At 39.4% G+C, this 64340-nt stretch overlaps 2 protein-coding genes, 3 long non-coding RNA genes and 1 pseudogene across 6 annotated transcripts; 3 read left to right on the top strand and 3 right to left on the bottom strand.

Annotated features, from left to right (window-relative positions):
- Window positions 1-23306: 23306 nt before the first annotated feature.
- On the top strand, window positions 23307-23756 carry LOC116935210 (secreted RxLR effector protein 161-like). The gene has a single exon (XM_032942556.1). The coding sequence runs from the start codon at window positions 23307-23309 to the stop codon at window positions 23754-23756; it is 450 nt and encodes a 149-aa protein (XP_032798447.1).
- Window positions 23757-25470: 1714 nt separating this feature from the next.
- On the top strand, window positions 25471-28970 carry LOC123467842 (annotated as a pseudogene).
- A 14841-nt stretch (window positions 28971-43811) lies between these two features.
- On the bottom strand, window positions 43812-48273 carry LOC123467840. Of its 2 annotated transcripts, XR_006641943.1 has the most exons (9): window positions 48089-48273; window positions 47867-47944; window positions 47701-47800; window positions 47521-47608; window positions 46501-46726; window positions 46278-46435; window positions 46075-46207; window positions 44234-44355; window positions 43812-44125 (listed from the first exon to the last, which is right to left on the bottom strand). It is a non-coding gene; the product is annotated as an uncharacterized LOC123467840 (long non-coding RNA). The 2 variants fall into 2 exon arrangements; XR_006641944.1 differs by lacking the exon at window positions 44234-44355 and having other exon boundaries at window positions 43814-44125; window positions 48089-48270.
- A 5208-nt stretch (window positions 48274-53481) lies between these two features.
- Window positions 53482-54213, top strand: LOC123467839. The gene is made up of 5 exons (XR_006641942.1): window positions 53482-53637; window positions 53714-53808; window positions 53886-53928; window positions 53989-54068; window positions 54140-54213. It is a non-coding gene; the product is annotated as an uncharacterized LOC123467839 (long non-coding RNA).
- A 749-nt stretch (window positions 54214-54962) lies between these two features.
- On the bottom strand, window positions 54963-56073 carry LOC123467841. The gene is made up of 5 exons (XM_045167610.1): window positions 55953-56073; window positions 55655-55889; window positions 55410-55597; window positions 55286-55351; window positions 54963-55106 (listed from the first exon to the last, which is right to left on the bottom strand). The coding sequence occupies exons 1-5, from the start codon at window positions 56001-56003 to the stop codon at window positions 54963-54965; spliced, it is 684 nt and encodes a 227-aa protein (XP_045023545.1). The 5' UTR covers window positions 56004-56073.
- Window positions 56074-58570: 2497 nt separating this feature from the next.
- On the bottom strand, window positions 58571-59880 carry LOC116935870. The gene is made up of 5 exons (XR_006641941.1): window positions 59733-59880; window positions 59524-59673; window positions 59236-59458; window positions 59061-59166; window positions 58571-58981 (listed from the first exon to the last, which is right to left on the bottom strand). It is a non-coding gene; the product is annotated as an uncharacterized LOC116935870 (long non-coding RNA).
- Window positions 59881-64340: the final 4460 nt, after the last annotated feature.

Here is a 64340-nt window from a genome sequence, read left to right as displayed (position 1 = left end):
GTTTATACTTCTACATGTAAACAGAATCAAACATACTTGTATTCAATATGAATACACTGTTATATTTTGAGTTTATACTTCTACATTTAAACAGAATCAAATATACTTGTATTCAATGTGAATACACTGTTATATTATTATTTTATACTTCTACATGTAAACAGAATCAAATAAACTTGGATTCAATGTGAATACACTGTTATATTATGAGTTGATACTTCTTCATGTAAACAGAATCAAATATACTTGTATTCAATGTGAATACACTGTGATACCATGAGTTTTTTACTTCTATATGTAAACAGGCAAATAAAAAGTGTATTCAATGTGAATACACTGTTATATTGTCACGTGGAGATCACGTGACATACGCGTGAGACACACCCCACACTCACCTCCTTCTTGGGAAACAAGCAAGGGCGAATGTACGAGTACATTCGACCTTGTTTTGTCTGAATGTTGCGGTAGCATCACAGGACGCTTGCACCTTCTCTAACGCTTCGGGGAAACAAGCAAGGGCGAATGCACTCGAACGTTCGGCCTTGCTTTGTAGTAAATGGTTAAGGGTATCTTCTTCTTTTGTAGAAACAAGCAAGGGCGGATGTACTCGTACAACCGACCTTGCTCAGTAATAAGTCATACGGGTTATTTCGATTGTTCGTAGAGACAGCAAGGGCGAAAGCACTCGATGATTCAACCTTGCTGTTCACCTACCATAAATAGGCGGGTGTAGTGTCTCTTGAATGCAATGTTCTTACTTGACGTCTTACAGTGTGGACGTCCTAATACACTCATTGTTACACGTCACCCCCAAGTGTAACAAATGGTGGAGATGCAGCATTACCAAGGAGACAAGGCAAGGAAGTTTATCTTATAGTATTATTCATTGTCAGAGGCGAAAATCGTTTAGGGCTCTACCACAAGCGGTTTAACCAACGGGTTGTGCCAAATCTTAAATTGTTGGATACGGAGCCACGTTTTCGGCTGACAGTGGGGAAGACTATTTGGTTTCTATTAGCTTTCTCTCAAGGAAATCGTTTATTGCTGTGACAAGATTTTGAGGTATTGTAATGCAGAAAGACATTAATCATTTTTTTTTGCCGGAGGTAAATGAGAAAGTCATCGAATCGACGTTGGCCTAGTTTTCCCAGGGATCCGAGCAGACGTTTACACCCTTTTGCCTCCATCTACGCGCCCGGTACCGGAACAGCATCTGGAAGGAAAAACTGTTGAGCCGGACAGCACAGAGGACGTAGTGGGAAGTGGGCAGCGGATAATCCAGGCGGAAAAAAGGTTGGAGAGTACTGCGAAAGATCTTGAAGAATCTTACGTAGACAAGAGTATTGAGGCAGTTAAAGAGGGTAGCGAAAAAGTGAAGACGACGAGTTGGAGAGTACTGCGAAAGATCTTGAAGAATCTAACGTAGACAAGAGTATTGACGACGCACACGAAAGTAGCGAAGAAAGCGAAGAAGAGGAAAACGGGGATAGCACTGACGAGGAGCAGTTATTTGCAGATACCGATAGTGATTCAGGTACTGGCATTATGCCTCCTCAGATAAAGTTTTTTTGAGTCCCAAGGTCTTTAAGGCAACGCCGGAAGATTGACGCCTTCGACTGGCTTGGCGTTACGAGTCAACGGGAGCGTACAATCAATGGGGCGATACGGAGCTAAGGGGCGAATTTCAGCATGTATCTGGATGGAGCGGCAAGAAAATGGTACCTGTGCTCCACACTTCCGACGGAGTGGCGTGATTTACCCATACGACCGGGGGGTTGGCCTCAACGCAGCTGATCTTCCGGCAGTAACTGGAGTCAGAACACTGTTTTTGAAAGAATTTCAGCAACAAAACTACAAGCTGTTCCAGGAAACACGCTTGCGGAACCGGGTTCAAGGTATCGAAGAAGCGACAACTAACTACTATTACGATGTTATTGATCTTTGTAGGGTGGTGGATCCAACAATGGCGGAAGCCACCAAAGTCGACTATCTTTTGGGGGATTACGGCCCTCGTTGGTCGAAAAATGTGTACCCGTTACAACCCAAAACAGGCGAAGAATTTTTAGAGGCGGCGAAACGGTTTACTGATGCCAAGCTCTTGGCCAATAGACGAAACTGGCCGGACGCGGTGCTCGGGGTGGCAGCAACCAGAGTGGCGGATGTTCCAATTGATTTCATTCGGACCCTTCCAAAACCAGCTCCAACTGTGGCTGATACGGAATTATGGAAAGTAATTAAAGAACTGCAAGGTGCGGTAGAAAGTTTGAAGATTCAAGCAACTCCACCTCCGAAGAGACCAGGAAACGAGAAGACAGTTACGTGGGGAGAGTCGGAGAGAATCTACAGAAACAATAACGGAGTACTCAAATGTTACTGTTGTAACGGAACGGGGCACATGGCCCGGAATTGTTGGGAAAATCCGCAATCTGCTCGTTTCCGACAACGATCCTACTCAGGTCCTCCCGCGCCAATCAACATCGTGTCCCAGCTAGCCGAGACGACTGCAGATTCATCAACACAGGAGGAGATAAAGGAGCAACCTATCCTTAGACTAGATTTCAGCAAGCTGATCAGAGAAGAAGTCACTTGTGGAACACGGCAAGTAATGGCAGTCGTCGACACAGGGGCAGCACTGACAGTTATATCACCGGAGCTGCTACGTGCATCCCAGTTCGTGCTGCGTCCATGGGACGGACCGCGGGTGGTGATGGCTAATGGAGAACAAGCAACGTTGATGGGAGCAGCCACCATTTCGGTCAACCACAAAATGGGAACAGCAACTGGCGAAGCGGTGGTATTTGGGATGGACGGAATTGATTTGATTTTTGGGCAATGATTTCCTGAAACAGTATGGCAAAGTACAAATCGATTATCGAGAGCCGAGGGCCTCAATTACTTTTGGAGATCAGCCTCTTGCAGCCATTACATCGCAGCGGACAGATCACCAAACACGGTCGGTTAAATTGATTACCAACGCTGATGTAACAATCCCTTCTTTCTCAGTGGCCAATGTGATGACAGTAGCGCCAGCTTTACAGGCGGAGAACTTTTGTTTCGAACCATCAGGAAAACTTCTACAAACCAAGGGAGTGTCGGTGGGACACGCGTTACTGGCAGCCAAAGTGGATTTCACCCCGTTGGCCAATTTAACGTCGACTAGCGTGTGGATTCCAAAAGGGACGACATTGGGAGTCATCAGTGGCTACGACGGAGAAGTGCTGAGCTGTGGCCTAACGACAAAAGAAGAGAACTCCCCAATGACCAGACCACCAACAAAGGAAGAAGTGAATCAGCGGAGGAGACTCATAGACGACCTCAAAAAACAAGTAAATCATGGCATTCCGAAAGACAAACGTGAAAAAATGTTCCAATTGCTAGAAGAAAATTTGGAATGTTTTGCGGCAAACGCTTCGGAAGTAGGCCGCTGCAACATATCCGAACATAACATTGAAACGGGAGATTCCCCGCCAATCCATCAGGCCCCGTATGCCAGCGCGTGGAAGGCTAGAACCATCGTGAACGAACAAGTAAAAAGTTTGGAAGAGGCGGGAATTATCGAAATTTCGGACAGCTCGTGGTCCGCACCGGTGGTGCTAATCAGAAAGAAGGATGGAACATGGAGATTCTGTGTCGATTACAGAAAGCTGAATTCAGTCACGGTACGGGATGTTTATCCTCTACCAAGAATTGCGGATGTGCTGAGTCGATTGGAAGGAGCAGAATTTTTTTCCATCCTCGACTTACAAGCCGGATATCATCAGATTCCGGTGAGAGACGAGGACCGTCACAAGACTGCCTTCATTACGGCTGATGGGTTGTACCAGTTCAAGGTACTCCCATTTGGCCTATCGAACGGTCCCAGTTCATTCCAGCGGTCCATGGATATTATACTGGCCGGACTTCGATGGACAGCGTGCCTCGTCTACTTGGATGATGTTATAGTGTACTCGTCAACAATCGACCTCCATGTCGAACGACTAAGGTTGGTATTGGAGAGTTTAAAGAAAGCGGGCCTTAAGTTGAAGGTGTCCAAATGTCATTTTGCGGAAACCAGTTTGAAAGTATTAGGTCATGTAGTGGATGCGGATGGTATTCGTCCAGACCCAGACAAATTAGCAGCGGTAAAGGAGTTCCCACCGTGCAACGAAGGAAAGACGGTGGCTCTTAAAGTGAAGAAAGTACAGAGCTATCTTGGCCTGTGCTCTTATTATCGTCCACACATCAAAGATTTTTCTATAATTGCACGCCCGTTAATTTTGTTAACCAAAAAGGATGCAGTGTTTGATTGGGGTCCTGACCAGGAGTCCAGCTTCAACACACTGAAGCAAGCGCTGCTTGCAGCCCCAGTCCTGGCTCATCCGAATTATGACCTACCAATGGAAATCATTCCCGATGCCTGTGGCTACGGCATTGGTGCGGTATTGGCACAACGAGTGGAAGGGCAAGAACATCCGTTGGCCTATGCCAGCCGCCTGTTAAGCAGCTCCGAAATAAACTACAGCATCACCGAGAAAGAATGCCTGGCCTTGGTTTCGGCCTTTAAAAAATTTAAAGGTTATGTATGGGGATGCAAGATCGTGGTAGTTACAGACCACCAGGCGCTGTGTTGGTTGTTAACCAAACGAGATCTCGCTGGACGGCTAGCCCGTTGGAGCTTGTCGATACAGGAGTATGACATTGAAATCCGGTATAGAAGCGGAAAACTCCATGACAACGCAGATTGCCTCTCGCGATGCCCTTTACCCGTGACCGAAGACCAAGAAGAAGATCGCTGTGTGGCCATTGGACTTGTGGGGAGTGGCAGATCGGTGGATTTTGGACCGGAGGAAGAATTCGTTGCGGAGCAGCGTCGGGTCCCGCGGTGGCGTCGTCTGATGGACCAGTTGGAAGCAGGTCGTGCAACGTTAAAAAACTTCTGTCTATTCAATGGGCGACTATGCTTACAGACCATTAAAAACGGTAAACAGTATCGTCGCCTGTGCGTCCCACGTTCCTTTCGGGAACGCGTCGTAAAGGCATAACATGACGACTTGATATCAGGGCATATGGGAGTTCGACGCACCCTAACGAAAATTGCTAATCGATTCTTTTGGGAGCGTTTGGCGATTGATGTTACGAATTATGTGCAATCATGTCCTAATTGCCAGGGTCGAAAAGGAGTGAACAAACGGCCAGCCGGTTTCCTGCAGTGTATTCAGGTGGCACGTCCATTTCAAAAGGTGGGAATCGACCTCTTAGGTCCGTTTCCTATGTCCAACACCGGAAATAAGATGATCATCGTTGCTGTTGACTACGTAACGAAGTGGGTGGAACTACGGGCCATGCCCAACGGAAAGGCGGATATGGTGGCAACATTTTTCGTTGAACAAATTGTGCTGCGTCATGGAGCACCGGAATCCATCATTTCGGATCAAGGGAAATGTTTTATAGCTGAGCTGAGCTACAAGAAGTCATGAAGAATCTTGGAACCAACCACAAGACAACGTCAAAGTTACCATCCACAGGCAAACGGATTGGTTGAGCGAATGAATCACACCTTGGCGGCTATGCTCTCAATGTATGTCAGCGCGGACCATAGAGACTGGGACGAGGCATTACCTTACGTGTGTTTTGCTTACAACACGGCGCGGCAGGAATCTACGGGATATTCACCATTTTTTTTGCTTTACGGGCGTGAACCAATGTTACCTATTGATTTGGAATTAGGTGCGGATGCCAACCCTCGGCTGGTTACGTCGGGAACGGCTCCGGATTATGCAACCCAGGTTGTGACCGAATTGGCGAAGGCTCGAGCATTGGTGCACACGCGATTGGGAGTCGCCCAGGACAACCAGCGACGAGAGTATGACAGTCGCCACAGAGAGCTTCAATTTCAAGTAGGAGACCAAGTCCTGGTGTACAAACCCTTTCGAAAAGTAAAACGAGCAGAAAAATTGCTTCATCGCTGGCAAGGACCGTTCAAAGTGATCCGACAGACAACTCCCGTGAACTACGAAGTGAAGTTAAGTTCCGGATCAAGAAAATCGGAGATTGTGCACGTCGTAAAAATGAAACTTTTTCACGACTTGGTCGAACGAGGTCCAAATTTGAATACGGAATCCACAGAGGCGACACGTGAGACACCTCTACCAAACGCCCCTCAACCACCTGTGAGGATTCATCGGGAGACGGGTACGGATAATGGAAACCACGGTGAGAGGGCTGCAGTTTTATCCGACAACAGCGTCCATCCAGTACCGTCATCTGGGGAGTTCGTCAGCCAGAGACAGCAAGCAGGCCGGCCCGCCTCCCCACAAGGATACAGCCGGCTCGTCGAGCTGGTCGACCGAATCGTTACCTCGCTTTGTTGCTGCCTTACACAATTTGTGTATTGACCTTTCTCGGGTCAGTCAATGTAGATGCGTTGCTTGTCCGAGACACCGTGATTTTCAATGAAAAGCCGGGTGTCGCGTTCGGAGAATCATTCTGGACAGTCATAACAGACCTCGATATACGACCGGCAGAGGCAGTGGTTCAGACATTGAAAGTGAGCCTGAAGGAGTACGCGGACATGGCCGTTAAATGCCGTAAAACAGGAAATCAACAAGGTGCATCGGCGGCCAAAAAACTTGATGTCAAGTGTCATTGGTTTGAACGTGAATTAAATCAATCCGAACATCGACTAGCAACTTTTCGGGACGCCATTGGTTCTCCTTCCAAACAACGTCGAGCGGTGATCGATGGCGGCGGATCAGCGTTAAAGTGGCTGTTCGGAGTAGCCACCCAGGCTGATCTCGCTGGATTGAATAAGAAGATCACCGGCCTTACACACCGGGAAAATGAAATAGTCCATTTGATGGACCAGCAGGCAACTGTAGTGAACGAATCACTTTGGGAGATCCGGACAAATACCAAGTTGATCCAGGAGTTGGAAGGGCAAACGGCGGAACTAACAAAGAATTACAAAAATTTGCTTGGACGAATGGCAGAGCGTCAAGCTTACATGATCGAGTATTTCGATTTTTTCATCAATCTAGACACAGCATTCGAGTCGATGGAAGCGAGCCTGCAGTGGCTTCGAGACTTGCCAGACGCTCTTGACGAAGGGTTGGCCCTCTTGGCAAACGGCCGATTAGCGCCTCAGATATTTCCACCTGCTCAAATGGCTTCGGTGTTGAAAGCAGTTAATCGACAACTACCCTTGGGTTGGGCAGTATCGAGTGAAGAATTATGGGTGACCTATCGTGAAGCTATGGTGACGGTGGCAGCGGTGGAGGGACGTTTTCGTCTCTTTATCAAAATTCCGATCTACGATCACGCACAGCAGTATACCCTGTTTGAAATTTTCAGTTTACCACGAGCAACAGACAATGGCACCCATGGAGTGGCGATCGGGGACCTACCGAATTTTCTGGCCGTTTCCACAGATTTGGAGACTTTTTATTGAACTTTCGACTGCCGACGTTCGGGGTTGCAAACAATTGGAACGATTAATTTGTAATTTTCATACAGGTTTAGGAAAACGGGGAGCACGGAAATCCTGTGCGACTTCGTTATTCACCAATGACGCCAACCGTAAGCTAACGCAATGCAGACAACAATTTAAAGAATGAAAAGGATCCGAAGTAGCTTATCTTGGAGAGAATCGCTGGGTGTTCTCAGCCGTTACAGCTCATGAGGTGGTGTTCTCATGTCCGATCGGTAGCAGCCAAGGGCCCCCGCAATCACTGTTGCTGCCTCCGTTTGGGATTTTGATGTCCCTCCTGGATGTACGGCTCGAACGGAAGACTGGGTCTTCCCCGCCAGTTTAGACGGACGATTGGAGGCCTCGTTAGATCCTCTGGTGGCACCCACGCTGGCCGCAGGGGGTTTAATGTAACAACGTTCAAATCGGTCGCCATCATTGAGCTCCCGAAGGCGAATGCCACATCAATTAATTTCATCAGCGACCTACTGCGCCGAAACGACGGCGCTCGTGCGTCGTCTGAAATGACAGGATTCCAGATTCAAGAGTTAATGAAGAAGACGACCGAAGAATTTCAGCTGTCGGAGCCAAGATATCCGTTTGAACTTCTGATCATGTTACTATTACTAGTGGTGGCAACAACTTATCTCAGTTACCAAACTGTTTGGCTGAGAGGCCGTATGAGGGCCCACGAACAATTAGATGTTCAAGACGATCACTTCCTACCGCACCTCGAACACGTGGCGGAGGTTTGACACGACATTTCCTTTTTTTTTTTAATGCTTCTTTTGGGGTGTTCGTTTGGAATTTTTTGTTTTCGGGATTTTTTGTTTGTTCTTTATTTTTGGTGTGTTGGGTTTTCTGATTTAGGGTTTTAATACTTTTTGGGGTTACCGTTCTGGGGTTTTATTTTTATCAAGCAGTCGGGGGCGACCGCCTTCACGAGGGGGATCTGTCACGTGGAGATCACGTGACATACGCGTGAGACACACCCCACACTCACCTCCTTCTTGGAAACAAGCAAGGGCGAATGTACGAGTACATTCGACCTTGTTTTGTCTGAATGTTGCGGTAGCATCACAGGACGCTTGCACCTTCTCTAACGCTTCGGGGAAACAAGCAAGGGCGAATGCACTCGAACGTTCGGCCTTGCTTTGTAGTAAATGGTTAAGGGTATCTTCTTCTTTTGTAGAAACAAGCAAGGGCGGATGTACTCGTACAACCGACCTTGCTCAGTAATAAGTCATACGGGTTATTTCGATTGTTCGTAGAGACAGCAAGGGCGAAAGCACTCGATGATTCAACCTTGCTGTTCACCTACCATAAATAGGCGGTGAAGTGTCTCTTGAATGCAATGTTCTTACTTGACGTCTTACAGTGTGGACGTCCTAATACACTCGTGTTACACATCACCCCCAAGTGTAACAATATTATGAGTTTATACTTCTACATGTAAACAGAAGGTTCACCTTGAATACAAGTATATTTGATTCTGTTTACATGTAGAAGTATAAACTCATAATATAACAGTGTATTCACATTGAATACAAGTATATTTGATTCTGTTTACATGTAGAAGTATAAACTCATAATATAACAGTGTATTCACATTGAATACAAGTATATTTGATCCGGTTTACATATAGAAGTATAAACTCATAATATCACAGTATATTCACATTGAATACAAGTATATTTGATTCTGTTTACATGTAGAAGTATAAACTAATAATATAACAGTGTATTCACATTAAATACAAGTATATTTGCCTGTTTACATATAGAAGTAAAAACTCATGGTATCACAGTGTATTCACATTGAATACAAGTATATTTGATTCTCTTTACATGTAGAAGCATAAACTTATAATATAACAGTGTATTCACATTGAATACAAGTATATTTGATTTTGTTTACATGTAGAAGTATAAAGTAAAAATATAACAGTGTATTCATATTGAATACAAGTATGTTTGATTCTGTTTACATGTAGAAGTATAAACTCATAGTATAACAGTGTATTCACATTGAATACAAGTATATTTGATCCGGTTTATATATAGAAGTAAAAACTCGTGGTATCACAGTGTATTCACATTGAATACAAGTATATTTGATTCTGTTTACATGTAGAAGTATAAACTCATAATATCACAGGTTCTACTCATAATACAACAGTATATTCACATTGAATACAAATATATTTAATCCTGTTTATATATAGAAGTTAAAACTCATGGTATCACAGTGTATTCACATTGAATACAAGTATATTGGATTCTGTTCACATGTAGAAGTATAAACTCATAATATAACAGTGTATTCACATTAAATACAAGTATATTTGATTCTGTTTACATGAAGAAGTATAAACTCATAATATAACAGTGTATTCACATTGACTACAAATATATTTGATCCTGTTTACGTATAGAAGTTAAAACTCATAATATAACAGTGTATCCACATTGAATACAAGTATATTTGATTCTGTTTACATGTAGAAGTATAAACGCATAATATAACAGTGTATTCACATTGAATACAAGTATATTTGATCCTGTTTACCTATAGAAAAAAAAACTCATGGTATCACAGTGTATTCACATTGAATACAAGTATATTTGATTCTGTTAACATATAAATGTAAAAACTCATGGTATCACAGTGTATTCATATTGAATACAAGTATATTTGATCCTGTTTACATATAGAAGTTAAAACTCATGGTATCACAGTGTATTCACATTGAATACAAGTATGTTGGATTCTGTTTACATGTAGAAGTATAAACTCATAATATAACAGTGTATTCACATTAAATACAAGTATATTTGATTCTGTTTACATGAAGAAGTATAAACTCATAATATAACAGTGTATTCACATTGACTACAAATATATTTGATCCTGTTTACGTATAGAAGTGAAAACTCATAATATAACAGTGTATCCACATTGAATACAAGTATATTTGATTCTGTTTACATGTAGAAGTATAAACGCATAATATAACAGTGTTTTCACATTGAATACAAGTATATTTTATTCTGTTTACATATATAAGTATAAACTCATAATATAACAGTGTATTCACATTGAATACAAGTATATTTAATTCTGTTTACATGTAGAAGTATAAACTCATAATATAACAGGGTATTGACATTGAATACAAGTATATTTGATCCTGTTTACATATGGAAGGTAAAACTCATGGTATCACAGTGTATTCACATTGAATACAAGTATATTTGATCCTGTTTACATATAGAATTTAAAACTCATGGTATCACAGTGTATTCACATTGAATACAAGTATATTTCATTCTGTTTACATGTAGAAGTATAAACTCATAATATAACAGTGTATTCACATTGAATACAAGTATATTTGATCCTGTTTACATATAGAAGTAAAAACTCGCTCTCTTCATCATTGATGAAGTAGAGCTAAACGGCTTAAATAAAGACGAACTCATAGCAAGAGCCATCTCTATATCCAAGAATGCCAAAAAATGTCAGGGTCAACTCCACCAGACACAATTGCACCTAAAAGCAGTGAAGGAACAATTAAAAGAGCAATATAATCTCCTGAGAGAAGCGAAGATTGCGTTCGCGGACAAAATTCTTACCGCCCACAGTGAGAATAAGATCGGAGGCGTCAAATCGTATGCCACCGTCACCAAAGGTTCAACAGAAAACCACAAGCATAGTCAGATAACTCTGGCCTGCAAAATAAAAACTCCAAGTTCTGATAAAGATTTTAACCTGAACCTTTCGGACAAACTACTGAGTTCGAAAACATCCAGCAACCCAATCCCATTGAAGGTCAGCAGGAAGGACGACAAGGGTTTCATAACATTCCAGAGTCAGCAAGATGCAGATAAAGCACTGAATATCATCAAAAATAGCGAAGAATGCAAAGCAGTGTTGAACGACCCAAAAACCCAAGAAAAGCTCTATCCAGCCATCGGTCTCTTTGCTCCCATTGGTGATAGTGCGGAATTAAAAGACGAAATTAACTTCAGAAACAGCTTCATCCGCGACACCCTAGTAAAGGTTATTCAAATTCACAAATGCAAAGAACCTGACCTAGGCCACGTCAAATTATTCTTTAGCTCAGCCGCTACAAGGGACGAGGCGCTACTCAGAAGTAAGATTCACACAAGCTATAAACCAATTAAAATTGTCCCGATTGACCCAAACAGAGAAGTAAGGAGATGCTACAAGTGCAACCGCTACGGTCACACCTCAACACGCTGTCCGGCACTGGACCCAACCTGTGGCAAATGTGCGTGCAACCATGACTCCAGATCTTGTACAGTGTCGACTTTCAAATGCCCAAACTGTACAAAAAACCATATGGCAGGCGACGCTAGTTGCCCAGAACAAATCAAGGCGGTCAAAAGGTTTTGTCAACTATTCAACCTCTAGATGAGTACAACTCCAACAACAACAAGTCAGCACCATAGCAAACCTACCAAAATTCTCCAGATTAATCTACGTTACTGCAAGTCTGCTTCCGCTCTACTACCGAAGACCATAGAAGACTATCAAGTCGATATAGCGATTATCCAAGAACCCTACGCCATAAAAAATATCCACGGTGTCGAACTAGCAAACGTCCCACCAGGTTTTTCCGCTTTTTACAATTTAAATGATAATCATCACTTTGGCTCCATGATTTTAGTCAAAAACAGCATCAAGGCAAGCATGGAAAAATGCTCGTCAAACGAGATAACCATCGTCAAAGTAAGCTCAAGTCCGTCAATGATCCTCCTAATCTGTGCCTACTGCCGTCCATCGTCTCTCACCATCTCATCCACCATCAAGAGTTATCTGCTGGCATATGAAGCGGATCTGAAGAAAGCCGTGATATGTTTGGATGCAAATGCTAAAAATCCGGCCTGGAACTCACTAGTTCTTGACAAAAAGGAAAAGAACTAGAGAACCTACTGTCTCGCTTCCACCTAAAGATAGCCAATGCCAAATTAGCTTATCCAAATTTCATTCCGGCGGGTACAGGGTTCGTAGACGTCACATTAGTTGGATGTAACTTAGAGCTGAATCACTGGTATTTTCTGCAAGACCACTCCCTATCCGATCATCCGTATATCCTTTTCGACCTTGCCAAAACTCTGCAATCACCTATTAGGCCACGCAAATCCAAACTGCCAAGAGCAGACGACATCGACACCGGCCTCTTCAACAAAACCTTAGCAGATGAGCTAGCAGCTCTTGACAACCGTCATAAGGCCCTGTCAGCGAACGACATCGACAGCTACACCGACTCCGTCACATCGATAATTATCTCCAGTGGCAGTCGAAGCAAAAAAATAACTCAGAGACGCAGCCCCCGCTCCATGGCCCCATGGTGGACAGAAGAGCTCGAAATCTTGCAGAAACGCACCAGGAAAGCATACAAAAATGGTCTCGCTCACGCCGGACGGACGACAGACTGTCCTTCAGCAACGCCAAGGGAGTGTTCCAACACCGCATCCGCAAAGCGAAAAATGATTCCTTTAAAAAATTCATTGAGGAAATGAACGGGAACCCGAACAGCGCGTTCAAAGAACTAAAGAAAACGGTAAATCCATCCCAGCCTGCACAATCTCAAATGGATATAAACGTTAACGGAATTCCTACAACAGACTCAGCTATAATACTAACCCGCTTCGCCGAACACTTCTTCCCCATTGAAGGAGTCTCAGACGAATCGCACCGTCAAACAGAACAGTCCGTCAAGAGCGCCTTGCAAGAGGCTGAAGCAGAGCCAACGTTGGCACCAACAATCACCCAAGGTGAGGTGCTAATAGCAGCCAAGTCTCTGAAAAAAAGTCTGCTCCTGGATGGGATGAGCTTTCAACTGATGTACTTCTTCTAGCCCTACCAGTGCTAATGAACTATCTCCTAATTCTTTTCAACCTGTGTCTCATCCACGGGAAATTCCCAAACAGCTGGAAACAAGCAAGAGTTTGTATCATCCGGAAACCTGGCAAGTCCGACTACTCCGACGTGAATAGCTTCAGACCCATTAGCGTCCTACCAGCCATGAGCAAAATCTTCGAAAAAATCCTACTCAATCGCCTCAAACAGCTTGTCTCAATAGGAAACTGGATTCATCCTAACCAGCACGGCTTCCAACCCAAGCGATCAACAGAATCCGCACTCCACTCCTCGTTAGTGAAATTGAAAAAGGATTTGAGAAGAAGATGACTACGGCCTGCGCCATGATCGATATAAAGAGCGCTTTCGACACAGCATGGGCCCCCGCCATCCTATCAGCCTTGATCGCAAGGAAGTGCCCAATATTCCTCGTAAAAATCATCAGAGATTTTCTGACAAATCGGAAAGGTAAATTCCACCAACAAAAGAGTGTAGATCCATTTCCAATACCAACAGGATGCCCGCAAGGAAGCCTTCTCTCCCCGTTCTTATGGAACGTAATGATTGATGACATCTTGCGCCTTCCGTCCGACCATAACATGGTAGGCTTGGCTCTAGCATACGCCGATGATATATCGGCATCAGAACAGCACAAAGACGCGACAATTGCAGTAGACTTACTGCAAACTCTAACTAACCGCATCAAATCTCAGCTAGAGAAACTCAAACTCAAAGTAAACGCAGCGAAAACCGTCCTCATCATCTTTAACCGAAAGCGGATGCCAGTGGAAAATCTCCGCCTAACAGTTGACGGCCTCCAAATCCAACCGGTCAACCAGACGAAACTACTAGGCCTAACACTGGACGCGAAACTCAACTGGACGGCCCATCTGAACGAGAAAGAGCGCCAAGTTAGAAAAATCTTTTTCTCTCTCCGTTCATACACTGGAAAAACTTGGGGCCTCTCCGGCACCCGTCTGAGAGCATTGTACTCAGCCTTGGTGGAGCCGAGCCTTCTCTATTACTGTTCTGTCTGGGCGTCCGTAATTAAGACCAAACAAGGTCGAAAGAAATTACGATCGATTGAGCGACAATTCAACATTCTCATCTCGAGGTCGTTCCAAACGGCTGACACCGGAGCACTCTCCGTCCTAGCCGGAACCATGCCGGCCGACTTAAGAGTTACGGAAATCACTCTGAGACGTCACCTCCTATCCAAACTGCAATTCTTTTCACCAAGCGCCCTACAATCCATCGCGACCCACACCCAGGCAGTCATGGTCAATGTAGCTTCTTCTGATACGCCGAGAAGTAGACGCCCGTCACACATAAAATACACAATAAGAAGCACGCTAGAACAAGCATGGAGGAGTGACTGGAGAGATTCTCTTCAAGGCGACACAACTCGCTCGTTTTTCCCCTTCCCAACCTGTTTCATTCAGCTTAAAATCCACAACCTTCCACACCAAGTCATACAAATACTAACGGGTCACAGTCTTTTAAATGCCCACCAATATCTTCTTAAAAAAAAAACCTCGCCAGCGTGTATATGTACATTTCCCTCAGAATCCGTCCAGCATTTTATATTTGATTGTCCTATATATGCTCTTACTCGTACCGCACTGATCTCCTTGTGTACCTCAGAATTCGGCCACTGGCCTCCCCCACTCCCCACGTTTCACAAATCCAAAAAAGTTTTTAACGCATTATGCACCTTCATTATCCGATCGAAACGACTATCCCTCCCACCCAAAGGGAAATGTATCCAAAACCCAGCATAAATTGTAATCAGAGTCATTCGGGGCCAAACTCCATAGCTTAAGCAGCTCCTCAAAATCATAAAAAAAATACAAGTATATTTGATTCTGTTTACATGTTAAGTATAAACTCATGGTATCACAGTGTATTCACATTTAATACAAGTATATTGGATTCTGCTTACATGTAGAAGTATGAACTCATAATATAAAAGTGTATTCACATTGAATACAAGTATATTTGATCCCGTTTACATATAGAAGCAAAAACTCATGGTATCACAGTGTATTCACATTGAACACAAGTATATTTGATTCTGTTTACATGTAGAAGTATAAACTCATAATATAACACTGTATTCACATTGAATACAAGTATATTTGATTCTGTTTACATGTAGAAATATAAACTCATAATATAACAGTGTATTCACATTGAATACAAGTATATTTGATTCTGTTTTCATGTAGAAGTATAAACTCATAATATAATAGTGTATTCACATTGAATACAAGTATATTTGATTCTGTTTACATGTAGAAGTATAAAATCATAATATAACAGTGTATTCACATTGAATACAAGTATATTTGATCCTGTTTACATATGGAAGTTAAAACTCATGGTATCACAGTGTATTCACATTGAAATACAAGTATATTTGATTCTGTTTACATGTAGAAGTATAAACTCATGGTATCACAGTGTATTCACATTGAATACAAGTATATTTGATTCTGTTTACATGTAGAAGTATAAACTCATAATATAACAGTGTATACACATTGGAAGTATATTAGATTCTGTTTACATGTAGAAGTATAAACTCATAATATAATAGTGTATTCACATTGAATACAAGTATATTTGATTCTGTTTACATGTAGAAGTATAAACTCATAATATAACAGTGTATTCACATTGAATACAAGTATATTTGATTCTGTTTACATGTAGAAGTATAAACTCATAATATAACAGTGTATACACATTGAATACAAGTATATTTTATCCTATTTACATATAGAAGTAAAAACTCATGGTATCACAGTGTATTCACATTGAATAAAGTATATTTGATCCTGTTTTCATGTAGAAGTATAAACTCATAATATAACAGTGTATTTGCATTGAATACAAGTATATTTGATCCGGTTTACAGATAGAAGTAAAAACTCGTGGTATCACAGTGTATTCACATTGAATACAAGTATATTTGATTCTCTTTACAAGGAGAAGTATGAACCCATAATATAACAATGTATTCACATTGAATACCGGTATATTTGATTCTGTTTCAATGTAGAAGTATAAACTCATAATATAACATGAATACAGGTATATTTGATTATGTTTACATGTAGAAGTATAAACTCATAATATAACAGTGTATTCACATTGAATACAAGTATATTTGATCCTGTTTACATATAGAAGTTAAAACTCATACTATCACAGTTTATTCACATTGAATACAAGTATATTTGATTCTGTTTTCATGTAGAAGTATAAACTCATGATATAACAGTGTATTCACATTGAATACAAGTATATTTGATTCTGTTTACATGTAGAAGTATAAAATCATAATATAACAGTGTATTCTTATTGAATACAAGTATATTTGATCCTGTTTACATATAGAAGTTAAAACTCATGGTATCACAGTGTATTCACATTGAATACAAGTATATTTGATCCTGTTTACATGTAGAAGTATAAACTCATGGTATCACAGTTTATTCACATTGAATACAGGTATACTTGATTCTGTTTACATGTAGAAGTATAAACTCATAATATAACAGTGTATTCACATTTAATACAAGTATATTTGATTCTGTTTACATGTAGAAGTATAAACTCATGGTGTCACAGTGTATTCACATTGAATACAAGTATATTTGATTCTGTTTACTTGTATAAGTATAAACTCATAATATAACAGTGTATTCACATTGAATACAAGTATATTTGATCCTGTTTACATATAGAAGCAAAAACTCATGGTATTACAGTGTATTCACATTGAATACAAGTATATTTGATTCTGTTTACATGTAGAAGTATAAACTCATAATATAACAGTGTATACACATTGAATACAAGTATATTTTATCCTATTTACATATAGAAGTAAAAACTCATGGTATCACAGTGTATTCACATTGAATAAAGTATATTTGATCCTGTTTTCATGTAGAAGTATAAACTCATAATATAACAGTGTATTCGCATTGAATACAAGTATATTTGATCCGGTTTACAGATAGAAGTAAAAACTCGTGGTATCACAGTGTATTCACATTGAATACAAGTATATTTGATTCTCTTTACAAGGAGAAGTATAAACCCATAATATAACAATGTATTCACATTGAATACCGGTATATTTGATTCTGTTTCAATGTAGAAGTATAAACTCATAATATAACATGAATACAGGTATATTTGATTATGTTTACATGTAGAAGTAAACTCATAATATAACAGTGTATTCACATTGAATACAAGTATATTTGATCCTGTTTACATATAGAAATTAAAACTCATACTATCACAGTTTATTCACATTGAACACAAGTATATTTGATTCTGTTTTCATGTAGAAGTATAAACTCATAATATAACAGTGTATTCACATTGAATACAAGTATATTTGATTCTGTTTACATGTAGAAGTATAAAATCATAATGTAACAGTGTATTCTTATTGAATACAAGTATATTTGATCCTGTTTACATATAGAAGTTAAAACTCATGGTATCACAGTGTATTTACATTGAATACAAGTATATTTGATCCTGTTTACATGTAGAAGTATAAACTCATGGTATCACAGTTTATTCACATTGAATACAAGTATACTTGATTCTGTTTACATGTAGAAGTATAAACTCATGGTGTCACAGTGTATTCACATTGAATACAAGTATATTTGATTCTGTTTAAATGTAGAAGTATAAATTCATAATATAACAGTGTCTTCACATTGAATAAAAGTATATTTGATTCTGTTTTCAGGTAGAAGTATAAACTCATAATAAAACAGTGTATTCACATTGAATACAAGTATATTTGATCCTGTTTACATATAGAAGTTAAAACTCATAGTATCACAGTGTATTCACAATGAATACAAGTATATTTGATTCTGTTTTCATGTAGAAGTATAAACTCATAATATAACAGTGTATTCACATTGAATACAAGTATATTTGATTCTGTTTACATGTAGAAGTATAAAATCATAATATAACAGTGTATTCTTATTGAATACAAGTATATTTGATCCTGTTTACATATAGAAGTTAAAACTCATGGTATCACAGTGTATTCACATTGAATACAAGTATATTTGATCCTGTTTACATGTAGAAGTATAAACTCATGGTATCACAGTTTATTCACATTGAATACAAGTATACTTGATTCTGTTTACATGTAGAAGTATAAACTCATAATATAACAGTGTATTCACATTTAATACAAGTATATTTGATTCCGTTTACATGTAGAAGTATAAACTCATGGTGTCACAGTGTATTCACATTGAATACAAGTATATTTGATTCTGTTTACTTGTATAAGTATAAACTCATAATATAACAGTGTATTCACATTGAATACAAGTATATTTGATCCTGTTTACATATAGAAGCAAAAACTCATGGTATTACAGTGTATTCACATTGAATACAAGTATATTTGATCGTGTGTACATATAGAAGTAAAAACTCATGGTATCACAGTGTATTCACATTGAATACAAGTATATTTGATTCTGTTTACAAGTAGAAGTATAAACTCATAATATAACAGTGTATTTACATTGAATACAGGTATATTTGATTCTGTTTACATGTATAAGTATAAACTCATAATATAACAACGTATTTGTTGGAATTAAAAGTGACGCAACCCAAACAACCTGACTAAGTTGCCAAAACCACTTTCATAAAAAGGTTGCTGTTTAGTCATGTTATTCTCTGCATGAAAAATGTGTGTCTGTAAAACTGTATAAACTCTCACTTGTTTTTTGAATACGACAGATACAGGACAACTCACTGCGCTATTCTTTTGTATTTAGACAAGTAACATATTCAATTAATATATCTACATAAGTTTATGTAATTTTTCTAAAACTTAACAGGTTATTGGCCCAGAGATTCGTACCAACATTAAAAAACACTGAAAAAGGGAAACTTCAGGTCTGAAAGATATTGGACATCTTACCAAGTTTAGTTGGAGTAATTTTCCACGGTGGAAGTGTGGTGTAAGACTCATTCTAGAGCAACATGGTCTCTTAGACATTATTGATGGAGTCGAAATCAAGCCCACTGAGGTACTATAATGTGCAATCATGACAGATGGAAGTTGTCTGTCGGTCCAAACTTTTATCATAGAAATTCTCTTAAAACATCCACCTTAAGAACAACTAAACAAACATATGTATATGCCTCACGTTTGAAACAAAAATTTAAAAAAGGGGCACTTCGAGAGAAAGAAATCAGACATGTGATTTTTTTTTCTCTCATGCACTCCTCTGAGAGTAGAACTGTAACATACCAGTTTTTTTTTCTTTTCGAGAAACACATTTCTCATGCAGTCCCAGGAGTATGAATCATTTAGACATGCAATTTTTTTTTAACTGTGAACTAGTGAATCTTATCACTATCTCGTGTCATAATAATTTTAAAAAAAAAATCCTATCAGAATATTTGAGAAGCTGTCACTCAATGAAAACCAAACTTAATACTTAAAGCTAACCTCTTATGTCACTATCCTAGGTATCAGACGAGGATGGTATTGTCAAAAACGCAGATGCCATCAGTAGATGGAAGTTGAAAGAGGTCACTGCCAGAAATTATATCTTTGCTACAACGGATGATGAACTTCGAGATACGCTGTGCACGTCTACTACTGCTGCTGACATGTACGCTAGAATAAGAAATCAGCACTCTCGAAACGCAGCTGACAACAGACTCATTCTACTTCAACAATTCACTGAATATAAATACAAGCAAGGACACAATATGACTAGCCATGTCACTGCTCTTGAACTTCTGTGGTCCAAACTCACAGATGTAGGCGAACAGATCATGGAAACTCAAGTAATTTCCAAAATACTATCTACGCTCCCACCTAGCTACCGTCATTTCTACACCACGTGGAATAACTCCCCTGAAGAAGGCAGAACCGTAAAACTACTTCTTGCCAAACTTCAAGAAGAACAAGCGATATCTCAAGCGTTTAACAAGAAGGAAGACGATAACGTTCTTTCGCAAAGTGGAGCCTACACTAACTTTCAAGACTATAATCAACTTAGCCAATCAAGAGGCTTCACTGGAGCTCACTTTCCTTATCTTCAAGCTAGATATCAACCTTATTTTTCTGCGCGTGGGACGAGAAGAGGCGGATATCCTGGCCTTAGAGGAGGTACTCGTGGTTTCCGAGGAATGTACCGAGGTCGTGGCGGAACGTCATCACAACAACTGTCCAGTTACTGTGGTCTTGGCCCACACAAAGCTTCTAACTGCAGATCGAGATTGAGACACGAAGCTGAAAAACAACAATGTAACGCAAGTTTTCCACATCGATTCCAAACACAAGACCAAGGCTACAGTTACATGTTATCAACTAAATCTGATTTTGAAATGTATGGTTTCGTGGCAGATTCGGGTGCGTCTGAACATATGACAGACAAGAGATCAATTCTTATCAACTTTAAACCAATTAAGGAAGGAACTCACACTGTACTGGGAATTGGCAATATCCGCTTGCAAGCCGAAGGCAAGGGCGACGTAGAAATTACAAATGCAGCCGGTGTATCTCTTCTACTCCAAGATGTCCTCTATGTACCAGGCTTAGGAATTAATCTGTTTTCAATCAGTGCTGCCACAGAAAAGGGAGTAAAAGCTGTTTTCTCTGACAATATGGTAACATTCTATCGCAATGATAACTTAGAAATAACTGGACAACGTGCAAATGAAAAACTCTATTATCTGGACATCACAGTTAAGACTCAAGTAACATCGCACGCCGCTACTAGCTTTACTCTCTCTACCTGGCACCAAAGACTTGCACACACAAACACCAAGACCATACTGAAAATGGCACGTGATCTTGCAGTTTCCGGCCTCGACATCAGCTCCAGCAGTTCGCAGCCACCACTCTGTACAGGCTGCATACTTGGGAAAATGCATAGATTGCCTTTTCCCAGTGGTAGAAAAAGAGGCTCCTGTATAGGCGATTTGATACACTCTGACGTTTGCGGACCGATGCAAACGGAGTCTCCAAATAAATCTCGCTACTTCGTTCTATTTAAAGACGACTTTAGCGGTTGGGTAGAAGTCTACTTTCTCCAACATAAATCTGAAGTGCCAGCGCAGTTTAAAAAGTTTGTAGCTGTCTTCAAGAATCAACTTAACTGTTGTGTTCGTACACTCTGATCAGACAATGGTGGTGAATTTGTGAGTCGAGAATTCGAAACATGGCTATCTCAAATGGGGATTAGACACGAACTTAGTGCACCCTACTGTCCAAAACAAAATGGTGTCTCAGAGAGGGTAATTCGAACCATAATGGAAGCAGCCCGCAGTATGTATCTGGCTCGCAGTGTAGCAGACTATTTATGGGCTGAGGCAGTGGCCTACGCTGTCTACATACAAAATCGGATGCTGTCAAGTACTGGAAGTACTACGCCGTATGAAACCCTTCATGGAGAAAAGCCGAATATTTCACACCTTTGCATTTTTGGATCCACATCATTCGTACATATTCCTGACGCAATGCGTCGAAAGCTAGAACCTAAAACAATACAAGGTATCTTTGTTGGATGTTGTCCGTCAACAAAAGCATACAGGATATGGCTCCCATGTAAAAGACGAGTAGAAATTAGCCGAAATGTTATTGTAGACGAGTCGAATGGTCTCCTACATGAGGAAAAACAGAACAAAACCTCTACACCATTTGACATGATATTTACAACTGAGAACCTCGAAGATAACATTCAACACATGGATGCAATCACAACCACAAGTGGAGAACCTGACGAAACTACAAGAGCAATCACTGGAACTGAAGAAGAAAACCAAGCAGAGGAGATGGCAAGTACAGAAGCTGAGACGGCCAAACAACCAATAAGTAATGAAGAAACCTGTCCGGCGGAAACTCTGACCGATAGAAATCAAGATGCAACAACCTCAACATCACCAGCACGACGCAAGTCATCACGAGTCCCTGTCTTCAACGAAAAATTTCTAGAATGGAGAAGAAGTATTCTAAAACCAATGCAAAATCAAGAGAATAAACACTCATCATCTGGAATGGGAGCAATACTCACCCTGCCAATCGAAAACCTCGAGCCAAAGAACTACAAAGAAGCAATGGAAAGCCAAGAAGCCTCATTATGGACCATGGCCATCGAAGACGAATACAAGTCACTCATATCCAATCAAACGTGGGTTCTTGTAAAAAGGCCGATTGAAAGAAATGTTATTGGCTGCAAATGGGTCTTCAAAGTCAAGCCTGGCTACAGTGGTGTCTCTGAAAGATACAAAGCCAGATTAGTAGCAAAAGGTTTTTCTCAAAACTATGGTACTGATTACAGTGAAACTTTTGCTCCAGTCCTAAAACATGATTCTCTTCGCACAATTCTAGCAATTACAGCTTACCGAGACCTAGAGATCACTCTCCTAGATGTGAAAACTGCTTTTCGTTATGGAACGTTAAAAGAACAAGTCTTTATGGAGCAGCCTGACGGTTTTATCGTAGCTGGAAAAGAAGATCATGTATGTTTACTGGAGAAAAGCCTTTATGGCTTAAAACAAGCTCCTAGAGTTTGGAACGAAAAATTTAATCTTTTCCTTGTCAAGTTCGGGCTCTCAAGGTGTGAATCAGACTCCTGCGTCTATCATTGTCAAAAAGGAGAAGATCTTCTTGTCGTTGCAATCTTCGTAGACGACGGACTAGTGTGTGGAACCAGTTCATCCTCTATACAACTAGTAATCGAGTTTCTTTCAAAGGAATTTGATATGCGCTGTCTACCTGCAACTCGTTTCCTTGGACTTGATATTCATCGAGATCGGGAGAGCAGAAGCATCCTGATTAACCAACCCGAATTCATTAAGAAAATTCTATGCAGGTTCAACATGGCCACTTGCAACCCTACCACCATTCCAGCAGACCCATACACTTGAATTACATCGGCAATGTCACCAACATCCGAAGAGGAGAAACTTGATGTGTCAAACATACCATATCGTGAAGCAGTCGGATGTTTGCTCTATTTGTCCATCACTTGCCGGCCGGATATTTCATTCGCTGTTAGTCAAGTGGCCAAATTTTGTCAAAATCCAGGACGTCCACACTGGAATGCAGTAAAGAGAATTTTGTCGTATCTTGCAGGAACCCCAAATCTTGGAATTCTTTTTTGTGTAAACTCAAAACAACCTTTAGTTGGTTACACAGATGCTGATTACGGTGGAGATATTGACAGTCGCTGCTCTACCTCTGGTTTCGCCTTCTTCGTCTATGGAAGTCTAACATCCTGGAGTAGTCGCAGACAGAAATGTGTGTCTCAATCCACCACGGAAGCTGAATATGTCGCAGCATCAGAAACATCAAAGGAAGCTGTCCGGCTCAAGAGTCTACTTACATAAATTGGAGAAACAGACGATCAACCTGTCCCTATCCTATGTGACAAACAAAGTGCAATCCGTTCCATTCATAACCCTGAATTTCACCAACGCACGAAACATATTGATATTAGATATCATTTTGTCCGTTCCCTCCAAGAAGATCGTATTATCAATGTCTTGTTTGTAAACTCAAAACAGCAGAAGGCTGATATCTTTACAAAACCACTGCCCAAGCCTAGTTTTGATAAAATGCGCGAATATCTAGGTATGTGTTCAGGTCCTTTGGTTTGAGAGGAGATGTTGGAATTAAAAGTGACGCATCCCAAACAACCTGACTAAGTTGCCAAAACCACTTTCATAAAAAGGTTGCTGTTTAGTCCTGTTATTCTCTGCATGAAAAATGTGTGTCTGTAGAACTGTATAAACTCTCCCTTGTTTTTTGAATACGACAGATACAGGACAACTCACTGTGCTATTCTTTTGTATTTAGACAAGTAACATATCCTATTAATATATCTACATAAGTTTATGTAATTTTTCTAAAACTTAACAGTATTCACATTGAATACAAGTATATTTGATTCTGTTTACATGTAGTGGTATAAACTCATGGTATCACAGTGTATTCACATTGAATACAAGTATATTTGATTCTGTTTACATGTAGAAGTATAAACTCATAATATAACAGTGTATTCACATTGAATACAAGTATATTTGATCCTGTTTACATATAGAAGTTAAAACTCATGGTATAACAGTGTATTCACATTGAATACAAGTATATTTGATTCTGTTTACATGTAGAAGTATAAACTCATAATATAACAGTGTAATCACATTGAATACAGGTATATTTGATTCTTTTTACATGTAAGATTGAGACGGATTAATGTAGGATTAAGACTAAGAAAATAACCAGATCTTTCTGGATAGGGTCTTTTGACCCAGTTTATTCACAGGAAACAAAATTACTCTCAGCAATTGAATGCTGGGAAATGGTAAATAAAAAAAAATGCGGGGGTAATCTTATGCAGGAAGGAACAACAACGTTGAGTTTTACATCAACTCCTACAGGGGAAGGGAAGTGGTATGCTATCAAAGAATACCATGCATTAAATGGCTTAGCGGAAGAGATAACATTAAAACAAGAGACGCCAGAAAGCTTAGTGGAAAGTCATTTGGATTCTTAAACACCACTCAGCAAGAAGGGGAGTATACACAAAATCATAACACCATAGTATGGGGAGATAGATCAACGAATTCATCAAATTCACAAATTATTTTTAAAGGTGAAGGGTATATAGAATTAACAAACTCAATGATTAATGTAAACACTAGCCGCCTTCTAGATAATAACAAACAGATAGAAATAACTTTCGCTAACAAACCAGATATAAATAATAAAGAATTTACCCAACCTGGATTTAAAGTAGTAGGGATGCCTTTGACATTTCTTATTTTTCCAGGAGAGCCGACCACAAAGTTATATAAAAATTTTAAAATTTCATTACCATCCTGTTAGAACCAAGTAAATGTAGATACATGGTCTTGCAATGAATACGCAGACCCAGTAACAAGCAAAGTAAAACGGTCGACTAATAACGAAATTGATATTCTTGAAAATCGTGCTGAAAAAGAAGCTATGGGGAAAAGACTTTACAGCATATCGTATGCATGGGGTTCGATACGAATGGGACATCCTATAATAACAAACGTAGAAGAAAATGGAATAATGACTATAAAAGATACAATTGCGTATCTCATGGTTAATGGCTCATCAATAAACACGCAAGTATCAGTCCACAACCAATATGATATCCAAGACCCTTTGCCAACAGGAACGAAATTCGAATACATCGTAGATCACAGCATAAGGCTTATAAACACTAACATCTGCATCGTGGCAAATGAAAACAATCAAATTATGGCAGAAAATTTCACCGAAAACACATCAAGGTGGATACTGGATTTAACTAACTACCAATGGATTTCTCTGGAAACAGGCCTGTGCATCACCTTACATGATGAAGAAGAGGGACGAGTTAGATTGGCAACACCTAAAACATGCAGTAGACAGGGAACAATTAGTGAAAGTCAACAATGGGTTATCGAAATCCTAACAACAAACACGGATGTGTTGGATAATTTCCCAGATGCATCCATTGACGAATTCGAAGAAATCCAGTTGGAACAGAGGACATCAGTAACAACAACCGTCAGTTCGCCAATTTTCGGAGGATTATTGAAACGGAACCATGGGAGAGGAAATATCATATGGGACATGATAGGATGGGGACTAATGAAACATGGTAAGTCACCCGATGAAAAATGTTTAACACACAATGGCGTTAACAAAGCAATAACACTCGAAGCATGCGATCCTAATTGAATCAAATGTCAAACAAGTCTACAAAAATTAATAACAAGTAATGACCCCTTGGTGCAATCACAAACAACCGTGGCTAACTGTAGCGAAGCATCCAGCAAGGGCCAAGCCTTCGAATACTCCTCCGACTTCACGATAAGACCATTTAACACAAACAACTTTATTAAAGCGAACACAACGATGCTCATTCTGCACGAATGCTCAGATAAAAGTTCCATCTGGGGAACATTCGATCACACAGGACAATTAATGGCAAGTGATAGAACAGGACTTCATTCAGGCGCTTCGGACCGGAAATGCCTAACAAGACGGGTCGATAAATTATCGTTGTGACACTGTCATGGAACGAGCCAGAAACAACATTTTAGTTTCGAGTACAGAAATCCACATCAACCTAGAACATTGTCGGCAGCAGCAATAATATCTCTACATACTCAACACACCTTATTTGGAAAAAATCTACCAATCTTGCCACCATTAAACCATCGTGATCCAAAGGAGATTAACTATAAAAAAACGCAACAGAAGGAATAACAAAAAATTCAACCATCTCGACAAAGTCAGCAACATCCATGATTGCTACAACAGATATATCAGTCATACCTTCCATTGCAGCCACAGTAACAACAAGTGCGAAAACAGAAACAACAACAACAACGATTAGGCCACTCACAACAGCGACAAAACCGTAAACAACATTCAAAACAACAACGACAAAATCAACTACTACCACAAAAAAGTCGACCACAACCACAAAAAAACCGACCACAACCACACAAAAACAGACCACTACCACACAAAAACCGACCACCATCATTCAAAAGCCAAGTACTACCACACTAAAAACAACCACTATCACACAAATATCGGCCTCTACACCGAAACCAACTACAACATCAAAATCTACTACAAAATCAACAGAAGCAGAGCAATTACCAACAATAACATCAACAACTGCATCAGCAACATTAACTAGTACATCACTCAAAACGGCTATCACGACACAGTCATCTACAACTACAGAAAAAGTTAACACAGAAACCACAACAACAGACAAAATAAAACCAAAATCTAACCAAGCTGAAATTATTTCTTCCACCGAGCCAACTATAAGCCTGAAATATCCTACACCAAATCAAATAAGAGAACAGCCAAGCGAAACAACAACCACTGGAATAACAAAATCAAATGATGACGAAGAAAAAGATATAGACAAAATTGAGAGACAACACAATGCAACCCGAGATAAGTCGGAATTTCAAGACAAAAGTTCAAATGGTCAATTTAAGGTTTCAAAACAACAAAAAGAAAATATAGCACACGAACGTGTAGTAGATGACTATCGACCGCTAAATGACGCTAATACAAGTAACGGTCTACCAAAATCCACTGAGGAGCTAAGTGACTTTATAAAATACGAGCTTGGAAAAATGCACGAGCAATACAAAATCAGTATTGAAACTGAACACGACAATAAATTGGCAAAGGAAATTCGGGATAGTTATCAAAGATAAAACGAACGCAAACCATAATCTTAGCCCAAACAAATGGATTGCTTGCAGCCGCCGCACTCGGACTTCCAATGTGTACAAGGATATATGGTTTTGGTCAGGCCATGACATTGCAACAATGCGACCTAAAAAGGATCTCACTGTCTGCAAAAGAGACCAAGTGTGGGTTCCAGCCATTTTTCGTTTACGGAAAAAACAACTGTACGATCGGACTCGACGGATGGTCTATTCACCCGTATTCAGAGTGTTTTTGGAAATCACAATTGATAAACATCAACGATTATCCTCATACTTGGCAACATAACGCAACAGCAAGAGACTGGATTAAACAAGAGGCGACCATACACACCTCAAATCTGGATTTAATTGCAGAATTCGAAGAACTGCACTTAAACAGTTTCGACTATGGATTAAGGAACCACCCAGCTCATGAAACAATGGAAATGGAACAGCTGAACATCCTAAATGACCTGGTGGGACGAATTAATGAAGGAGAAGGCAAAGAGTTACCTAACATCCTAGTAACAGAAGAACAGGACAATCAAATCGGAAACATGTTTTCCTGGTTTGACACATTAAAAATCATGGCTCTCTCCGCGATAGGATTCATCCTATTTCTCATCTGTCTAAGAATTTTTATTTCCTGTAATCCTATTCCACGGATTAAGGAAAGCTTCAGACGACGCAAGCAATCACGTAAAGTGAGCGAAAGTGATATTCAAGAAATGGATTCCATGATACCAGAACCCATCTACAGCGCTGGAGGAGCAAATGAAAAACCATTCATTAGGGAATTTGCACCTTTAATGACGTCAGCGACAGAAAAACCAAAAGAAAACCTTACGTCGATAAACACACCGAGTGCACCAAAGAAAGGAAAATTGTATCCTATCGAAGAATTAAAATGGGAAAACGAGCAAAACAAGGAATGTACGGGAAGTCACGCGACATGCAGCTATGTCGTTGGCTACGGAATGGTGTGGGAGGATCTATGTAGATGTACTCCAGAAGACCATTTAAAACGCACGTTTAACAAATAACGAAAAAAAAACTACAACACCAAACATAAAAAAAGATGGTAGATGTAGTAGAGTAATTTTTTCCAATCAGTACTTAAAAAAAACAAAAAAAAACCAAAAACCAAAACAAAACCATAGTGAAAAATTAAGCACACCGACGGAAAGCAAATCAATCATCCTCAGCAAAATCATTCAAATGGTTCAAAACAGCCAATCAGACTTGATGGTGCTCGAGTCGTATCTGAATCTCGGAATATGTCAGCTCCGGATATATGTTCGAAACCAAAACCCAAGGATGATAAATGTCATCCCCTGATTCTGCCCACCACAAGAACCGTGCGTGCAGCAGTGGAAGAATATCGCGAAGTCGGGCGTAGCCAGGATATTCACTATATAAAAAAAACAATAATAATAAATAAAAAGAAAATATAACAAAAATAAAATAAAACAAAACAATAAAGGAATTCCGAAAACAAGAAAAGGATAACACAAATGAACAAGAAGACGGATTTACTTGTAATAGAAGTCATTGCACCAAACAGGCTGTACCACATATACGGGAACAACGGGACAGGAAACACCACTTCGAACCGGGTTGAATAATTCTTCGAACAACTGGACATCGGCAGTGGTGAAACGACGATACTCACAACACGAATTTTGGAACATCACCGGATGGAAGAGTGAAAAATCATTTAAATTTCAGCAAGATGCTGAGAAACAAAGTCTAGCGTATACATCACAGAAAGTGGGGGATTCAAAAATGAAAACAAAACAGCACAGACAGTCAAGCGACAACTGAAGAACAAAGAACACGCTAAACGAGACTTCTTCGATCGCCTTGACGCAATCTTAAAAAAAAAAAAAAAAAAATATATATATATAATAAAAAAAAAAAAAAAGGGGGGGGTAAGAAATAAATTTCCATAAACCACTTTGCGGAAGAGAGAAATCGTGTACGAGAATGAAACTCTATATAAGTCGTTAAAATCTAGAATTTACACATAAGGTAAGAAGTTTTTCTTAAAAGGAGGGGTCAATTAAACAAAACATTCACACATACTGTAGAAAACATTCTCAGACTAGAAGATAGTTAAAGACAAAATAGGAAGAGGACACCTAATAAAACATTGACATTCAAAGTAGATTTCTTTAGTAGAGAATCGTAAGCAACGTTGAACATGTTAGGGGTGGGTACTCCAACTATATAACAGACAAACAAGCAAGAAAAGTTTTAGTTGTATTACCAACCTTCCACGGAAAGATACATTTAAAAAAAAATGAACCAAACCAAGAAAAACAAAGAACTAACAAATGTTGACTGGAGTGATGAAATCTTGATGACTTGGATTGAAGAAGATACCCCGCAATTGGAAATAAGTGAAACGCTACCAACAGGAAACGACTGGGAAGACGAACTCTTAACTAATCTAATGAGTAATGAAGCTAAAGGTGAGATACAAATTAGTACGAACGCAAGAAAAAATTTCGTAGCTACAGCTAAAATCGAAAACCTCACAAACAAAGTGATAAGTGAAAATAAGGTTGTACTACCAACAACAACAAGTATGCAGGTGTCACGGAATATAAATATGGAAGAAGACGTAACAAGATACAGCAATAGTAACAGTGATTGTGAATTTATGCAAAAGAAAAGATACAGCAATAGTGAAAGCGATTGCGAATTTATGCAAGAGAAAAGTTCTATATCACCATCAGAAACGGAAGAAGAAGAAAAATCACCGAGTAAAGTGGGTCACTACTACAGTAAAATAGAAAGTGACTTAGACCCATCGTCGTCAGACAGTGAAATGGTCGCCAACTGTAAAGCAGTAAGTGTAATCAACAACGAAGAAGAACAGGAAACTTGGTCATTACCAGTTCCCTTAATAACATAAACGGCCTACTGTAAAAACTGTATGATGAAAACATTTCCAGCTATGGACACGGAGATGACACGAAGAAGAATCATCGCCATAACGATGTTGATGAAAGGAGAGTTCAACTACAATTTGCTGGAAGTACCAAGAGAAATGATCAGAAAACACCTACTAGAAGCAAGAGAAAATGGGAAAAACACAAAACAAATTCTGGACAGTGAATTCCCCAATGGAACATCATTATTACACGGGAGTGTGATAAAAGAAAGATTCGTTCGACATGTCATGGATATGTTTCTCCAATACGGAGCTGATAGTAATATTTACGAGGAGGGGATGACAATAGCACACCGAGCAGCCGCGGATAATAATGTCCATTTAATCCGTATTCTATCCCATCACGGTAACATATTCAACATCCAAAACAGCATGGGAGAGCCACCATTACTAGTGGCTATAGCTCTCAATAATATGGAATGTGTTAAATATTTGTGGATGGATCGAATTATTGTGCACCAAACGCTGGATGAAGAAACAGTGTTACATTATGCTGCTAAATATAACAACAAATACGTCGCGGAAGTATGTCCAGCGGAATTCATCAACAGGAGATCACGCACATCAAAGGAAACTGCGTTGCAAATAGCTGTAAGGTACAGGCATACAGATATTATAGAAATATTGTTACGTCAAGGAGCTCGAGATGATAACCTCAATACGGACGGAAGATATACAATGGACTATATAGATGACGAAATTAGCATTCGAAATCTATTCCGAAAATTCTGAGTGCTAAAAAAAAAAAATAAGTGTACCAACAACCACACATCATCTAAAAGAAAATAACATCCCATTATTTTAATCAGCGCAAAATGTTACCAATGCTACAATATTTTAGACGCTTCTTATAAATATATATTATGGCGCAATACACGTTGCCTTCCTAAGACCTGTAGTCTGCACACAAAGGTGAAATTGGAGGACCAATTTATCCTGCTGCACAGGGGGAAGGAATGTAACGAGCCAACTGCATTATTTACGCTTTACAGAAGATGGCAAATTTGCACGGACATTGAGTGTACGCAAGGTGTACACCAAGGAAACGCCCACATGACCAAGTGACCACACGCCACCGCAATCAAAGCCACACCCAATGTGCCACTTGCAATTCTGTATAAAAAGCAATGTTATTCGCAACAATAGTTAGAGTAGTGTCATGCTTCTTGGTTTGATTGTATTGCTATTGTAAGAGTCAAATAAATACACGCCTGGCAAATCTTACATTGTACATTTAAACAAAATCAAATATACTTGTATTCAATATGAATACACTGTGATACCATGAGTTTTTACTTCTACATGTAAACAGAATCAAATATACTTGTATTCAATATGAATACAAAGTGATACCATGAGTTTTTACTTCTATATGTAAACAGGATCAAATATACTTGTATTCAATGTGAAAACACTGTGATACCATGAGTTTTTACTTCTATATGTAAATAGGATCAAATATACTTGTATTCAATGTAAATACACTGTTATATTATGAGTTTATACTTCTACATGTAAACAGAATAAAAAATATTTGTATTCAATATGAATACAATGTTGATACCATGAGTTTTTACTTCTATATGTAAACAAGATCAAATATACTTGTATTCAATGTGAATACACTGTGATACTATGAGTTTTTACTTCTATATGTAAACAGGATCAAATATACTTGTATTCAATGTGAATACACTGTTATATTATGAGTTAATACTTTTAAATGTAAACAGAATAAAATATACTTTTTATCAATGTCAATACACTGTGATATTATGAGTTAATACTTCTACATGTAAACAGAATCAAATATACTTGAATTCAATGTTAATACACTGTGATACCATGAGTTTTTACTTCTACTTGTAAACAGGATCAAATATACTTGTATTCAATGTGAATACACTGTGACACCATGAGTTTTTACTTCTATATGCAAACAGAATCAAATATACTTGTATTCAATGTGAAAACTCTGTTATATTAGAGTTTATACTTCTACATGTAAACAGAATCAAATATTCTTGTATTCAATGTCAATACACTGTGATATTATGAGTTTATACTTCTACATGTAAACAGAATCAAATACACTTGTATTCAATGTGAAAACTCTGTTATATTAGAGTTAATACTTCTACATGTAAACAGAATCAAATATACAGTGCCGGTCGAGTTATAGAACAGCCTAGCTATGGAACCGGCTCGGTTTTCGAACAGATTTATCTTTGCCGTGTTTCAGCGCCACCGTTGGCCGTATTATGAACTTTATCGATTTTCTATGGCGGGAATGAATGGGTTTTGCCTTTTAAAACATGCAAAAAAATATTACTGCAATTGGTTTTATCTTTTTAGGCAATGTTGTACATCGGTTCAATGACCCAACTAATAATAATAGGCGTTAAAGTTATTCATACCAAATACAATAATAATAGGAGGTAAAGTTATTCATACCAAATACAATAGAATACAATAGCTTCCTTTATTCATTCTTATCTTCTTGCACCTTGTTCTATTACAGTCCATCTACCAACTCTAATTTCTTTTTCCTTCTGGTATGACAACCGTTCTTCTAGTTCATCAAACCACTTCCTCTGTGGATGGTCCCCCACCAATGAAGATACACTAGTATCTCACCATTCATAGCCATAGACTATATTACACATATATTAAAACCTTTTTAAGTTAGTCATAGCAGTGGTTCGACCACGGGACTCTAGATCCCTAGCGAACAGCATTAAAATTCTGCTATGTGCCCTTACATTCTAAAACCGTCAAAGTTTGAGGGATGAAAGAACCGACGATAGGTGGCACTAAGATCGGGTCCTTGGTTATAGAACCAATCAGTTATAGAACCGCGCACAGGCCGGTTCTATAACTGGACCGCCACTGAACTTGAATTCAATGTGAATACACTGGGATATCATGAGTTTTTAATTCTATATGTAAACCGGATCAAATATACTTGTATTCAATGTATATACACTGTGATACCATGAGTTTTGCCTTCTCCATGTAAACAGGATCAAATATACTTGTATTCAATGTGAATACACTGTGATACCATGAGTTTTTACTTCTATATGTAAACAGGATCAAATATACTTGTATTCAATGTGAATACACTGTGATACCATGATTTTTTACTTCTATATGTAAACAGGATCAAATATACTTGTATTCAATGTGAATACACTGTGATACCATGAGTTTTTACTTCTATATGTAAGCAGGACCAAATATACTTGTATTCAATGTGAATACACTGTTATATTATGAGTTTATACTTCTACATGTAAACAGAATCAAATATACTTGTATTCAATGTGAATACACTGTGATATCAAGAGTTTTAACTTCTATATGTAAACAGGATCAAATATACTTTTATTCAATGTGAATACACTGTGATACCATGAGTTTTTACTTCTATGTGTAAACAGGATCAAATATACTTGTATTCAATGTGAATACACTGTTATATAGTAGCACGGAGGAATAACGTTGAGACTCAAGTAGCGATTAAGATTGTATTCACTGTCGATGCGCTCACACACACAGTACTAACAAACAGTTACAACTAGACTGGGGGGAACAGCAAGGGACACACACAAGTATTTATGCACTAACGTAGACAGCAGCTACCGGGAGAAATATCTGCTGACAAGACTGCCGGACATCTCGGGTAGAGTTGCGGTCAATAGCCGATACAGAAGCGCCGGACGTGACAGCTAGTCCATGGGGCCTCAAATAACCGCGACATCTCCCTCCCTAGATAGCGAGTCGTCCCGACCGCTATTATTTATTTTTAACCAGAAAAACGAATCTTAATTTTGAGACTTCCCCCTTTAGCTAAAATTTCTACAATTCGCTATACTACTGTTTCCCACTAAGGCCTACGGTTCAAAGCTTTCTTTACTTTTATTCGGATACTGTAAGAGTGCTATAGCCTCTTTTGACTAAACTATGGAAGTCATTTGATCTGATCTACCCATTACAAGGTCAACACTATGCGAAGCATCAAGAAAAAATAAAACAGTCATCAGAACATGGAATAACATCAGTAGGGGATTTGCCGCTTCTATTTAGTTAACTGCTCCAGACTTCGAAGCGTCTCCAAACAGTGCTGCTCATGTTCTATTATTCGAACCTCCAATTTAGCCAGTTGAGTGCTCCTTTGTGCAGCCTGCTCTCCGTCACCTGCACCTTCAACGCTGCCTGTTGTCTCCAACACCTCGAGTCGCTTTCTCACCTCGATTCTTTCCCGGTCATGTTGTTGCTTTCCCCTGTAAAATAGAAACCACAAAGTGAGATTTGCCATAACCGTGAGTATCGTACCCATCAACAACTCGTATGGGTAAGACGGCGGGGTTGACTGTAGACGTATTCGGGTTTCATCCTCTTCTTTCAGCTGACGTATAGATTTCCCAACTATATCGGCCATTGTTCTGGCTGCCTTGTTTTTTCCAAGGGTTTAGGCGATCATAGCCTGTGGTGACGTCGACGTCGATTCTTGGGGCTTGTCTATCGATCCTGTTGGGAGTGTCCAGTTGATGCCCTTCAGTTGGGATGGCGGGGATTCCTCCCAGGAAGTAGATGACTCCCTCTGATAGCTTGCCTGAAGGATCCATTCATCTGTCTGACCCGAACACCCTTTTGGAATTTTCACAATTTCGACGGTCGCCAACTCTCGTTTATACTGTTTCCGACTTCCAGCTCGCGCCGGGCACGTGATTACCAACGTTTGGGTTCTCCCTATTGACAACGCCCACTGACGCTGTCCAAGATACAAAGCTTCAGGTCCTTTCCATTTCACAAACACTTGCTGACACTCAAGTTTTTGCTTTTCTGTATCTTGTAAAAACAACGCCATGGAACACGTTTTCTTTGCATTTTTCCGCTCGATGGCCCTTGCGAGGGGGGCATACCAAACCCGAGTTATCTTTGCAGGATCTTACCTCTTCCTCGGTTAATTCGATGAACGTTGGTTGATCTCCTGCTACTGCCAAAATTGGGGTAAAGAAGAATGACGGAGTCCTACCCCACCTTCTGCGTCATACACGGGTAACACAAAAATTTCATATAACTCAAAAGTCTTTTCAAATTCTACTATAGGGAAATGAATGAATAACTTGAGACCATTCTCTGTGGATGCTGTCACAACATTCGCTTCCTGATAAGCCCGCCAAAGATCTCCTCTTTGAAGTGCGGGAGTTAGGGCCCACCCTGAGGCTAGAGAGGAACGGATTTCTGACAGAACCGTTCTTAATTGGGCGGGAGGAAACATTTCAGGAGGTAATCGGCCAGACGCCAGAAGAGCTAACCCAATGCTTATGTCGTCTACTGTCATCTTGGTCCATTCCAGTAACCGGTGTGCCGCTCGGAAAGCCTCATCCACTCTTGCCGTAACTATTGACTGTCGTTCCAATACATTCATTGCGTTTACGAAATTTATTTTGGCTCTATTTAATTCCTTTTCCAGCGTCTGATGGGCTCGCTCCAATTGACTCAAGACTACAGTGTGCTCGTGTAGTTCCCACAAGCTTTCATTGACAAGGGTCGCCTGCTCAGCCAGAGTGCTCACAATACCGGATGTCTCTTTTGACAGAGAGTCGAGATGTTTACTAAGCTCCTCCAGTTCTCGATCCGTCGAGAATCTCGAACCTCTCTTGGCCCTCTGCTGTTTCCCGTATATTGCTTCCTTCAAGTGATTGAATCTACTCTTGACTACCCCTAGTTCCTCTAGGCAGCCTGTCGCTCGTTCCGTTAATTGTTCTTTGATTCGATTACCGATCTTAAAATCCTCGTTCAGTGGCCCACCTTCGTGCTGTGTTAGTTTCTCCGCCAGCCATTGTTCAAGATGGCCCAGGGTAGCCTCAACTTGTCGAAACGACACCTCAGTCACGACTACCCATTCCGAATCGCTGAAGTTGACTCTCCCAAGATTTTGAAAAACTACCCCACTCATTACGAATCTCTCCCGAGGAGATGCCCCACATGGCATTGCCCCACATAGTAGTGTCAAGAGTAGCATCAAGGGGCTGAAGGTTATTGGGTTGCCATAGCGCTTGGGTTGTTTTCGACTTCTCTCCGATCTCCTCTCCCCTCCCCTACTTTGCTCAGGTGCTTATGGTTCCGGGCGGGATATTTCGAGATCGATACCCTCCTCCTCCTCTGGCTCCTCCTGGATTGCTTCTAGCCGTGCAGTTCTTTCCCCTTTCTCCTCTCTCTGCTGGCGCAGCTCACCAATTGGGCCTTTTCCACGTCGGGGTTTAGTTGTTACTGGCCGTTGACTCCCCTCCAGTGGCGGAGTTACTGGTAAAGTATCCCCTAGGAAGTTTTCTTCGTAAGGCCTATCCGTCACCTCTGGCGAACCTCTAGCAAATTTCTTCATGCTGACCACGTGAACAATTTCTGAATTCCGCGCCCGGGGCAACTTTACCTCGTAATTTAACGACGACGTTTCACGGACAACCACGTAGGGTCCTCGCCATCGATGTAGTAACTTTTCAGACCGCCATATTTTGCGAAAAGGTTTATACACCAGGACTTCATCCCCAACCTTGAAATCTGTTGCCACTCTTCGTCCTGCATCATAAGCGTCCTTTTGTTTTTCTTGCACTCTATGTAACCATTGGGCCACCACTTGCTGAGCTTCCCCCAGTTTTTTCACCACCTCGTCTTGCCCGTCATGTTTCACCGGATTCGGGTTCCCATTCATCATGACATCTATGGGTAGTATTGCCTCCCTACCATACAAAAGAAAAAAGGCGTTCTGCGAGTTGATTCCTGGCGGCTTGAATTATAAGCAAAGGTGACCTAGGGTAGGATGGTATCCCAGTCTGTATGTGCCTTATTCACATACATTGACAAGATGTCTGCCAAAGTATGGTTTAACCTCTCCACTAAACCATTGGCTGCGGATGGTATGGAGTAGTAGCTCGGTGGTTTACCGCCAGAGTGGCCATTATGGACTTAGTAAATTCTGCAATAAAACACTTCCCACAGTCGGTCACGATGCTTTCCGGTGCCCCATTGCGGAGTACCACGTCTTTAACAAAAAATTCTGCTGCATCTTTAGCCGTAGCGGTGGGTAGGGCCCGCGTCTCGGCCCATTTAGAGAGATAATCTACCGCTACAATGATGTTCCGATTGCCCCCACCCGTCACCGGAACTGGTCCTAAAACATCAATTCCCACCTTCTCAAAGGGTCGTTCTACTCTTATTACTTCCATGTAGCCCTGTGGTTTCATGGGAGGTGATTTTCTTGCCTGACACAGCACACAGGCCTGCACGTATCCCAACACATGTTTCTCTAATTTTGTCCAGTAGTAGCGCGCTTTGATCCGATCTGCTGTCCGACGCACCCCGAGGTTCCCAGCGGTAATGTCATCGTGGCACGCTTTCAAGACAACCTGTCTGTAGTTCGGTGGGACACATAATCGAAGCCTGCTCCCCTGTTGCCCAATTGTACGCACATAAAGCAATTCTTGTTGCAATACAAAATTTTTAAATGGGGCGTCAGGCCGTTGTTCTAGTACCATTAATGCTTTTTTCCATTGTGGGACAGATTCTTGTCCCACGCGAATTCCCTCCAAGTCCCCGTTGAGCGTGACTAGCAGCACAGGTAGCAGGGAATCGCTCTCCTCTTCTTCTTCTGCGGGGCCTACTGGGTACCGCGACAACGCGTCTGCATCCTCGTGTAATTTCCCACTTTTGTACAACACCTGGGGTTCATAACCCTGTACCAGCAGTGCCCAACGGGCTAGTCTTCCAGCCAGATCCTTCTTCGTAGTTAACCAGCACAGAGCATGGTGGTCCGTCACAACTCTCACCGTCATCCCCCAAATGTAGCAGTGAAATTTTTTCATTGCCCAGACAAGCGCAAGGCACTCCTTCTCGGTTATTGAGTAGTTACGTTCAGTAGCTGATAGCAAACGACTTGCGAAGGCTACCGGTCTCTCTCCATCTCCCGTTTTCTGTACTAGCGCCGCGCCTATCCCGTATTCACAGGCATCGGGATGAATGTCAAACGGCTTCCCATAATCGGGATATGCTATTTGTGTCGCCTCAATCAAACGCTCCTTCAGAGCATTAAAGCTTCCTTCTTGTTCTTCTCCCCAACAAAAGGTTTTTCCCTGTTTCGTGAGGTCGTGTAACGGCTTTGAAATTTTTGCAAAATTGCTGATAAATCGCCGGTAGTAAGAACATAGCCCGATAAAGCTCCTCACATGTTTAATTTTCTGGGCATTAGTCGCGTTGGCCGGCGGTCTAGGGAATTCTCGAACCGCACAAATCTTTTCAGGATCCGGGGCGATTCCATCCTTATCCACGACGTGACCTAGAGCTTGCAGTCTGGTTTGTGCAAATAAGCATTTCTTCAGCTTCACCTTTAGATTCGCGAACTTAAGACACTCAAATACACTTCGGAGTCTCTTCACATGTTCTTCCATCGTTTGGGAATAAACAATAATGTCGTCCAAATACACTAGACACGCGGACCATCTCAGACCATCTCAACCCACTGAGAACCAGGTCCATCATTCTCTGGAACGTACCAGGCGCCGCACACAACCCAAAAGCCATCACCTTAAACTGATAAAGACCATCCGCTGTTATAAAAGCTGACTTAGGGCGATCACTCTCCTTTATGGGGACCTGCCAATAACCCGATTGCAGATCCATGATTGAAAAAAAAGCCAAACCCTCCAATCTGGCTAGGGTTTCTTCAATTCTGGGCAAGGGGTACACATCTTTCAGTGTCACCACGTTTAACTTTCTGTAATCCACACAGAACCGCCAGGCCCCGTCCTTCTTCCGCACAAGTACCACTGGTGAACTCCAGGGTCCATTGCACTTCTCTATTACTCCAGCGTCTTCCATCTCTTGAACAAGCGTCTGCATTAGCTCCCGTTCTTTCCATGCGCTCGAGTAAGGGCTTTGTCGGATGGGACGACAGTCCCCTGTCTCGATCGCATGCTCCGCTACGTTGCACACCCCGAGTCTGTCATTTTCCCCGGCGAAACAGTCCTCAAAATCTTGAAGTACCCCAACAATCTTGTCGTGACTTTCCACCTCAATTTCCTTCGAGACATATTTTCCGAACACTTCTCGTGACCATTTGGGTGCTCCCGGTTCGGCCAACGCCACCACCTCCCCCTCGCTATCCGTACCCTCTTCAGCTAAGGTGATCTCTTCTAGCGTCCCCAGGACCATGTTTCTCGGTACCCACTGATTGCGGTCTGAGAAATTGGTTACCAGCACTTGATTGAACGTCTCGCAATCCGCTACTAACAATCGCCCCGTTGAGACGCCCTTCCGCTCCAGTACGCTAGTCGAGGGCTCATTAATTGCCCCGTTCTTCCCCGGGATTCCTGCTGTCAACTCTATTTCGACCACCACCGATGAACGTGCGGGAATCATGCGCCCTACTCGGGACACCAACTCGGGTGTTTCAATCTCTTTTTCTGCCATCATCCCCATTGGAATGTCCCCAATGATGAATTCAGGCAGAGCCCCTATTTTCATTCTCGTTCCAAATCTCTCCAGGAAGTCTTTACCGAGCAAGAGGTCAATTCCCCCCATTTCTAACACCGGAACCCTGCCGACTACTTTTGACTCGCCATCCGATATTTCCAACTCTACCGCTCCTCCGGGACGTATTTCCTGGCCGTTAATTGACACGAGCCTGTTCGCTAGCCAGGGTTTTATCTCAAGGCGTAATAACGTGGTTTCCCGGGTGAACAAACGGACACGGCTGCCCCCGTGTCAATGACAGCGGGTATCTTTCTCCCATTACACATAACATCCTGGACGACAAGTTTCGTTACGTCAATGCGAAGTAACGGAAAACTTAATCCGCTCTCTTCCCTTAGGAGGCCGAGGAACGTGGGGTTAGTCTTTTGAGTATCTCCCGTAGCACGATGGTTCCCCCCATTCCCGTTTCCTTGCCGATTTTCCATGGGAATCTGGCAATTTTGTTTTAGGTGCCCCGGCTGCCTGCACCTAAAACAAATGGGCTTACCATCGGGTGTCCAATTAGGCGTGGCCTTTGGATCTCTCCCTCTATTAATGTTTCTCCCTTGGTTCAAATTATCTCTTTTCTGCATTAAGTCTTCAAACATCTTTTCGATTTTCTCAAACCTCGTAGCTACGGACGCATCTTGCTGCCCCGCTGGTCTATGCTGGGTTCTTTCCTCCCTTCCCATCACTCCCATCGCCCACTCGTCTTGCTTCCCTCGATCGGTCATCTCCTGGAAGCGTTTTACTTCTTGGAGAAACTCATTGCAGTTGGTGGGCTTTAAACTCCATAGTTTTTCTAGGACACTAGGACGCAAACCCTGCCAGAGATGTGCTAGCTTCGTGGTCTCAGCCATAGGCGGATCTACCCTACGGCATAGATCGAGCACATCGTAGTAGTATTCTAGGGTCGATTCTTCAATTCCCTGCTTCCTCCCGCGCAGTTTAACCTCGTTATGTTGCACATAGTTTACGGGCGTAAACTGTGTCAACAGCGCTGATTTTACTCCTGCCACCACCGGGGGCCCTTGTGCGTCTGACCACGCAGCGGGAAGGTTGCCTGATGCCTCCATGCATGCATACCATTTACCCGCAGCCCCTTCTAACGACAGCTCGATGTGGTCCCTGAGCTCGTTTTCCCCCACCGGTTGTATCTCCCCACCTTCTCGTAGCGATGGATCCAACTTACTACGTCTTCCCCATCCCGCCCGGTGAATGTGGGGAGAGTCTGGAATTTAATCTGGGCCGCCATCCCTACGAGATTAAGGGGTGCGACTACCCCAGCTACAACAGAATTTCTGGCGGCCCTGCTGCGTAGCAATCGAGCGCTTACCACCGAGGATCTGCGCCGAAAAGCCTCAAAATCCCACTCTAACCCACCTTCACTGCTTTCCGAATTGGAGCTGTCCTCGCCGTCAGCCCACGCTACAGTTTCTTCCTCGCTAATACTAGCCTGGTGTTGTCCCAAATTAATTTCCCTTGCTATAAACCCTGATCGGTCTTCTCTCTCGGATAATCCTCCCGGCTCCCCTACAACGTCGTCCAAACGACTGAGGGTTCCGCTGGCACTGCCTACGATTGCCTGATCACTCCTTGGCGTAAATCGCCCAAATTCGTCTCGAGGGCGCTGTCTTCCCCTGCCTCTTCCAGCACCCCCACTCATCTACCGCCTTCTGCACGAAACTCCTACTCCCCCACCAACGATCGACCGTCGTTACCTGAAGGATGACACACCGTCTACCCACGATCCCTAGATCGTCGCCCACGACAACCTGCCGCTTCCCGACGAACCCCTCGTCGTCCCAACTCCCGATTTTTTCAATCGTTACTGGTGGTGATCTACCGCCTTGCAGCGCACCACTGTCCGCCTCTACGCCCCCTTAATCACCACTAGGTCACACCTACCTCCCCAGAAATTCTTATGGCCGTCCCCGCGCTATCGCACCTAATCGCCCGTCACACGGCCGGTGCTGTGGCTTCGTACCCCAACAGTTTAAGGCACGTAGGCCGGTTGGGTCGACGACTCTCGGAAGCCCCTAACAGCCCCCGCCTCCGCACAACTAGAGCACAATAGAATGAAACAGCACAAAGACTTACCACAAGTTCTGCATCTCAACATGTAGCACGGAGGAATAACGTTGAGACTCAAGTAGCGATTAAGATTGTATTCACTGTCGATGCGCTCACACACACAGTACTAACAAACAGTTACAACTAGACTGGAGGGGAACAGCAAGGGACACACACAAGTATTTATGCACTAACGTAGACAGCAGCTACCGGGAGATATATCTGCTGACAAGACTGCCGGACATCTCGGGTAGAGTTGCGGTCAATAGCCGATACAGAAGCGCCGGACGTGACAACTAGTCCATGGGGCCTCAAATTACCGCGACAATATTATGTGTTTATACTTCTACATGGAAACAGAATCAAATATACTTGTATTCAATGTGAATACACTGTTTTATTATGAGTTTATACTTCTACATGTAAACAGAATGAAATATACTTGTATTCAATGTGAATGCACTGTTATACCATGAGTTTTTACTTCTATATGTAAACAGGATCAAATATACTTGTATTCAATGTGAATACACTGTGATACCATGAGTTTTTACTTCTATATGTAAATAGGATCAAATATACTTGTATTCAATGTAAATACACTGTTATATTATGAGTTTATACTTCTACATGTAAACAGAATAAAAAATATTTGTATTCAATATGAATACAATGTTGAAACCATGAATTTTTACTTCTATACGTAAACAGGATCAAATATACTTGTATTCAATGTGAATAGACTGTTATATTATGAGTTAATACTTCTACATGTAAACAGAATCAAATACACTTGTATTCAATGTGAAAACACTGTTATATTAGGGTTTATACTTCTACATGTAAACAGAATCAAATATACTTGAATTCAATGTGAATACACTGTGATACCATGAGTTTTTACTTCTACATGTAAACAAAATCAAATATACTTGTATTCAATGTGAATACACTGTGATACCATGAGTTTTTACTTCTATATGTAAACAGGATCAAATATACTTGTATTTAATGTGAATACACTGTGATACCATGAGTTTTTACTTCATACAGCATCATATTCACTCTCAATAGCGCGCAAAGTGACAAAACAAGGGGTAAACCCCTTCCCCCTCCCCGCGCAAACATGGAAGTCAACGGTGAAGATCCCGATTACGAATTCTCAACTCGTGAATCCATGAACATCGAAGACCCAACAGAAAATACTACGCAACTAAAAAGAAAAGGAACCGACAACCACACCATTAGAGTGAACCCCAGATTATCAGACCGATTCAGCAGCCCAGCCAGCGGTGCCCCGATAATCATTCAACTAGTAAGTGAACCATGCTCGTTCAGACTAATGAACCTCACCGAAAAGAAAAGCCTCATCGCCGGAATCATCGACATAATCGGCCAAGTGAGGCCCGGAACAAAGTGGACACAAAGAGGTGAACTCTACATCTACCCGACAACCAACAAGCAAAAGAACCTACTTCTCCAACAGAAAGCAGTGAAACAATTCCAAATCTCATGTTCACTATGCAAATCGGAACAAGAGGTGAGAGGCGTCATCTACAACGTGCCACCAAACAACACAGAAGAAGAACTCCTCAGCCTCCTAGCAAACCAAGGGGTAAAAAAGTGAAAAGATTCGCCAAACGAGGACCCAACAACACTACGACCAGCTCTACAATGGTCACTCTCTACTTCGACACAACACACCTCCCGCGCGAAGTCATCATCGCCCACGAAGTGTTCTTAGTGAAAAAATTCATCCCAAGACCGTACCTGTGCCGAAAGTGTTGGGTATTCGGACATCCGGAAGAATCAAGCCCCGTTGTTCAAGTGTGTAGAACCTGTGCCTGTGCCCATGAAGAAGACCAACAGTGCACCAGCCCACCAAAGTGCCCGACGTGCGAAGGAAACGACCACGAAGCAGGAACAGCAGCATGCCCCATCTTCGCTAGAAGACAAGAAATAATAAAATTTGCATACGTGAACAATATGTCGGTGACCGAAGCCGGTAAACTCCACAGTAGTTCACCCAAACCAACAGCACAACAGCAAATACCGAGACACCACACCAATGAAGACGCTCCGACCAGACAAGAAATCGATGACCTCAAAGCCCAAATTGAAGAACTCCGACGAGCAGCAACAAGCCAAGGCATCCCGAGCGACATCGATACGAGACTAGGAAAAGTTGAACAAGAAATCACCACGATCAAGACACAACTGGAACCGATAATGGAACTAGAGGCCCAAATGGCAACCGGATTCTCCAGCCTGGACAACCGATTGACAATGATGTGTGCCATGTTCGAACAAGACAGACAAGATAGGCTCGCCCGACAAAAAGAAAAAGACAAAAGAAAGACAGCAGACATATCACCTAGTACGAAAACCAGAAATCAGGGAAGCGGAACCCAACCAACACAACCACAAAGGAGAAGCGAAACTGAAGCACCAAAAAAACAACCAGACAATGACCCCACCAATCAAAATCATCCAATGGAACGCAAGAGGACTCTACAGATCCAGACTGGAAGAATTCAAGAATCACTTACGAATTCACAACCCCCATATTGTCCTCCTTAGTGAAACCCATTGGAAAGATGAATACAAAGTTAAATTCTCAGCATACAACTCGTTTACAAAAAATCGCGGTAGCCAAGGAAGAGGAGTAGCGATACTAATAAAAAAAATTTTCAATCTACCACACTAGATGTCCCATCCAACGAAAACCTAGAAGCAGTCGGAGCCATTATCAAGCTAAAAGACAACGAAGAAATCGAATTGATCTCGGCGTATTGCCCAAATGGAAATCGGTGTGCATACGAAGAACTAGAAAAACTGTTAAAAAAACCCGGAAATAGTGCCATAGTAGGAGGCGACTTAAACGCCCACGCAGACTTATGGGAAGATGGCTACCACACTAACACCTCCGGAAGAAACCTCAAGCAATTCCTTCAAGACGACGACAAGCTCATCCTAATAACCCCCAAAGAATCTCGGGACAAGACCCTCCCAGAACGACAACCGAAGTGCAACAATAGACCTCACATTGTGCACACCAAACCTGGCCCATCTATCAACTGCAGTAACCGGACCGTACTGGGGAAGTGACCATCTGCCCGTAATCATCGACCTAAGCATCAACTCTACACCAAACGCCCCACACAACCCAACCTGGAAATTTAAAGAATCCTGGCAGGAATGGAACGAAGAAATCGAGACCCAACTAAAAGCAACCCAAAAAAACCAAAACGCCGAGACCAGCTACAACACCCTCTACGCGGCAATGATGAACGCCAACAACATATTCTTCGCCCCCAATAGAAAAACACACCCACGTGAGTCCCAAAAGCCGTGGTGGACCAAAGAATGCAAAGCAGCAGCCAAACAAGCAAGGAAAGCGTACCAGGTGTGGCGCTCTACCCTACTCCAAACCGACAAAACACACCTCAACAAAATGGAAGCAATTAAGAAGAGGACAATCCTAGAATCAAAAAATAGCTCGTGGGAAAGACACATCGACTTACTAGACGGAAAAAACACATCAAAGTTTTGGAAATTCGCAAAAACAATGATGAACGGACGGAGAGAAACCATCAATGCCCCCCTCAACAACCAGAAAGGTGAACAAACAAGAGACCCAGTGGAGAAAGCCAACATTTTCTTGGAGCAGTTCTCCCCTATCGACGATGACATCCCACCAACAAGGCCAGAGCAAGTAAAGGAAATTGAAAAACAAATCAAGAACCCGGATGCCGAACCCCTCAACTCTAACTTCACCATTCAAGAATTGACAAGGAGCCTCTCCCAACTACCAGACAAAGCGATGGGCCTTGACAGAATCCACAACAGAATGCTGAAAAACTTAAACGGTGGAAATCGTAAGAGTCTACTCACAACAATCAACTTGATGTTCAGGGAAGGATACATCCCAAAAGATTGGAAATGTGCCATCGTCACACCCATCCTCAAACCAGGCAATCCACCCGGAGAAGCGGAATCGTACAGACCAGTCTCATTGACATCATGCCTGGGGAAAGTAATGGAAAAAATGATCAATAATCGACTCAAGTGGCACCTAGACCAGCTGAATATACTACCGAAAGTCCAAACCGGATTCCGAAGAGGATGTACCACCACCGACAATCTAATCCGAATAGAATCAGCCATCAAATCCGGCTTCAACAGCAGCCACCCAACCACAGCAATATTCCTGGACATCTCGAAGGCGTACGACAACACATGGATAGAAGGACTCCTATTCAAACTCACAAAAGCAAACGTTAAAGGCCGAACTCTCAAATGGTTACAAAATTTCCTTACCGGAAGAGGCATAAGGACAAGAGTAAACAACAACCTATCCGAAGAAAGAAAAATTTCCAAAGGAGTCCCTCAAGGAAGTGTGCTCAGCCCCCTCCTATTCAACGTAATGCTTGCGGACTTCCCAATCCCAGAAGAAGGATGCGAAACTTCCCTTTTCGCCGATGACATCGCAATATATTCCACGGCGAAAACCAAAGCAGCCACAACGATCCCACTCCAATTGCAACTAAACAAAATAGAAGAATGGGCCACAAAAGGGAACTTCAAATTCTCGGTTAGTAAATGTGCATCGCTGACATTCACCAGAAAACGAAACAAAGACCCCCCACAACAGTTCAAACTCAATGGAGCCGTGATCAGCGAAGTATTGCAGTACAAATTCCTTGGCATCATCATGGACCACAAACTATCATGGGAACCACAGATCCAAGCAACCACGAACAAAATACTCAGAAGAGCCAACCTGATTCGTATGATGACCTACGGAAAAAACACACTGAAAATTCCCCTACTCATCCGCATATTCAAAGCCATGATTAGGAGCGCATACGACTACGGTTCTACCATCCTCACAACCATCCCAAAGACAAGACTGGAAAAGCTGGAGCAAGCTCAAAACCAAATCCTCCGCACAATCATCGGCTGCTTTAAATCTACCCCCAAAGCACTACTGAACATCGAGACTGGCATATACCCAGTGAAGGATAGATGGGACCAACTTGCATACAACTACTTCCTCAGACTAAACGAAAAGCCGTGGAACCCGGCATATGGCACCATCCAAGAACTAACTAGAAGACAAACAACGTGGAAAACCAACAGCACCCCAGCAGCAATCACCCACTTAAGGAAACTGGACCTAACTGGCAAAAATTTTTTCAAAAGACCTTCCTCGCAGACACCTGAAGTGGAACCCCTCCCACCATGGAAACACTTCTCAATCCCAACGAACTACTTCCCCCTCACAAAGAAACAAGCCACAGAATCAAACCAAACAAACCAACTATTCAACTCACTCACTCGTAATCCAAACACCAACCACCTTGAAGTATACACTGATGGATCAGTGTGCGAGACAACAAAACTGCCAGCTGTGCATTCCACATACCTAAGAAGAAAGAGAACGAAGCATGGTTACTGAAAAATTCCACAAATAGTTTCAACGCAGAGCTGTATGCAATCAGACAAGCCCTATACCACCTCAACAAGTACGAGATGGACTCAGCCACCATCTTCACTGATTCAAAATCTTCCATTCAAGCAATATCCAACTTCAAATGGGAGTCAAGCCCAGCAATACCTGAAATAATCAAACAGATTTTCAACTTAAATGCTTCAGGGACCAGAATAACATTAACATGGATACCCTCACACGCCGGAATCGTTGGAAACGAAATCGCAGACCAACTGGCGACAAACATCCGGAAGGACCGACGCAATGCCACTACAAAAACAATAACAAACAAAATTGATGTTAGGCAAAACATAGCAACAGCTAAAGCTAACCACAAAAACATCACGTTCCAGAAACTAAAAACTCAATCAACAAACATGGCAGTGACAAGCAGAGAATGTTTTGGATACTTACCATGGCACACCAATAAGAAAAGAACTATCCAATCAGCCTTGTTCCGACTACGCAGCGGCCACAACAAACTAAATCACTTCATCAGCAGATTGGAACCGGAAACACTCGCAGATTGCCCGAACGGATGCCCGGAACGAGAGGACGCCACACACGTACTCCTCCACTGCCAGCACTACACTGAAGCGAGGTCCGAAACGGAACGCAATCTCTCCACCCTCAACATCCCCCCAGGACTACCGACACTACTAGGACTCAATAGCTCAATCCCTAAACACACACAAAACCAAATTGCAGCCCACCTCATCTCTTTCCTCATATCTACTAAACTAATTGAAAGAATTTAAATAAATTAACGTGTGTTTTTTTGTGTGCTATGTATACGTCCCCCCCCTTTTTTCCTGCTATTAATGTAATTGCAATCTGAAACAAAAAAAAAAATAAATAAAAAGAAGCAAAGGTGTGTAAGGGACGGCAGACGACCCGTAAGCTGTAACCAGTGGCAACAAGCCATGGCCAGCGGCACCTAACTTATCAAACTCAAAACCAAGAGTTTTAAAACCTATATGTAAACAGGATCAAATATACTTTTTTTCAATGTGAATACACTGTGATACCATGAGTTATTACTTCTATGAGAAAACAGGATCAAGTATACTTTTATTCAATGTGAATACACTGTTATATTATGTGTTTATACTTCTACATGGAAACAGAATCAAATATACTTGTATTCAAATGTGAATACACTGTGATACCATGAGTTTTTACTTCTTTATGTAAACAGGATCAAATATACTTGTATTCAATATGGATACACTGTGATACCATGAGTTTTTACTTCTATAGGTAAACAGAATCAAATATACTTGTATTCAATGTGAATACACTGTGATACCATGAGTTTTCACTTCTACGTGTATTCAATGAGTTTTCACTTATACGTGTATTCAATGTGAATCCACTGTGATACCATAAGTTTTTACTTCTATATGTAAACAGGATCAAATATACGTGTATTCAATGTGAATCCACTGTGATACCATAAGTTTTTACTTCTATATGTAAACAGGATCAAATATACTTGTATTTAATGTGAATACACTGTTATATTATGAATTTATACTTCTACATATAAACAGAATCAAATATACTTGTATTCAATGGGAATACACTGTTATATTATGAATTTATACTTCTACATGTAAACAGAATCAAATATCCTTGTGTTTAATGTAAATACACTGTGAGAGCATGAGTTTTAACTTCTATATGTAAACAGGATCAAATATACTTGTATTTAATGTGAATACACTGTGATACCACGGTTTTTACTTCTATATGTAAGCAGGATCAAATATACTTGTATTCAATGTGAATACACTGTTATATTATGAGTATACTTCTACATGTAAACAGAATAAATATACTTGTATTTAATTTGAATAAACTGTTATATTATGAGTTTATACTTCTACATGTAAACAAAATCAAATATACTTGAATTCAATGTGAATACACTGTTATATTATGAGTTTACACTTCTACATGTATACAGAATCAAATATACTTGTATTCAATGTGAATACACTGTTATATTATGAGTTTATACTTCTACATGTAAACAGAATCAAATATACTTGAATTTAATGTGAATACACTGTGATACAATGAGTTTTAATTTCTATATGTAAACAGGATCAAACATACTTGTATTTAATGTGAAAACACTGTTATATTATGATTTTATACTTCTACATGTTAACAGAATTAAATATACTTGTATTCAATGTGAATACACTGTTATATTATGAGTTTATACTTCTACATGTAAACAGAATCAAATATACTTGTATTTAATGTGAATACACAGTGATACCATGATTTTTAACTTCTATATGTAAACAGGATCAAATATACTTGTATTCAATGTGAATGCACTGTTATATTATGAGTTTATACTTCTACATGTAAACAGAATCAAATATACTTGTATTTAATGTGACTACACAGTGATACCATGATTTTTAACTTCTATATGTAAACAGGATCAAATATACTTGTAATCAATGTGAATACTCTGTCATACCATGAGTTTTAACTTCTACATGTAAACAGGATCAAATATACTTGTATTCAACGTAAATACACTGTCATATTATGAGAGTTTATACTTCTACATGTAAACAGAATCAAATATCCTTGTGTTTAATGTAAATACACTGTGATAGCATGAGTTTTTACTTCTATGTGTAAACAGGATCAAATATACTTGTATTCAATGTGAATACACTGTTATATTATGAGTTTATACTTCTACATGTAAACAGAATCAAATATACTTGTATTCAATGTGAATACACTGTTATACTATGAGTTTATACTTCTACATGTAAACAGAATTAAATTTACTTGTATTCAATGTGAATACACTGTTATATTATGAGTTTATACTTCTACATGTAAACAGAATCAAATATACTTGTATTCAATATGAATACACAGCGATACTATGATTTTTAACTTCTATATGTAAACAGGATCAAATATACTTGTATTCAATGTGAATACACTGTTATATTATGAGTTTATACTTGTACATGTAAACAGAATCAAATATACTTGTATTCAATGTGAATACACTGTGATACCATGAGTTTTAACTTCTATATGTAAACAGAATCAAATATACTTGTATTCAATGTGAATACACTGTTATATTATGAGAGTTTATTTTTCTGCATGTCAACAGAATCAAATATCCTTGTATTTAATGTGAATACACTGTAATACCATGAGTTTTTACTTCTACATGTAAACAGAATCAAATATATTTGTATTCAATGTGAATACACTGTTATATTATGAGTTTATACTTCTACATGTAAACAGAATCAAATATACTTGTATTCAATCGAATTCAGTTTGATTCCATGAGTTTTTCCTTCTATATGTAAACAGGATCAAATATACTTGTATTCCACGTGAATACACTGTTATATTATGAGAGTTTATACTTCTACATGTAAACAGAATCAAATATCCTTGTATTCAATGTGAATACACTGTGATACCATGAGTTTTTACTTCTACATGTAAACAGAATCAAATATACTTGTATTCAATATGAATACACAGTGATACCATGATTTTTAACTTCTATATGTAAACAGGATCAAATATACTTGTATTCAATGTGAATACACTGTTATATTATGAGTTTATACTTCTACATGTAAACAGAATCAAATATACTTGTATTTAATGTGAATACACTGTGATACCATGATTTTTAACTTCTATATGTAAACAGGATCAAATATACTTGTATTCAATGTGAATACACTGTGATACCATGAGTTTTAACTTCTATATGTAAACAGGATCAAATATACTTGTATTCAACGGAAATAAACTGTTATATTATAAGAGTTTATACTTCTACATGTAAACAGAACCAAATATCCTTGTATTCAATGTGAATACACTGTGAAACTATGAGTTTTTACTTCTATGTGCAAAAAGGATCAAATATACTTGTATTCAATGTGAATACACTGTTATATTATGAGTTTACACTTCTACATGTGAACAGAATCAAATATACTTGTATTCAATGTGAATACACTGTTATATTATGAGTTTATACTTCTACATGTAAACAGAATCAAATATACTTGTATTCAATGTGAATACACTGTGATACCATGAGTTTTAACTTCTATATATAAACAGGATCAAATATACTTGTATTCAACTTGAATACACTGTTATATTATGAGAGTTTATACTTCTACATGTAAATTGAATCAAATATCCTTGTATTCAATGTGAATACACTGTGATACCATGAGTTTTAACTTCTATATGTAAACAGGATCAAATATACTTGTATTCAATGTGAATACACTGTGATACCATGAGTTTTTACTTCTATGTGTAAACAGGATCAAATATACTTGTATTCAATGTGAATACACTGTTATATTATGATTTTATACTTCTACATGTAAACAGAATCAAATATACTTGTATTTAATGTGAATACACTGTTATATTATAGGAAGCCGGAGATTTAGGACCGGTGGAAATAGGCCCCGACGAAATAGGCCCGGCAAATATGACCGGACGAAATAGGACCCTACGAAATAGGCCATTTAAAAATATTTTTAAAGCGGTCCTATTTCTCCGTCAAATGGGCCTATTTCTCCCTTTTATTTCTAAGTTCCATAGAGGATACGCTGAAAATATCAAAAAAAAAATAATAAAATACAAAAACAATTCTAATTCCGACCTAAATTCTCCATGAGGGAGAAGGCGGAATAATATACGATATTTCCGCCACCGTTTATATTCATTGCCGTAGCTCAAACCACGATGAGTGAAATTCACACATTGTCGTCTAGTTATTCATATGTTAGTTAACCGATTTCCGTCTTTATTTTTTCATGAACCTATTCCCCTTTTTTTTTACTATAAAGTTCATTTGTTACAAAAGTCGTTTTCACTTCGTAACTATCGTTAATTTGAAAAATGAACAAATTTCCGTGCTTGCTTTGCCATTTTTTTCTTCCGTAGTTCGATCCCCTCTTCAGTGGCTCAGCCTTGAACGCATCTCCCCCCTTTAGCGGATCAGCCCTGAACGCGTCTCCCCTCTCTACCGATGCCAATGCCAGTGCTCGGGTGAAGTAGGAAATGAAACATATTTGATGAAATAACTCTTTCGAATATATTTAAAACATTTTCATCAATAATTTAATGTTTTTAAAGCACGAAACGAAAATTACTTTTGAGTTTTACGGGGCTGACGCGCTGCCCAAGCCGGCAAACCGGCCAGAAGGGTGGTCGAGCGGTGGGACTGCCCGCACCCGTAGGAGAGGGGTCGGTGCAGGGGGGTTTACCTGGGCCATACCATACGCACCCATGTTTTATTTTTCGCTTCCATGTCAATGGGTGGTCTATTGGTCAGCAAACCGGGCTGCCATTCGGAAGAACCGGTGTTCGATTCTCGGATAAGTGAAAGTAGAAATTTCAGAAAAATTATTTTGAAAAATAAATAGCACAACAGCATCAAGCCCTGCAATACCAAGCGGCTACATGTTGCCTTAAATAAATCACCGGTTGGGCTTTACACGACGCTTGTCGTTTAAAACATTTTTGTAAATTATTTAATTTTTTTAAAGCACGAAGCGAAAATTACTATATAGTTTTGAATACCAAAGTCCAGTTGTCTAAGATTTCCATCTATCGGTAAAAATGTCGTGGTTCCATAGCGTCATGAAGATGGCATCATGTGTTAATCACTAACCAGCGTTTAATTTTCAACATGAAAATTATCAAATAACTTTAAAACACAAATTTTTTATTATTTAAAATTTAAAAAAAATTATTTAATGTGTTCTAACATCTATCCATTTTGAATTGAATATAATCCATTTTTAATTATTGAAAATGCACACTCGTTTAGCAGACGAGTCATCAATAGCGTGGTCATCCGTCATCTTAATAACACACAACTTGGATATTATTTCACTCTTTGGGATTTTGCATCGGTAAAACTTCATTACATTTATACCAGAAATGCTGTCCACAAAAATCTTTAGCAGTTTTATAATTGAAGATCTAAAGTTTATTTGTAGCTTAATGCCAGACCAGCTCTGATTGGATTTGTATCATTCTCTTCCACTTACGATGGACGCTTAAAAGATTCTTAAGTCAGCAAGGTTAGTTTTTAACACTGTTATTTATATTTAATACAGACTAGTTTAACCCTGTCTCTTTTCTGTTTTCCTGTAATCAGATTCACCATGATTATCCAGCCAGTTATTCATCACATGATGCAGGTATCTAATTACATAACAGTTGCTTAAAGCAATTCCTTTATTCAAGTATTTATTCCATAGTTGTTGTTGGTGCTCGTGGAGCTGGATTTTGTGCAGAGTTTGGTTGCTTCGCAGGCATCATAAATCTTCAATAGTTCGATGTAAGTGGCCATTTTCTTCTTCACTCCCCTGTGATAATTTTAAAACATGTGATCAGACTCTTCATTTTCAGCTTGATGAAATGAATCCTATCAAGTTACGTTATAGGGCACAGGAATCCCTTTCTGGAAGTCCACAGCATTCAAGGCACTCTTCCGATTAAAAACATTATGGTCTGTTTATTTACATTTTGTCTTTCTTAATTTCATAGTTTGAAAATCCTGGAGGAATCTAGTGATTCAATATCCCTTTCATTTGGCGGCACTGGCAAAGCTGTTCTGCTTGTCAAGCCATTTCGTCTTGATGTCTATGATGAAGACCAACTAGTCCTCTCTGTGAATGCAAAAGGCTTGCTGTACCATCACCTGCACTATTCGTCGATGCTTCCGAAATTAATAAATTTCATGATTGAATCTATCAAGTAAGATTTTCTGTGTAATAGTACAATATAATAGTGCAAAGACATTTTTAAATATCACAAGAAATAGGTTTATACATTTAAAAATCATTTAAACACTTGGTTCACAATTCGTCATCGCTCTCGAAGGACATGTCGTAATTATCTATGTTTTCGTCGTTTCATAGTTTGAAAATCCTGGAGGAATCTAGTGATTCAATATCCCTTTCATTTGGCGGCACTGGCAAAGCTGTTCTGCTTGTCAAGCCATTTCGTCTTGATGTCTATGATGAAGACCAACTAGTCCTCTCTGTGAATGCAAAAGGCTTGCTGTACCATCACCTGCACTATTCGTCGATGCTTCCGAAATTAATAAATTTCATGATTGAATCTATCAAGTAAGATTTTCTGTGTAATAGTACAATATAATAGTGCAAAGACATTTTTAAATATCACAAGAAATAGGTTTATACATTTAAAAATCATTTAAACACTTGGTTCACAATTCGTCATCGCTCTCGAAGGACATGTCGTAATTATCTATGTTTTCGTCGTTAAGGTTCAAAGGATGGTCAGTGACTACAGTTGGGAATGAGGTTTTCAGTTCTAATACTATTTCCTCCAGTAGTTCCATGGTTGATAACTAATAATAATAATAGATTGATATGGTTATTTAACAATTATTTGAATCATTTCAGTTATTACCTCATTATCCTGGTACCGTGTCCACAAAGCAAAAAGGATGGAGTTCTTTAACTGTGTCTCCTTCTTCCTATGGGCCTTGATCTTCTAATGAGAGAGAAGCTTCTGTGATAGCTTTACGTCTTGACACAGCTGCTCCAGCACCAACGTCATCTTGTAAAACGGGAGATTTGGGCCACCCGCCAACTGGTAGGAGATAAATAATGAGTAACACTAACTTAATTAATTAGTTTACTGAAAATACCTTGTTCCAGTCATTGTGAAGCCCTTCACAATCGTTATTTGTTTTCAGAAGGAGATTGAAACAGGACCAATGAACAGGAGTCCAAAAACGGCCTCGAATCCAGTTTCGCTCCATATAGTCCATTAATGTCTCCAGTATTGGTGGCACCGATGTTCGTAAGGAGTCAAACACCGAAGGTATTTTATCGGCTATACAAAACAGAACTTTAAAATTTAATTTTTTAAAATTCATTGGAAAAATGTAACCTGGAAGATAGGCGAGACAAAGCAGACGAAAAACGAAGTCGCGAACAGGATTGGGTCCTTTTTTGTTGTACTCGGTCGACAGGTTAAAATCGCGGATTTTCTTCATTATTGCCTGGCACCAATGGAAATTACATCCCAAGTGGAAGCAAGAAGGAAACAGTTTTCGGACTGCGACAAAAACTGCGCGTTCAAAATCTGTCACAATCCGTTCAACTCTGGGAAGGGGCATGATTTCCTGAATAAGGTAAACAAAATAAGTTAATGCGTTGAGAAATCAATTGAAATGAATTGATTGTACCTTTAGTTTTTGGAACACCGCTATATAGTCAATAGCTCTTCTTCGAGACATGCAACAGAAAAGAAGCGGCACTTGCTTTAAATCTCCTTTCTCGTTCTTTATTATTCCGTTGATGGAGAGTAACTAGGTTAGAAAAAAAATTTTTAGATGATTCACTTTAAAAGATGAATTTTTAAAATACCTGTTTTATGGGATCCCTGATAAAGTGGAATGTCGCATCTAGGAACCACGTCTTGCAGTCCTCCAACTGTCTCTTCATTACTTGTGTGAAAAACAGAAGATGGCGAGCTTTATTTGTGCCATGCCCAGCGAAGACCTCTCATTGAAAAAAGTCTGGAGTGAAGAACTCTACGTTGATCTCAAAAAATGGCTCGTCTTTCCTAGGATTAGGAGGCATAGATTTGGATCTCAAATATCTGCAATGAGTAAAAATCTCGGTAAAAATGTTATAATTCACTATATTAATGATTGCAATGATAGGAAAAAGCATTACTTTAACCGCCTAGTCGCATTTTCTACATCCGGCATATCTCTCCCTGCCAACTCCTTGTTCTTCTTCAATTCGTCAAAAATAATCCTTTTGGGGGGCTTAAACTTCTCTAGTAAGGCTTCCTTTTTGGCGTTCTTAAAAATCGGAATCTTTCAAAGAAGACAGAAATTGAATTAATTATCAGTTCATTGATTGGCTAAAATTTACAGGCTTACTCGCTCGTGGTTCCCATGGTCTGGCGGATGAATATGATGGACTCCACTGTCTTGATTGTGTAACTTTTCCTGGAAGTCTTCTTGGCTGTAGTCAACAAGGTAATTTCTTCCCGACCGAATTTTTTGAGTTATTATCGCTTTGCAGGGGTCTTGAGGCCGTCGGGTTGAGCAACGCCAAGTGAAGGATTTACCGTTAACACGTTTTTTAGTGTAGCAATAACCTAGGCAGAATCAAAATTAAGTTATCAGAAATCATCACTTTTGTTATAATTGGTTACCTAATCCATTTGTTAACTTGTTTTTTCCTTTGTTAGATCCGTTAATGTGAATTTTGTACACTGGCTCCTTCGGTTCTTTAAATGAAGATTGCTGACAGAAGAAAACTAATTAATGCAGAAATACCGTTATAATTTTTCATCAAAAATTTCTTACTTCCAATGTTGATTCAATTGGTTCCACAGGTGGCTGAGCTCTTACACCATCACTGTCGCGATTTCGCCTTGAAACAGATGGTTCGAAGACATCAGAATCCTATAACGGTTAAGGATAAGAACGGTAAGTGAAAAACTAGAAATAAGTTCATTAAATCTGGTATTATGAGTAAAATAACACTTACGTGTAGTGGATATTCTGGTTCGACAGGAGAGTTGTCTGGTTGAACGAGTCGTCTTCGTCGTGGTGGAGCAACAGGCGGAGTAGCAGTGGGAGATCTAAGCCGCGAAAGAATTAAAAGAACAGGAGACATTAATAAAGAAACAATAGGAGAAGACTGTGCCCTTGGAGATTCTCTATGGCAAGAAGGAGATGGTCTTCTCTGAAGCGGAGGAGATGGTGTTCTTTGACGAGGCGGAGATGGGATTCTCTGACGCGGAGGAGATGGTGTTTTCTGAATATCAGCAGCAGAAGAACAAACAGGACGTCGTCTGGATACATGGGGAGGATCTAGAATCTCCGGACGCTTCACGGTTCTTTTCGGGCGAACAGAAGCTCTTGCAGTAACCGCCTCAACGTCGTTTCCATCACGAGAACCACCTGCAACACTTGCCACTGCTTCAAGGACTTCTTGACCCTCACTTGCAGACCGTGTACTATCAGCATCTGACAAACTAGCATTCGCCTAGTTAAAAGAGCAGGTTGAGAGAAAAGTTATCGAAATGATTACTCAGTATTAATAACAAATTAATTTTGTACTTACAAGGGGATCATAGCTCACATCATCTGTACGAATCTGTACACTATCAATAGAAACACACTTTGCACAGCGGTAGTTGGTGGAAAATTCTTTCCAGGTGCGTGTGCCACCTCTATCGAAAACAAATCCGCAACACGCACGGTGAAGTGGAACTTTACAGACAAGACACCGACAGAACTGTTTCCGACTCGAAACGACACAATCACAGTGAGAACACTTCGAATCCGAAGAGAGATCCATGGTGAGTACTAATTTGCACAAGACTGAAACAGAGACTATTGCCTTCCCTGAAATGTTCTTTCATTATATAGGAAGTGTATCATATGGAGGAGGAGCCACAGGACGTTCTGGTGGTTTCCGTTCTGAAGTGTGTGTGCCGCTCCTTCGGGAGCTGTCAGTGGCTATGTAAGATAAAGGCTCCCTAGGGAATATGTGTTGAAAACGGCAAAACTCTTCTGATGGTACCATCAAAGAGAGAGAAAGACATCAGATGAACATCGAGGTTATTCTGACTTACCATCACTGATTTTAAATTACTATCCTGTTTTTTTGAGTTTCTATCCTGTAACAGATCCCACCACCACCCCCCAGACCAGAATTTGATAGTTCTAGGGAGAAGTTGCAGAAACTTGGAGAAGGAGAGGGTTCGATGACGGCAAAGAAATTCAATAAGATGAAGCTAAAGCTAGAAGCGTAATACCTCAGTCCGAATGAACTTGTGTCTCTTTTCCTAATCTTTATTTGTTTCTAATTTCTAGGGAGGCTTTGGCCACATAAAAAAAAAACAGTAGCTATGCATGAAGTTTTCTTAAGCAGACTGGAGAATCATCCAATATTCAGAGCTGATACGAACTTTCGTGTTTTTCTTGAATACGAACAAGATGTAATGAACGAGTGTACCTTGTCAATCAAATTCAGAATCAACTCTAGTAATGCTTTTGAATATTCACAGTTGTCCGTACGAGGAAAAAACAAAAAGGAGAAAGTGTTAGATCGTTTTCTACAACGACTGAGAGATATTGCTTGGGTCTACATAAAAGGACGTTGACGAGTTTTTATTATAATTACAATCCAACACTCCTACGATATCCATTTGCATTGGTATAATATACACCATCTTGGGGAACAGACCCTAAATACAATCAGAAATTGTATAACCATGACTACTTAGTATTATTACACTCGTGTTAACTTCATTACAACTAAGTTACCTTGATAGATTTTCCATCGGGAACATTACTTTGAACATGTTTCAGGAACTTTCCACTCTTCACACACAAGCAGTAGCCTGCACAGATATCCAGTCCTTTGAAGACTCTAAAATAAAAAGGGAATTAAAATTGTTTAATGAAATGTACAAGCAACTTTTTTCTCATTATCTTATACTTCTCTAATTCAGCTGACATTTCTCTACTGGACCAGTCTCGATAGTAGCTTACTGAACGAATACCTAGTGACATTCTGGATAATTCCTCCAAGTCTTGTTCGATGGGACAGATATAATTACTATGCCATTTTTTCATCATGCAACAGAAAAGCTGCTCGCAAGGCTTACTAAGATTTTCTTTTCCTTTTTGTTTCCGTTGTAGAACTGGAAGCCCATTTTTCCCTGAAAATATAACAACAATTTCTTAACAAATCATTGAACAAGAATAGTTTTCTTATTATATTTACCCTTTTCGTACTTCTTGAATCCCACTGCCAGCTCATTTTCCCTTTCCGTCAGGGACGAATTCGGTAGCACATCATGTACTGGTTGAAAAGTGTTTCCTCTAAATTTTCTGTTTTGCTCCAGTAATTGAGCTTGCAGACGAAGAATTAGAGCTGAAAAAAAGAAAGAAACATTACATAATGAATACAATAACAATCATTCAAAGAATTACCATACTTAGCCTTCAATTGTTCAGTTTCCACCACTAATTAATTAAGTTAATACTAACGAAAAAAAACTATGCAGAACATGTGCTTAATTAGTCTCTTTATTTTTTACGTGCTCACTGCTCAGGCTATCTTCACACATTAATTAGTACAACTGCGAGCGCTAGATGGCTGTGGGTCGAAAAAAGAAAAAAAAACGAGGGAGCAAAAAAAAATTTTTTTTTTCTTGGTAAAACGGATTGCCATATAATAATAAAATGTACACATGTTGAAGCTATTTTTATTTTTTTATAAGATTTCTATTTTTTATTTGTAAAATAAACGCTGAAGTTGACGATGAGCAGATGACGCCATCTTCATGACGCTATTGAACCACGCTAGTGACGCCACTATCACCGATAGATGGAAATCTTCCAAACCACATTTGGTATTAAACTATAATAGAAATTTTCTTTTCGTGCTGTATACATATATTTGATCAATAAAAAAAAACGATCCATTTCGCCAGGGTAGTTCCACACCGCTTTATGCTGTTGAGCTATTAATTTTTCAAAAATATTTTGTAAATAAAATTCTATTTCGACTTGGCCGAGATTCGAACACCGGCGCTTGGGAATCACAGCGCGAGTTGCTGACCACGACACCACCGGTTGCTGATATGAAGACGGGAAAACATAGGAGCGTATGGTATGGCCCAGGGAAACCCCCCTTCACTCACCCCTCTCCCATGAGTGCGTGCAGCCTCCCCCGCTCAACCACCCTTCTGGCCGGCTTGAGCAGCGTGTCGCGTCAGCCCCGTTAAACTCAAAACATAAAAGTAATTTTCGTTTATTGCTTTAAAAAACATAAAATTGTTTATGAAAATGTTTGAAATAAATCCGCAAGAGTTATTTCATAAAATATGTTCATTTCCTACTTCAACCAAGCAATGGGCATTGGCATCGGTAGAGAGGGGAGACGCGTTCAAGGCTGATCCGCTAAAGGGGGGAGGTGCGTTCAAGACTGAGCCACTGAAGAGGGGATCGAGCTACGGAAGAAAAAAATGGCAAAGCAAGCACGGAAATTTGTTCATTTTTCAAATTAACGATAGTTGTGAAGTGAAAACGACTTTTGTAACAAATGAACTTTATAGTAAAAAAAAAGGGGAATAGGTTCATGAAAAAATAAAGACGGAAACCGGTTAACTAACATATGAATAACTAGACGGCAATGTGTGAATTTCACTCATCGGGGTTTGAGCTACGGCAATGAATATAAACGGTGGCGGAAGTATCGTATATTATTCCGCCTTCTCTCTCATGGAGAATAGGTCGAATTGTTTTGAAATTATTTCAGAGTACCTTATGGAACTTAGAAATAAAAGGGAGAAATAGGCCCATTTGACGGAGAAATAGGACCGCTTTAAAAATATTTTTAAAGTGGTCCTATTTCGTTGGGTCCTATTTCGTCCGGTCCTATTTGCCGGGCCTATTTCGTCGGGGCCTATTTCGACCGGTTCTATATCTCCGCCAATCATATTATGAGTTTATACTTCTACATGTAAGAATCAAAAATACTTTTAAGTAATGTGAATACACTGTGATACCATGAGTTTTAACTTCTATATGTAATCAGAATCTAATATACTTGTATTCAATGTGAATATACTGTGATACAAATAGTTTTTGCTTCTATATGTAAACAGGATCAAATATACTTGTATTTAATGTGAATACATTGTTATATTATGAGTTTATACTTCTACCTGTAAACAGAATCAAACATACTTGTATTCAATGTGAATACACTGTTATATTATGAGTTTATACTTCTACAAGTAAACAGAATCAAATATACTTGTATTCAATGGAATACATAGTGATACCATGATTTTTAACTTCTATATGTAAACAGGATCAAATATACTTGTATTTAATGTGAATACACTGTGATACCAAGAGATTTTACTTCTATATGTAAACAGGATCAAATATACTTGTATTCAATGTGAATAAACTTTTATATTATGAGTTTATACTTCTACATGAAAACATAATCAAATATACTAGTATTCAATGTGAATACACTGTTATATTATGAGTTTATACTTATACATGTAAACAGAATAAAATATACTTGTATTCAATGTGAATACACTGTTATATTATGAGTTTATACTTTTACATGTAAACAGAATCAAATATACTTGTATTCAATGTGAATACACTGTGATACCATGAGTTTTAACTTCTATATGTAAACAGAATCAAATATACCTGTATTCAATGTGAATACACTGTGATACCAAGAGTTTTCACTTCTATATGTAAACAGAATCAAATATACTTGTATTCAATGTGAATACACTGTTATATTATGAGTTTATACTTCTACATGTAAACAGAATTAAATATACTTGTATTCAATGTAAATACACTGTTATATTATGAGTTTATACTTCTACATGTAAACAGAATCAAATATACTTGTATTCAATGTGAATACACTGTTATATAATGAGTTTTAACTTTTGTATGTAAACAGGATCAGATATACTTGTATTCAATGTGAATACACTGTTATATTATGAGTTTACACTTCTACATGTAAACAGAATCAAATATTCTTGTATTCAATGTGAATACACTGTTATATTATGAGTTTATACTTCTACATGTAAACAGAATCAAATATACTTGTATTCTATGTGAATACACAGTGAAAGCATGATTTTTAAATTCTATATGTAAACAGGATCAAATATACTTGTATTCAATGTATATACACTGTGATACCATGAGTTTTAACTTCTATATGTAAACAGGATCAAATATACTTGTATTCAACGTAAATACACTGTTATATTATGAGAGTTTATACTTCTACATGTAAAGAGAATCAAATATCCTTGTATTCAATGTGAATACACTGTGATACCATGAGTTTTTACTTCTATGATCAACTAGGATCAAATATACTTGTATTCAATGTGAATACACTGTTATATTATGAGTTTATACTTCTACATGTAAACAGAATCAAATATACTTGTATTCAATGTGAATACACTGTTATATTATGAGTTTATACTTCTACATGTAAACAGAATCAAATATACTTGTATTGAATGTAAATGCACTGTGATACCATGTGTTTTTACTTCTTTAAGTAAACAGGATCAAATATACTTGTATTTAATGTAAATACACTATGATACCATGAGTTTTTACTTCTATGTGTAAACAGGATCAAATATACTTGTATTCAATGTGAATACACTGTGATACCATGAGTTTTTACTTCTACATGTAAACAGGATCACATATACTTGTATTCAATGTGAATACACTGTTATATTATGAGTTTACACTTCTACATGTAAACAGAATCAAATATACTTGTATTCAATGTGAATACACTGTTATATTATGAGTTTATACTTCTACATGTAAAAAGAATCAAATATACTTGTATTCAATGTGAATACACTGTGATACCATGAGTTTTAACTTCTATATGTAAATAGGATCAAATATACTTGTATTCAATGTGAATACACTGCTATATTATTAGTTTATACTTCTACATGTAAACAGAATCAAATATACTTGTATTCAATGTGAATACACTGTGATACCATGAAAATATACTTCTACATGTAAACAGAATCAAATATTCTTGTATTTAATGTGAATACACTGTGATACCATGAGTTTTTACTGCTATATGTAAACAGGATCAAATATACTTGCATTCAATGTGAATACACTGTTATATTATAAGTTTATACTTCTACATGTAAACAAAATCAAATATACTTGTATTCAATGTGAATACCCTGTTATATTATGAGTTTATACTACTACATGTAAACAGAATCAAGTATACTTGTATTCAATGTGAATACAATGTGATATCATGCGTTTTAACTTCTATATGTAAACAGGATCAAATATACTTGTATTCAATGTGAATACACTGTGATACCATGAGTTTTTACTTCTATATGTAAACAGGATCAAATATACCTTTATTCAATGTGAATACACTGTGATACCATGAGGTTTTACTTCTATATGTAAACAGGATGAAATATACTTGTATTCAATGTGAATACACTGTTATATTATGAGCTTATACTTCTACATGTAAACAGAATCAAATATACTTGTATTCAATGTGAATACACTGTTATATTATGAGTTTTAACTTCTATATGTAAACAGGATTAAAGATACTTGTATTCAATGTGAATACACTGTGATACCATGAGTTTTTACTTCTATATGTAAACAGGATCAAATATACTTGTATTCAATGTGAATACACTTTTATATTATGAGTTTATACTTCTACATGTAAACAGAATCAAATATACTTGTATTCAATGTGAATACACTGTGATACCATGAGTTTTCACTTCTCTATGTAAACAAGATCAAATATACTTGTATTCAATGTGAATACACTGTTATATTATGAGTTTTATCTTCTATATGTAAACAGGATCAAATATACTTGTATTTAACGTGAATGCACTGTGATACCATGAGTTTTAACTTCTCTATGTAAACAGGATCAAATATACTTATATTCAATGTGAATACACTGTTATATTATGAGTTTTATCTTCT

This window comes from Daphnia magna, unplaced genomic scaffold (genome assembly GCF_020631705.1).
Source record: "Daphnia magna isolate NIES unplaced genomic scaffold, ASM2063170v1.1 Dm_contigs243, whole genome shotgun sequence".
Lineage (NCBI taxonomy): Eukaryota > Metazoa > Arthropoda > Branchiopoda > Diplostraca > Daphniidae > Daphnia > Daphnia magna.
This window is presented reverse-complemented; position numbering and strand designations above follow the sequence as displayed.

Excerpts from the sequence above, each read along its gene's own strand:
- LOC116935210 (XM_032942556.1), top strand. The coding sequence starts at position 23,307 with ATGTCACCAACATCCGAAGAGGAGAAACTTGATGTGTCAAACATACCA.
- LOC123467841 (XM_045167610.1), bottom strand. The coding sequence starts at position 56,003 with ATGTCTCGAAGAAGAGCTATTGACTATATAGCGGTGTTCCAAAAACTA. Across the intron at positions 55,890-55,952 it reads CGGTGTTCCAAAAACTAAAG|GAAATCATGCCCCTTCCCAG; the intron begins GTACAATCAATT and ends TACCTTATTCAG. Across the intron at positions 55,352-55,409 it reads TTCACAATGACTGGAACAAG|TTGGCGGGTGGCCCAAATCT; the intron begins GTATTTTCAGTA and ends ATCTCCTACCAG.